Source organism: Macrobrachium nipponense, chromosome 13 (genome assembly GCF_015104395.2).
Source record: "Macrobrachium nipponense isolate FS-2020 chromosome 13, ASM1510439v2, whole genome shotgun sequence".
NCBI classification, from domain to species: Eukaryota; Metazoa; Arthropoda; class Malacostraca; order Decapoda; family Palaemonidae; genus Macrobrachium; species Macrobrachium nipponense.
In genome coordinates, this window is record NC_087206.1 from 30,865,341 (window position 1) to 30,937,429 (window position 72,089).

The 72,089-nt window shown below is 36.1% G+C and overlaps 1 protein-coding gene and 1 long non-coding RNA gene across 3 annotated transcripts in view; one reads left to right on the forward strand and one right to left on the reverse strand.

Moving 5' to 3' along the window:
- Positions 1-8,972: 8,972 nt before the first annotated feature.
- LOC135225449 (uncharacterized) lies at positions 8,973-43,484 on the reverse strand. Of its 2 annotated transcripts, none has more exons than XR_010316964.1 (3): positions 43,408-43,484; positions 36,329-36,472; positions 8,973-9,576 (listed from the first exon to the last, which is right to left on the reverse strand). It is a non-coding gene; the product is annotated as an uncharacterized LOC135225449 (long non-coding RNA). The 2 variants fall into 2 exon arrangements; XR_010316963.1 differs by lacking the exon at positions 43,408-43,484 and adding an exon at positions 41,997-42,214.
- A 22,160-nt stretch (positions 43,485-65,644) lies between these two features.
- Positions 65,645-72,089, forward strand: part of LOC135225286 (glutamate receptor ionotropic, delta-2-like) — a 14,758-nt gene continuing 8,313 nt past the window's right edge. The window contains exons 1-4 of the mRNA XM_064264616.1: positions 65,645-65,659; positions 69,305-69,406; positions 70,421-70,497; positions 71,518-71,757. Of these exons, the coding sequence (XP_064120686.1) occupies positions 65,645-65,659; positions 69,305-69,406; positions 70,421-70,497; positions 71,518-71,757 (434 nt within the window). The remainder of the gene's footprint in view (positions 65,660-69,304; positions 69,407-70,420; positions 70,498-71,517; positions 71,758-72,089) is intronic.

A 72,089-nucleotide genomic window follows, 5' to 3' on the forward strand; every position in this document is an offset into this window, starting at 1 on the left:
GACAGACTGTGACCAGAGTACGACAATGGTCACAGTAAGGGGCCTGTCTTTCCTCGCCTTGCAACATCAAGTATTTGTGTGTTAAGTATGTGTGTCCTATTCTTAATCTTGTTAATATGACATCTTCCCTTCTTTGACATTGTTGTCTATTCCAAGGTTTTACAGATGGTTTAATATGCTTCTTTAATTTATGATTCAATTCTAGCCATTCTTTTTCCCATTTTGATTGACAGTATTCATTATTGTTGTTTTAATGTCATTGTAAGGTATTTGTATTTTTTTGATAGACTCTTTTTTACTGCCTTTTTGGCTCTTTATCCACCTCTTCATTACCCTTTATGCCTACATGGGAAGGGACCCAACATAGTTTTATATTTAGAGATTTCCGTTTACTATATTTATCTATCCACTCCTTATTCTTCAATACGGGATGAGAAACTGTGTATTGTCTTAGCGCTTCTAAAGCACTGTAAGAATCCGTGTATATTACAAAGGTATCGTTTGCCTTCCCCACCATAAAGGTGTGTATTTTTAATAGCCTCTAATATAGCATTTATCTCTGCAGTGAATATCGAGCATATTTTGGGAATTTTTTTCCCTTATTTTTATATTTTTTGTACTACAGCATAGCCTACACCTCCTTCGACTTGGAAAAACCATCGTATAAACACTAATGTCCCGTTTATGTTTTTCCTGGTGTGACAGAAATTCACTCTTTAATTGTGCATCGGTTACCTTTTTATTAAATGTTTTTTCACAGAGTTTCTATTTAGCATGTCTCCACGGAGGTATTTTCGGAGTGGTTATTTTTGATATGCTACTTGTTCCTAATTTTAGATGTTCTATATCATTTTGGTTTTAATCTATTTTCCAATGGTTTAGAGGCTCTTGTTTTATTGTCATAATTATTTGTTATGTTCTTCATATATTTTGGTGTTTGGATTATCATTAAGGTTATTTATTTTAGCTATATATTTTAATCCAATTTCTTCTCTTCGTACTTTCAGGGGATCTATTCCTGCTTCTACATATAGACTTTCCACGGGGGAAGTTCTGTAGGCTCCAGTGCATAGTCTAATACCCATGTTATGTATGACATCCAGTTTTGTTAATAGGGTTTTAGAAGCACTACCATATACTTGACACGCATAATCAAGTTTACTTAGACAAATAGCCTTATATACTTTTATCAGAGAGGTTCTATCAGCACCCAGTCATTATGCGCAATTACTTTTATTATATTTAAGGATTTTCTTACTTTTATCGCCAGTTGATGTTCTTTATATGTAGTTTTTTATCAAGTATTACACCAAGGAATTTAATATCATCATCATATTCAATTATATCATTTTTTTATGAATAAAGTAGGAATTAATTCCTGTTTTTCTTGATCTTGTAATCTGACCGCTTTAGTTTTTTGCGGTGAAAATTTAAAACCCTTGCTATCGGTCCATTTTTTTTATCCTATTTATGGCTGCTTGCAATCTGTTGGTTATGTCCAGCGCTTTTTCACCATACTACTATATGACGAAGTCATCTACAAAAAGGGATCCTTGGACTCCTGGTGGGGATCATTCAATTATCTCATTATTGCTATAGCAAATAATGCCACGCTTAGTACACTGCCTTGGGGAATTCCTTCCTCCTGGATAAATGATTCAGAGATTTCTGCCCCACTTTGACTTTTATATATCTTTCAGATAGGAATTCCCTAATATATTTCATATAAATTGCCTCCTATTCCCCATTCTATCATTTTTTTAAATTTTTTTAAAATCCCTCCCCTCCAGGAGGTATCATATGCCTTCTCTAAATCAAAAAATACTCCTATTGTTGTTTTTTTATTTTTTTTTACCAACCATTGCATTTTGTATCCCCCCTTGTAAATTCATTAAGAGGGGATCTATGGCGGTACTTTATTTTTCCTGAATTCCAAACTGTCTGTTTGATAATAGCTGTTATTTTCTAATACCCATATTAATCTGTTATTCACCATTTTTTCAAATATCTTACTTAGACAACTATAAGGCTATTGGCCTATAGCTGCTTGGTGACTCTGGTTCTTTTCCTGGTTTTAATCCTGGTATGATTAAAGATTCTTTCTGTGAGAGTGCCATAATTCATTTAAAACTTTCTAATAAGAAGGTTTTGCTTTCATCTGGTAGATTTTTTATAATTTCATATCTAATATTGTCTTCCCCTGGAGCTGTTGACTTGCAAGTTTCAGGACATTTTCCAGTTCTTCCATGGTGAAAGGAAGATTATAGATTTCCTGATTATTAGATTTTAATGGTATTGGGACATAATTTTTGATTTTTTAATTGGAATTTTTTTGTATAGTTCGAGATACTAGATGTTTTGGCGAAGCATTTACCCAATTCATTTGCTACTAGTTTGGGGTTTTGAAATATAGTTGTTTTCTATTTTTAATGTAGGTAATGGTTCTGGCCGATATCTACCCTGCAGTTTATTTATTTTCTTCCAGATTTCTTTGTCTTGAGTTTTAGAATTTATATTATTAATATATTTTTTCCATGAATTTCTTTTGGCTATCTTGAATATTCTTTTCTGCTTTTGCTTTAGCTCTCAAATATGCAATTTTATTGGCATCACATTTATGTCTCGGATATCTTCTAAAGCATGTCCTCGTTATCTTCCTTGCTGCTTACATTCCTCATTCCACCAGGGTACCAGTGTCTAGTCGGATTGCCTGAGGTAACTGGAATAGTTTCATTTGCTTTATCATCTATTGTTTTATTAGATGTTCATAAGCATCTATGTGGTTTGTAAAGTCAGATATTTTTTTGTTAATCACCGTTTTCTCTTTATATAAATTCCAATTTGCTTCCTCCATTTTCCTCTTCGGTATATATGTTATTTATTATTATTATTTTTTAGCTCAATTTGTATTGGCCAGTGTCACTCCCAAATAAATTATTATTTACTTTCCAACTGAAATCTGTGGCAATTTCTGGGGAACATAAAGTGATGTCTATTGCAGATGAGGTATTATGATAAACATCAAATTTGTTGGAGAAACCATCATTTAAAATAATCAAATTTTTGTTATCTATAAAAATCTAGGACAGTGTTTCCTCTCCTGTCAGATGATGTACTTCCCCACATGGGATGTTTGGCGTTGAAGTCACCTACTAATAGGTAAGGTCTTGGTAATTGTTCTATTAGATTTTCTAAATCTTCCACTTGTAATGGTCTATTATTTCAAGATGATCTATTAGCGACTTTCTAAGATGGTTCCAGTATATTGAGCATATTGTTATTTTTTTTTTCCAGGAATACTTGAACTGCACATGCCTGTATTACTGAGTTAATCCTAACAGGTTGGCATTTGATTGAAGAATGCGTTATGATTGCAGTTCCTCCTTGGCTGTTGTCATTTAAAATTGGTGTTGATTTCCACACATTATAATTTATGCCAGCATTGATAACATTATTACCTATTTTAGTTTCCTGTAAGCAATGATATTTGCATTACATTCTCTAATTAATGATTTTAAGTTTTCATTATTTGATACGTATCCTCTAATATCCATTGTAAAATAGACATTTTAAAAAGATTTTGGGTTTTTGTTTTAATATCTTTATTTGTTTTCCTGAACTTTGAATTTTATTGAAGTTGTATAATTTTGCTGTACTTTGTTCTTCTTTGGTGGGTGATGTATTTCTGCTATTGCTTTCTTTGTTGGCTGAAGAGTCTCAGATGTTCTTTTTATTAGAGGTGCATTTAAATGGCTTTTGATCTTGGGTTTCTATTTCAATACTTTCTTCAATTTTATCTGATGTTTTAACTTTTTCTTTTATTTGGGTTTCTCTTTTTCATTTTTAGTTTGCAAGCAATTTTCGTTGACTTTGTCTTCTCGGTATTCATTTTTTTCCATATAGATTTTGGGTCTTACTGATTGTTTAATTTGTTTCTTGGTTATTTGGTGGGGTTGTTTCAAGTAGTCTTTTTTTGTCTTTTGACTTAGCTCTTGTATTTTGCTTGTCCTCCACATTCATCATGTCTTCTTGCATTTCTGGGTGTTGGTAATATATTATATAAATTTGTGTGCTTATATGTTCTGTAGCTTCCGAGCTGAAAAAAAAAACCTTTTGGGCCTTTATATTATGAGTATTTTCAGTTTGATTTATACTGTGCAATATTGTAGGAATTTGGTTTTGCGCTTCTTTATTTACTACCTCTTTATATGTGTTTTCCTTGCTGGGTCTTGTAAACTTCTTACTTTTAGTTCTATCTTCGCTTCTCTTATTGACATTCCACTCCTTTCTTGTAAGATTTTTAGTTCAGTATTGTATAGGTAATATGCGCATTCCTTCGATCTTGAGTGGTGATTCTGACCACAATTTATGCAAATTGGGTTTTCACAGTCCCATTTTGTTGTGTGTTGTATGATCCACAACATGCACCATCTTGGAGCTTCTCTACAATTTTTTATTTGAATGGCCAAATTTATTACATGATTTGCACTGTAGTGGTTTAGGGATATATGGTCTTACTCTCTCGTCTGCCCTAATACTTTAATAGTTAAAGGGAGTTCATTTCCTTCAAATTTCAATTTAGCTATTTGTGTATATGGATTTTTGAATTTTTCCTACTTGGGATATCATAGATGTCACAATCTTCAATGTGTTTTTTATATCTTTTCTTGAGGCGAGTCCATTAACATATTTTTATCTATTAGTTCGTCATCATTATTTGGCAGGATTATTGTACCACAAATACTATTAAGTTTATTATGCTTGGTGACTTTTATTTTTGTGTTATCTATGTTCGTAATTTGTAAGTAGTTTTCTGATTGGGCTTTAGTAGTGGTTTCCACTATCCATGTATTTGTTTGCGTTTGACGAAATTTCATGTTTTCTTTTTTGTGGGTATCTGGTCAGTAAATAATTTTCCAATTTAAATTTGAATCTTGTTTTCACTTTCTATTGTCAAAAATCTTGTCCAACTGTCTTTTCCAAAAAGTGATTCAAATAAAGCTAGCGAAGGGCTAGGCTGGAATTTTCTTTTGATAAATCTTTTTGGCCCTAGTAAAAGGCTCCATGGTTGCTATATTTTGGATTGAAGTGTCCAAAAAGGGTGTCCTTCTTCGTTTCCAGGGTCAGATGGTTATCTAGTGTCATGGGGAGGTCACATGTTTTTCCGGGGGACTGAGTTCCATAGTCAATTTCCATTTTCCTTTTTTTTTTGAAATTACAGAGAAACCAACTGCAAGCCATGGTAAAAACTGGGTCTCCTCTCAAGACTTCCCCCTCACCAAAGACACACAGCAGAGACCAACTCCCATATGTCCACTCCCTACCCTACCCCGAAGGGATGGCTCTAACATAACATGATTGGCTCAAGTGTAAGCAAAACCCGCTTGATAGACCGAGGGCATAGCTAGTATGCAATCATCCCCACGCATGTTATTTTAGAGGGCAATCCGGATAAATTGCCGAGTGTCCTACCGTGGAGACTATACCTCCCCGGATTCCGTAGGCAATCCCCACAAGTAGTCCCGCCCAATAAATATTGATGTGGAATCACATCAATATCCTCAGGGTCTAAACATAATCGAGCGGCGGACCAAACCGCTATAGTCCCTGCCATTTGGATCAAGGTAAAGCCTAAGTTCAGAGACCCAGCTCCTACCCAACCTACACGAGGGTTTTAGTGAAGAGAAGGAGGACAGCTAGGGGAGTAACAGAGCGAAAGAAAGTAAGAGATTGGAAGATGATCAAGTAAGAGAAAAATTGAGATATTTAGATTCAAACTAGGAGATAATTCTCCCAGTTCGAAAGCCCTCTTGCCCGCTACGCATTTTTCAACCATAGGTTGGAAATGCGTAACTCCGTCAAGGCAGTCTCAAATAAAGAGGGACTCGTGCGTGTAAGGAATGGTTTGTATTTATTCGAGCAAGGAAACTGTTGCTTTGTTTAAAGAAAGGAAAGGAGTGCAAATAATTGGGGGAAATGTTTACAAGTAAGGGTCGGCTTGCTTTTGTTAAAACAAAGCTGTGAGTTAGTTCAGCCAAGGGAAGGTTCAAGGCAGGCCTGGTTTGTATTAACTAACAAGGAAAGTTTTACATGACTTCAAGGAAGGAACATTATGCAAGCAGAAAAAACTCTGCAAGTGATTCAAGTGAGGATTAAGGAAAGGGTTGCATGTAAGAAAAAGTTTGCATTAGTTCAAGCAGGTAAAAGGAAGGTTTCGGTTTAAATAGAGGCTCACAATATAGTCAACGTTTCCGAACAATATAGTCAACGTTTGCAAACTGTCCTTGCAAGCAAGGAAAGTTTGCAATTGCATCAGTTCAGGCAATTTAGGGTTTGCATTAGTTTAATTAAGTGGCTGTTTTGACTCATTTTAAGCGAGAAAAGTTTGCTTTATTTAAAGCAAGAATAAAGATAAGATTTGCACAAGAAAATGTTTCAATAGTTAAAGCAAGGATAAGTTAATCTTTCTTTTCGTTCAGTCAAGGAAGATTTTGTATTAGTTGCAGCAAAAAAAAAAAAATCTTCGAGTTCAAGCAAGGATCAAGAACTTATGTTTCATTTTTCAACCAAGTTTTACTTTTAATTTCAATCAAGGAAAGTTTTTTTTTTAAGTCTGTTCAAGAGAGGAAAGTTTTAATATTATTATTTTTCCTAGTTCGAGAGATCACTGCTAGTAAGAGATTTTTTGGTGGCCTATATAAAATAATTTGAATGTCTGAATTATACTAAAATCTCTCGCTTAATGACAAAGTAGTTGAATGATTTTTTATGCCTATTGGGTAATTTTGATTACAACCATTACCAGAATGAGCTGTAAAATTTTATATGCCTCAAAGTCTGAATAAATACTCTGAACTATTATTGACAGTTTAATTTTTTCTTACACTGACTGACAATACTTGAACTTTAATGCACCTTTTTACAGGACACCACGAGGTATTTCCCAAATGCAATGAGTCCTGATTAACTAGAGGCTAATTTTCTGAAAATCACGTGCAAATCGAGATAAGGTTTCTCCTGTATTATTCAGTTAAGTTGGTCTGTCCTCACTTAACCTGTTGTACTTTAATTTCTCTACTCTAATTTGCTTGTTAGTCTGGTATCTTCTCTTCTTCAGTAAGGCTAGTTGTTGTTGCCATGAATGATTTAAAATATAGTTGACACAAGATGATCCTGAACATAAAAAATATGGTTGACACATTATGATCCTGAATATAACAAAATACTCTGCCTAAATCAGCAACTCTATGGTTAGTGCTCAACCTAGACTAAATTAAAATCTGGAATCTGTTTGTGTACACACTGCTTGTAGGACATTAAAAACCAAAAATAGGATTCACTTAGTCATCAAGATCATAATTACGCATGTAACAGTCAAGCTTTCACTTTGTTCAGTCAAGTTGAATTGTTTAGTTTAAGCAAAGAAGGTTTTGTACTAGTTCAATAAAATGCAAGTTTTCTTGTTCACGTAGGGCTTAAGGAGAATTTTGCGTTAATTAAATAGATATTTCGTTTTATTTTCATTTCTTTACACTTTCATTACATTCTAGGAAAATTTTTTTCCAGTTTTAAGCGAGGAAATATTTTATTAGTTCAATTATGTTTATTAGTTCAATTATGTTTTCTAGAGAGTTCACACCCAACATTAAAAACAATTTAGGCATTGCATAACTAAGATGGCCGAAATGTTTAAATTACGTTAATCTCCTGTTTGATCGCACAAATCTAGTTCAACCATGGCCCTAGCGGAGTAAGTAGAAAGTTTTCCAATACTGAGCCAGGCAGTTTGAGTGTATACTTTTTGAAAACTTAGTTTCCAAAGATTAAACAGTGTGTGGGTGTGAAGCCTGCAGTTATGAAATGATCCATTGCAATGTTTTGGACTACTACTTTGCTTTAGATCTTTTGATATAATCCAATAACTGGCAAAAAGTTGAAAGGAAACTTTCGTTGCTCATAATAGTAGTTCATATACTGTATGGTAACTAGATTGACGATCTTAAAAACTTAATTTTTTTTTTCACAGAATTTGAGTTGAAGTTGTTGAAGCTGAACAAAAGAACTATTCAGTCGAACCGTTAAAACTCCTTATAGTCACTGGGCAACTTGAGAAAGAAAAATAGCAGGAGGAACTCGAAAGGGGGTGAAGGGGGGGAAGTAACCGTTCTCATTAAGTTTCACATATTCCACCTGTGAAAACGGCACAACCCCCCCCCCCCCCCCCCCCCCATATGGCACTTGAGTTTTTGGTAAGTTTAAGTAGACTCTATTACAAGTTTTGGGTTCGTCACTACCTTGAAGACTTCGTCCTATTTCATTTTTGTTTTTCAGTATTCAAGCAAATTCTAGATAATTTTTCATTGCGTTATTATAATCTTTTTACATAGATTTTATGAACATTTGATTTTCTTTGTTTTTCAGTATTCTGGCAACTTATGGAAGAATGGAATCCGGTTTGTCAGAGAAAGTGAAGCCAACCTTATATACCCAAGAAGAAATAATGAATAAAGGATATTCCTGGCAATTCGGAAGAATGTCCTCCTGGTTGTCGCTTGTAGAACAAGACGCTGAACATGCGAGCATGAATAGAGGCCATTGAGGAGTACTGGGAACGAGTCTGACACTGCTGCCCAGGAAACAATTTAGTTTCCTTATAATGCCCGTTTTGTACAGAGCATGTTAAAATGACAGGGTAATGAGTATCCTTAATAACTGTCGGTAAATTCACCAGCAATTATTGTGGAGATATGGTTTTATCTCTGTACAAATCTTTCATTATTATTCACGAAATCCAATTTGCTTCATGGATTGTTGGCTTAAGAACGGCTTTCAGAAAAAAGTTACCGTGGAAAATAGAAAAAAAATAAAACTATCCTTAACGAGGAACCCCATTTCCGTCTCAATCTATTTATACTGCAATGACATATTAATAAATTAATATATTCTTATGAAAGGTATTAAAGAAACTTCAATTTAGTATAACATACACAAATTATCTCTTAATTCTTCATCAATAAATATAAATCATTATGCAATTGTCAGAGGTAATTTTGTATCACTCTTGTCAATGGCACTATTTGAGAAACGTTGGTGTTTTATTATCCCACCTTCAGGTACTGGGTGACTTTTCTGCTGCACGATGGAGTTGCACAAGTATATATCTACCGTGCGTTTTTAGAAATGTCACAACCTCAAGGCTGGGTCTTGAGATGGTGACATTTACAAACGCACGGTACATAAACTGCTACTCCATCTTGCAGCAGGAAAGTCACCCTTCATCTGAAAGTTTGGGAAACTGACAAATGTTTCAGTAGTAGCGTTAGTGATACAAAATAACTTGGCAGCATATTGCTTAAAAAATATATATGGGTGAGGAATTGTCTCAAGCGCCTTATTCCGACGGAATAATATTTAATCCCACGTCATATGGTGGAAAAATATATAGTGCAATTCAACTCTCGAGCTCTTGGGGGGCGTCGACTCTCGAGCTCTCTTGGGCAGCAGAATGAATCATTTATGTGCCACTTAACTTCATTTTTACAGCAACAAGTTTTCAAACTAATCTGCTCATCAATCCTGAAATCACAGAAAAATTTAATTTTTTAAAGAAATAAGACAATGAAGCATATAGCGAAGGCTCATTCATCAATCTGATCATTTGAAATATCAGGATAAAATAGAAAACCAACCCCCCTTACTCTTAAAAAGTAAACTATCCCTCCATTAAAACTCTTACAACGTGAAATAACCATTTCATCCTGTATCATTCATTATTCGATCCCACCTTGAAATTACAAAATTCAAATTTTTTGTAAACTTCCTGAATATACATAATCCAACTACTTTCATACAAGAGTACTCTGTTAGTAACAAGCGGATATTTTGTGGAAAAATTGGCAGGTACCATCCAGTGGCCTCTAAACCATCACTTCCCTTCGCCAAGAGAAATTATGTAGGGCTGGGTAACGACAACAATGATACAAATCTCTGCCTTCTATATTCATACTTTTAATATCTACTTATGTATTGCAAACAAATTGCCAATTTGTGGGAAGAATTAACTCCCACAATTAATTGGTCCTACTCTGAAAGCTAGAACAAACAAAGTTTTCAACATTTAGCATGCCTTGTAAGTCTTCACTTATAAAAATAGACTGAATGGACATTCAGAAACCAAGCTGACAGGATCGCGATGCAAAGCTGACAAGACCTAATGCCATAAACCAATTTATCACATTAAACCATATTAGACCAAAACTGTTTCAGTAAAATATTGTTAAAACGGAAAGCAGAAAATTCATAAACAAGGGCTGATGATTCACTCCACGCCATTCACCCCACTACAAGCCTTGTGAATGGACGTAGTATAATTATGGAAAACCAGCACAAACACTGGCTGGGGTGTTCAAGGCTTGAATGGAACAAAGAACTGGAAATTCAAGACCCAAGTGCAAGTTGTCTTCACCAGCTTATACCCAACCACATACCTCATCGAGTATGGAAAAACTGAGAAAAGAGCCACCGCCATTTAGCCACGGGGAGGGCATCCATAAAGAAAAATATGTCGGCATCCTGCAACTGATATCTAAAACTGAAGTTCCACTTAACCAGACTTGAAAAAAAAAAAACCCAGTTGCTACAACGAGCATGAAACCATCTCCCTTACAAATCAATGGAGAGGTAACAAAATGACACAGAAGAGGTAGTGCCAAGTCCACCTTCCAGTTGACTGGCATTGTAAACAGTAAGCAGTCGAGACCAAGTATGAAATTCCAGTACATTTATTCATCTGAAACTTTCCGGGACAACTGGAATGACATAAGCCCATCAAACCTCACAGAGGCAAAAAGTGAATAGTATTATCAAATATGGGAGAGTAGAACAAACGAAATGTAAATTCTATTCATGAAACCAGACAAACAATTATTAACTACTGAAGAAATTTCTCACACATTCTTACAGGGAAAGATGAGGTCTCATTTCTTCCAAAGAATGAATAAGAAAAAATTTCCTAATGGCCACGGAGAAGTAGAAGTTGCGTAAAATACTAAGAGTGCTTGAATGGAAAGAAAGCTGTCGTAAAGAACCAATCACATCAAAGGCAACCATGGAAACAATTCAGGTTCTCCTCAAGAGAAAAGGGCCAAAGCTACTTTCCATACAAGAAAACTAGTAGCTGTACACCTGCAACCACCCTAAAATCAATTTCAAGGGTCTTCAGGCAAGGAACTGAGCGCAAGACTATCATAAAACAAAAGGTTGGTCAAGCATGCAAGGCCACCCTTCCACTGGGTAATGGCTGTGCCATACCACTGCAGTCTCTTTAAGACCTTTAATAACTCCTCCTCCAAATGAAAAGTTGAAGCATTTTATAACAGTCCAAGAGATTGTACAAAAACTTTCAGATTTCCTTAGAACAAACAAAACACTTTCATAGATTCCATACCACAAATAGTTTTCAAGTTCAATACCCAGAACTACGTATAAAAATCTTGAAAGCAGAGACAAGTCTTATGCAAGATTGCCAGTTATTGAGGGAATATGCTAAACAAAATAGCTTTGCCCTGCTTTATTCTCAAGAGCTGCTGTCATCTTCCTCCTGTTGTTGTAATTAAGACTTGGAATGCAGGATGAAGGATGATAAAAGAAACAAACAAATCTTAGGGATGAAAGTACCTTGATTCATGAAAGAGGTGTACCAATTGGGCTTTGAAAAATCACAGAGGTACCCAGAGAAAAACACTGTCCTCCAGGGGAGGTAGGTAAAAAATCAGCTTTACTGACCTTGATAGATGTTTGAGTGTTTGAGGGGGAAGGGTAGAGGAAATGTAGTTTCCTGTAATAAAAGTCTGCCTGAAGACATATATTTTTCTGTTAACACCAACATTGTTTTTGGAGAAGCTATGGTACTCAACAGCTTGACAGATTTCCAAAAAAACTCTGATACTAACGCCAGTGACAAACATCAAGCATGGACTTTCTTTGGGTGTAAGTGTAAGGAAAGAAGACTGCACATAAAGTTGTACTACAAACAATTAGGGTGAAAAAATTTTCCGAAAAGTACAACAATCCCTATTCAGAAACCACGATTTATGCCCATTAGTGACAGGCCACTACAACAGCAGTTAAAAAGCACCAGACACGTGCACAAGTGAGCCTTCAAAACCACACTGGCAGATTGGAAAGCACACATTTGCTTCATCTGACACCTAAACATTTACAGGTACCTTGCACCAGTCACAAGTGGCATTGGGTGAGGGCCATAAGTTGGGATTGCCATAACTGATCTATACCCAGCATCCTAATAACAAATGCCACACTTGGGAAATATCTCTTCAATTGTATCCACATTATCCACACCCCACTCACCCAATGAACGGGAATCACAAATCTTGAGGGTGAAAGAACTTGACTCCTGACAAATGTATTTTGTTTGTTTGTATGGTGTTTTTACGTTGCATGGAACCACTGGTTATTCAGCAACGGGACCAACGGCTTTACGTGACTTCCGAACCACGTCGAGAGTGAACTTGTATCACCAGAAATACACATCTCTCGCTCCTCCTGCTGCGATGTTTACCCCCTCCCTGGAAGTCTTACTGAAGACTGGTAGCAAATATTGTACCTGGCAACTTCTCCAAGTTTTAGATAGGTAGCTTCCACATAAAGGGAGCACTCCTGGGAAATATTGAAGGATTACCTAGAAGATTCCTGACTGCCTCCCTTCTTCAGTGTACCTAGAGTAGTTCATATGAACATGTCTGCAACAAATTTAATTTATCAGGCTTCTCACAACTACCAGCAACATTTTTTTACACACTCACTGTAAATACACGTAGACACTTGTAATTGTCATAACACAGCGAAAAACATACTGCATAACTACAACCTCTGGGACCACTTATACTCTACAATGGCCAAAGAAAAGCAGTGGGTTATTGACAGTGAGTGAGCAAAACCCCTCTGGTCACGCACATGCCACAAATTAACTATGTTGTTAACAAGCTTTATTTCCAGCTCATGCCAGGAACACTCCACTCCTTTTTCTCACAAGAAAATACGCTATTATATTCCTTAAAGAATTTACCACCTAAATTCATTAACATCCACATCGGTATATACCCTCTTAAATTGAGACTGCCTTGACGGAGTTACGCATTTCCAACCTATGGTTGAAACTGCGTAGCGGGCAAGAGGGCTTTCGAACTGGGGGAATTATCTCCTAGTCTGAATCTAAGTGTCTCAATTTTTCTCTTACTTGATCATCTTCCAATCTCTTACTTTCTATCACTCAGTTGCTCCCCCTAGCTGTCCTCCTTCTCTTCACTAAAACCCTCGTGCAGGTTAGGTGGGAGCTGGGTCTCTGAACTTAGGCTTTACCTTGATCCAAATGGCAGGGACTATAGTGGTTTGGTCCGCCGCTCGAATATGTTTGGACCCTGAGGATATTGATGTAATTCTACATCAATATTTATTGGGGCGGGACTACCTGTGGGGACTTACCTACAGAATCCGGAGAGGTATAGTCTCCACGGTAGGACTCTCGGCAATCTATCCGGATTGCCCTCTAAAATAACATGAGTGGGGATGATTGCATACTAGCTATGCCCTCGGTCCTATCAAGCGGGTTTCGCTTAAACTTGAGCCAATCATGTTAAGATAGAGCGATCCCTTCGGGGTAGGGTAAGGAGCGGACAAATGGGAGTTGGTCTCTGCTATGTGTCTTTGGTGAAGGGGAAGTCTTTGAGAGGAGACCCAGTTTTTTCCGTGACTTGCAGGTGGTTTCTCTGTAATTTCAAAAATAAAAAGAAAAAATGGAAATAGACTATGGAACCCAGACACTTGGAAAATGTGACCCTTTGACACTAAATTCTCATCTGACCCTGGAAACGAACAAGGACACCCTTTTAGACACTTTAACCCAAAATATACCAACCATGGAGCCTTTTATTAGGCCTAAAAGATTTATCAAAAGAAAATTCCAGCCTAGCCCTTCCCTAGCTTTATTTGAATCACTTTTTGGAAAGTACAGTTAGCCAAGATTTTTGACAATAGAAAGTGAAAACCAAATTTAAAATTTAAAATAAGAAAATTATTTACTGACCAGATACCAAACAGAAAAAATGAAATTTCGTCAAACACAAACAAATACATGGATAAAGCACAATCAGAAAATTACTTACAAATTAAGAACATAGATAACACAAAAATAAAAGTCACCAAGCATAATAAACTTAATAGTATTTGTGGTACTATAATCCTGCCAAATAATGAAGACGAATTAATAGATAAAAATATTTTGATGGACTCACTTAAGAAAAGATACAAAAACATTGAAGATTGTGACATCTATGATATCCCAAGTAGGAAAAATTCAAAAATAAATATACAAATAGCTAAACTGAAATTTGAAGGAAACTAACTCCCTTTAACAATTAAAATATTAGGGCAGCCGAGAGAGTTAAGACCATATATCCCTAAACCACTACAATGCAAATCATGTAGTAAATATGGCCATTCAAATAAAAATTGTGGAGAACTTCCAAGATGTGCATGTTGTGGATCATACAACCACACAACAAAATGGGACTGTGAAAACCCAAATTGCATAAATTGTGGTCAGAATCACCACTCAAGGTCAAAGGAATGCGCATATTACCTGTACAACACTGAACTAAAATTCTTACAAGAAAGAAGTGGAATGTCAATAAGAGAAGCCAAGATAAAACTAAAGGTAAGAGATTTACAAGATCCAGCAAGGAAAAACACATATAAAGGGGTAGTAAATAAAGAAGTGCAAAACCAAATCCCTACAAAATTATACAGTATAAATCACACAGAAAATACTCATAATATAAAGGCCCAAAATTCAAGCCCAGAAGCTGCAGAACATTTAAGTAACACAAATCTATATAATATATTACCAACACCAGTAATGCATGAAGACATGATGAATTTGGAGGACAAGCAAAATACAAGAGAAAAGTCAAAAGACAAAAAAAAGACTACGTACTTGAAACAACCCCACCCAAATCCAAAAAACAAATTATACAATCAGTAAGACCAAACATCTATATGGAAAAAAATGAATACCGAGAAGACAAAGTCAACGAAAATTGCTTGCAAACAAAAAATGAAAAAAAAGAAACCCAAATAAGAGAGAAAGTTAAAATATCAGATAAAAATTGAAGTATTGAAATAGAACCCAAGATCAGAAGCCATTTAAATGCACCTCTAATAAAAAGAACATCTGAGACTCTTCAGCCAACAAAGAAAGCAATAGCAGAAATACATCACCCACCAAAAGAAGAACAAAGTACAGCAAAATTATACAACTTCAATAAAATACAAAGTTCAGGAAAACAAATAAAGATAGTAAAACAAAACCCAAAACCTTCTTAAAAATGTCTATTTTACAGTGGAATATTAGAGGATACGTATCAAATAATGAAAACTTAAAATCATTAATTAGGGAATGTAATGCAAATATCAGTTGCTTACAGGAAACTAAAATAGGTAACAATGTTCTCAATGCTGGCATAAATTATAAAGTGTGGAAATCAACACAAATTTTAAATGACACAAGTCAAGGAGGAACTGCAATCATAACGCATTCTTCAATCAAATGCCAACCTGTTAGGATTAACTCGATAATACAGGCATGTGCAGTCCAAGTATTCCTGGAAAAAAAATAATATGCTCAATATATATGGAACCGTCTTTAGAAAGTCGCTTAATAGATCATCTTGGAAATAATAGACCATTACAAGTGGAAGATTTAGAAAATCTAATAGAACAACTATCAAAACCTTACTTATTAGTAGGTGACTTCAACGTCAAACATCCCATGTGGGGAAGTACATCATCTGACAGGAGAGGAAATACTCTCCTAGATTTTATAGATAAAAATTTAATTATTTTAAATGATGGTTCTCCAACAAGATTTGATGTTTATCATAATACCATATCTGCAATAGACATCACTTTATGTTTCCCAGAAATTGCCACAGACTTCAGTTGGAAATAAATAATAATTTATTTGGGAGTGACCTCTGGCCAATACAAATTGAGTTGAAAAGTAATACTAATATAACATATATACCGAAGAGGAAAATGGAGGAAGCAAATTGGAATTTATATAAAGAGAAAACTATGATTAACAAAAAACTATCAGAGTTTACAAACCACATAGCTGCTTATGAACTTCTAGTAAAAACAATAGATAAAGCAAATGAAATTATTCCAGTTACTTCAGGCAACCCGACTAGACCACTGGTACCCTGGTGGAACGAGGAATGTAAAGCAGCAAGGAAGATAACGAGAACATGCTTTAGAAGATATCCGAGACATAAAGGTGATGCCAATAGAATTGCATATTTGAGAGCTAAAGCAAAGCAGAAAAGAATATTCAAAATAGCCAAAAGAAATTCATGGAAAAAATATATTAATATAAATTCTAAAACTCAAGACAAAGAAATCTGGAAAAAAATAATCTGCAGGGTAGATATCGGCCAGAACCATTACCTATATTAAAAGTAGAAAACCACTATACAGTAGTACCTCGTATTTCGAACTTAATCCGTTCCAGAAGGCTGTTCGAAGTACGATGTGTTCGAAATATGAAACAAATATCCCCATAAGAAATAAAGGGAATCTGGATAATTCGTTCCAGCCAACCCAAAAAGTCCCCCTTTTCACATTTTTTCTATTATTAATGTGTTCAAATGTTAAATCAAGAGTGTAAAGTAATGAAACAGTACGTTATATGAATTAAAATTTTCAAAATTTTATTTTTTCCCTGTACGATTTACGAACTGTTTGGTAAAAATGGTGCGGCGGGCTGGGGAATGGAGGGAGGAGAGACGGGAACCCGCTTGAGCAAACCGAACTGATTGCAGTATGCAAAGGTTGATAACAAAATACATTTTATTCATATTAGGTACAAAGATAATAATATTAAAGGAATTGATAGTGTGTGTGTCCGATTGTGTCTGAGAGAGAGAGAGAGAGAGTAATCAACGTGTTTACACTTGATTCTTAAGTGCACGAAATAGATTAATTATGCCACAATACATCAACTTACTGTTGGCAAACGGCAGACTTTTAAAACAAACATGAGGATTTTACAAACAACTAAGTAATAAGTCAAGAATGCAAGAAAAGGAAAGAGAAACCAAATAACTTCACAAGGAAGCCGTTTAAACAAACAATCGAAGGCATGCAGAAGCTGAAAGCGGCGCCAGTTTGTTTATCACAGAGCTGAGCTACTTTTAGTCATAAAAAGCAATTATCACTAGATTGGTATTTTACCGTAAAAAAATCAAAGTGATTTAGGCAGATCGAGTGTAAGTGAAAGAAATGGGGGAATAATCATCCCAGATCAGCTAATAAGTCAATGGTAATCTCTCTCTCTCTCTCTCAACGCACCGAACACTGACTCGAGCAAGCTTTTTTTTTTTTTTTCGTGTTGCATTTGTTTTCATGTTTTATCATTGTTAAATTTATTGTGAAATATTTTTTTATGTAAATTAGTACTGCTTTTACGTACATATTATAGTAAAGATTTTACTGTCCCCTCTTCTCTCCTCAACAATACCACGACGCACGATAACTTAAAATCATTCATTCATTATTCCTAAAAATTATAAACGCTACCTCCCTCTACATCAAGTTAGCTGCGTATCACCGCAATGACGAATGATTTTGTTAATCATTTGTGCTAAGTTTCATTGTGAAAAGCTTTGTTCTTTCATTTACTATTTTGTTAATATTGTAACTCAAGGTCCAAAGAGTATAGGTGATCTTGTCAGCGCTGACCCAAAATAAGCTTCTGCCAGGTAGAGCGTGTGACGTCACCTCAACTTCGCCTTAGGCTACCACGAGGAAGGTTCTTTATTAATCCAATGGACAACAGCAAATACTATACGTGTTTGCGGATGCTCAACATCTAGTTAAGCTTTTTAGAAATAATTCTTTTGACCATGGATTCCTATTGCCGGATGGTACAGTTGCCTCAAAGTGTTCCATTACCCCATCCCCTTCTGTTTCATGATAATGGTCTGGTAACACAGCAATGAAGCCTGTTTGTCTTGTAACGACGGATGTGAATGGTCGAGCTATTGGATGTCAATGTTCATATTTTCTAATCACTACTGTAGACAATATGTTAATGATATACGAATAATAGTTCACATTACCAGTGAACTGAGTCGTCGTTAAACAAATAGGAAAATAGTATAGTAACAGAGCAATAAAAATAGCAATGGTAAAAATCATATTCAGTCCTCATTAACCATAATCGTCAACCTTTGTTCCATTCAGGTGGGGCTGTGCAGGCGCTTGTTGGGATCCTACTTTTGTTCATGATAGATCAGTATTAGGTGTCAATTTCAGAACGTTATATGAATGGAAATACGCTTTGGATTTGCACAATCCATCTATTTGTAAAGTAATGAAATTATAAACCGCAAATACCAAGACCTATATATATAATTTCATAAAGGCAACTATGATAGGCATTGACAGGTTACGATATAAAAGGTTTTTGGGGGAAAATTATAGACCACCAGATGTATAAAGGAACTAATGTACCCAGTGTGTTGTCACTCATACTTGTTTTTTATTCGAGCCACTTCTCACCAGAGTAGCCTAGATGGAAATTTCTCTGGCCAGTATTTAACTCGAGTCATCCGAGTAACGACACACCTTAACCACCCTGATGGTCCTTATATACTAACCCAAGAGTGGATGAAAAGGAATAGTTTACAGTCGATACGAGTTTTCATTTCAGTCGTCTCGTGGGATTCGTGACTGGATTTCTTGTCGCTTCAGTCTCGAATTTGTCGACTATTTATAATCCCTTGGATTTGTCAGTTTAATGGATTCAAGATACATATTGCTATTGTTGTGTCCTTGTCCATTAATTTTATTTTTAATAAAATTATAATTAAAACTGAATTTGATTTTTTTTTTTTTTTGTGAAAATATGCACCAAACTAATCTTGAAGGGAACACGCAGTTCATTTAGCTACATCCACTATAATTGTTATTCATTCTTTTTCATGTTTAACAATCACTGTTCCTGATTCCAGTAATTGGAGCTTTGTATTATCCTGATCCTTCCCTGATTAGAGCATCAGTGTCGAATTTTTCTTTCCTTATCGTTAGGATCATATTAAATGAGAGTCCGTTCAACCAACGGCTCCCCCACCCCCATTACTGATTCTCCAGCCGCCACCCCCACCCCCGGTCCCTTACCGATCCTCCAATGCAAACTCCAAGGTTACTCCTCACGAGATGTTGTGTGGAAAAATCAGTAGTCCTAAAATTTCAAAGGTCACATGACCATTCTTTCCCCTCTTTTACAATGCTCTCGAACTGCAGTCTAATAAGTTCTGTTCGCCTTTGCTTAATGGTCAACCCTTGATATTCTAATATCTTGTTTCTTGTTCTTAAATTTTTTGGGAGGGGGTTTTACTTTGGTCATAGCACCTAACTCATTCATTCTCCTCATGATTAGAAAGCAGCAGTACTTAGGTCTAACAGAATTTAGTGTTGCCCTTGATGTGGTAGCCAAAAGGTTTCTACAAATGATTAACTTATTACATTTTCTGATAAATTTGATCTGACTGGCCTTTCACCAAGCTTAATTTTCCTTTCGAAGCAATGAAATCCATTACAAACTATTATAAGTTTATAAGGGATGTAGATGACTACTTAATGGAGGCAGCATTGAAGTCTCCTGTGACCTGGAGACTTCAATGCTGCCTCCACTAAGTAGTTATCTGTGACCTGGAGACTTCAATGCTGCCTCCACTAAGTAGTTATCTCTGTTCCTGGAGATTTCAATGCTGTCTCCACTAAGTAATTATCTGTGACCTGGAGACTTCAATGCTGCCTCCACTAAGTAGTTATCTCTGTTCCTGGAGATTTCATGCTGCTCCAATATAGTTATCTGTGACCTGGAGACTTCAATGCTGCCTCCAGTAAGTAGTTATCTCTGTTCCTGGAGACTCCAATGCAGCCTCCTGTAAGTAGTTATCTGTGACCTGGAGACTTCAATGCTGCCTCCACTAAGTAGTTATCTCTGTTCCTGGAAACTTCAATGCTGCCTCCACTAAGTAGTTATCTGTGACCTGGAGACTTCAATGCTGCATCCACTAAGTAGTTATCTGTGTTCCTGGAGACTTCAATGCAACCTCCACTAAGTAGTTATGTGTTCCTGGAGACTCCAATGCTGCCTCCAGTAAGAAGTTATCTGTGACCTGGAGACTTCAATGCTGCATCCAGTAAGTAGTTATCTGTGACCTGGAGACTTCAATGCTGCCTCCACTAAGTAGTTATCTCTGTTCCTGGAGACTCCAATGCTGCCTCCAGTAAGTAGTTATCTGTGACCCGGAGACTTCAATGCTACCTCCACTAAGTAGTTATCTGTGACCTGGAGACTTCAATGCTGCCTCCAGTAAGTAGTTATCTGTGTTCCTGGAGACTCCAATGCTGCCTCCACTAAGTAGTTATCTGTGACCTGGAGACTTCAATGCTGCCCCTAGTAAGTAGTTATCTGTGTTCCTGGAGATTTCAATGCTGTCTCCACTAAGTAGTTATCTGTGACCTGGAGACTTCAATGCTGCCTCCAGTAAGTAGTTATCTCTGTTCCTGGAGACTCCAATGCTGCCTCTAGTAAGTAGTTATCTGTGACCTGCAGACTTCAATGCTGCCTCCACTAAATAGTTATCTCTGTTCCTGGAGACTCCAATGCTGCCTCCACTAAGTAGTTATCTGTGACCTGGAGACTCCAATGTTGCAACCAGTTAGTAGTTATCTATATCCCTGGAGACTCCAATGCTGCCTCTACTAAGTAGTTATCTGTGACCTGGAAACTCCAATGCTGCATCCAGTAAGCAGTTATCTATATCCCTGGAGACTCCAATGCTGCCTCCAGTAAGTAGTTATCTATATCCCTGGAGACTCCAATGCTTCCTCTAGTAAGTAGTTAATTTATCCCTGGAGACTTCAATGCTGCCTCCACTAAGTAGTTATCTGTGACCTGGAGACTCCAATGTTGTCTCCACTAAGTTGCTTATCTTGTGTGCCTGGAGACTCCAATGCTGCCTCCTTTAAAGTAGGTTATCCATATTCCTGGAGACTCCATTCTGCCTCAGTAAGAAGTTGTCTATATACCTGGAAACTTCAATGCTGCATCCAGTAAGTAGTTATCTACATCCCTAGAGACTCCAATGCTGCTTCCAGTAAGTAGTTATCTGTGACCTGGTGACTCCAATGCTGCCTCCACTAAGTAGTTATCTATTTTCCTGGAGAGACTAATGCTGCCTCCACTAAGTAGTTATCTGTGTTCCTGGAGACTTCAATGCTGCCTCCACTAAGTAGTTATCTGTGTTCCTGGAGACTTCAATGCTGCCTCTTGTAAGTAGTTATCTGTGTTCCTGGAGACTTCAATGCTGTCTCCACTAAGTAGTTATCTGTGTTCCTGGAGACTTCAATGCTGCCTCTTGTAAGTAGTTATCTGTGTTCCTGGAGACTTCATGCTGCCTCCACTAAGTAGTTATCTGTCCTTTGGGAGATTTCATGCTGTCTCCACTAAGTAGTTTATCTGTGACCTGGAGACTTCAATGCTGGCATCCACTAAGTAGTTTATCTCTGTTCCTTGAGACTTCAATTGCTGTATCTAATAAGTTATCTGTGACCTGGAGACTTCAATGCTGCCTCTAGTAAGTATTATCTGTGACCTGGAACTTCAATGCTGCCTCCACTAAGCTAGTTATCTCTGTTTCCTTGGACTTCAATCCTGTCTCCTATAAGTAGTTAGCTGTGAACCTGGAGACTTTCAATGCTGCCTCTATAAGTGTTTCTGTTTTCCTGGAGACTTCCAATGCTGCCATCCACTAAGAAGTTATAATGTTGACCTTGGAGACTTCAATGCTGCCAACAGTAAGTTAGTTATTCTCTTTTCGGGACCTGGGACCTTCCAATGCTTGCTGCTCCACTAACGTAGTTATCCTGTGTCCTGGAGACTTCATGCTGCCTCTATAAGTATTATCTGTGTTTCCTGGAGACTTCAATGCTGCATCCACCCGAAGTAGTTATCTGTGGAACCTGGAAGGATTTTCAATTGCTGCCTCCAGTAAGGTAGAGTATCTATGTTCCCGTAGACTCCAATGTTTACCGCCTCCACTAAGTTAGTTTATACTCTTTCCTGGAGGAACTTGCAATGCTGCCTCTTAGTAAGGTAGTTTATATTTTGTTACCTGGATACTTCAATGCTGCCTCCAGTAAATAGCGATCTATGTTGCTGGAGACTTCAATGCTGCCTCCAGTAAGTAGTTATGTGTTCCTGGAGACTTCAATGCTGCCTCTTAGTAAGTAGTTATCTCTGTTTCCTTGAGACTTCAATGCTGCCTCCAGTAAGTAGTGATCTATATCCTGGAGACCTCAATGCTGCCCTCTAGTAGTAAGTAGTGATCTACATTGATGGAGGCTTCAATGCTGCCTCCAGTAAGTAGCTATCCGTATTTCTGTAGACTTCAATGGTGCCTCCAGTAGTAGTTACCTACATTCGTGTAGACTTTAATTTTTCTCTCTAGTAAGGCGTTATCCATATTCCTTGAGAATGGGCCACAATTAAAGCCTGAAAGTACTTAAGTTTCAGTAAAATACTATATTAATACTCACAAGTAAACAATTTATACTCGGTAATCTTGTGGGGTTTTTTTTTTCAATGTAAGGAATTTTATAAGAATGAAAAAAAAAAAAAAAAAAAAAAAAAAAAAAAACCCCCCCAAAAAAAAAAAAAAAAAAAAAAAAAAAAAAAAAAAAAAAAAAAAAAAAAAAAAAAAGATAAATAGCTTCAATCAGTCTGTATTTCTTGAGTCCTATAACAAAGGCTAATATGAAATTATGGTTGTGAAAAAACTGAACATGACAATTGTGTATTACTACATAGTTTAGATAGGTGCTATAATTCTTTTATGAAACCAGCCGATTTTAATAAAGAAAACTCATAATTATATAATTACAAAAAGCTTGGGTGTTTTACTTTTTAGCAATGATTATGACCAAGGACCAGCTCAAATGAGGGGAGAAATTTAGCCATTCAAGTTAAATGTAAAGAAATAAAATCAAAACCTGACGAATACTGAAAGCAAAAGCAATCAATTCAAGCTCTTATTTCTATGTATCTACCCATTTAAGGTGCATCTGGTTTTGCAAGGTCAAATTGCTAAACTTATATTCAGTATTAAAAGTGAAATACCTTACAAAGCACTTAATTTACATTACACAGGATAATTCATTGTAATTCCATTTGTCAAGTGGTCTTTAACAACCGATGAATTCTCGAACTACTACCATAGTTATCATGAACTCATATGAACCTCACTATTCTGCGAATGATCATCGTGGAGTTTACTTTCATAAAAATGAAAATACAACTGATGATTTCTTCTTGATGTTTTGTTAGGTCACATGTGGAGGGAAATTTTGAATATTGAACGAGATATTTGTAACAGTTAGTTTGACTTCAATAACTTGTTTCACACCCTCACTAATATCGCTGTGTCGCCGTCCACAAAGAAACAGTAATATTGTGAGGGTATGAAATTGACACTAAATATGGTCTCCCAGGAACAAAAGTATGATCCCGGCAAACGCCTGCAGCAGCCACACCTGAATGGAACAAAGGTTGACGATTATGGTTAGTAAGCACTGAATATGATTTTCACCATTGCTATTTTTATTATTTTGTTATTATACGATTTTTCTATATATTTAACAACTTAATTCACTAGTAATGTAAACTGTTATTCTTATATCATTAACACATTGTCTACTGTAGTGATTAGAAAATGAGAGCCTTGGCATCCAACAGCTCGACCATTCACATCCATCGTTAAAAGACAACAGGCTTCATTGCTGTGTTTACCAGACCATTTTCATGAAACATAAGGGGATGGGGTAAAGGAACACTTTAAGGCAACTGTATGTAGTATATACACTCATAATGGTCCAGTTAGAGAGTTAATAAAGAGGAATGAAGTGATCTTTGGACAGCTTATATAAACTTTCTGAAAAACATATCAATGTTGTTATAGATATGCAACGAATGAAAGTTAAACTTGCCGCGCAACTGCTGTCCAAAAGTAGCTACTTATAAATCTTTTGATCACTTCGATAACCAAGGATATTTGAAGAAAAGGGTGGAAAATTCACAAGCCATTCATTCGGCTTGTTGATAGATAGTTTTGATTTGTTTTATTTTCGACTGCCAACAGATAGAAAATCATAAAGAAATGCTTGCGTGACTAAACCTGTAAATGCAAGACAAAATCTTTCAAGACATGAATAGAACCGCTAGTGAAATGAAAGTGAAGAAAAGTACAATACTCTATCCTTTGTCTTACTTGCTGAAAATGGCAAAATAAAAACTTGGCATGACGTATACTCTAAATTAGACTAAATCAGGTTGGGTTGGGGCATTTTTTTGGTTGCAAAAGTCAAATGGGAGCGTACGATCAGCACCCATCTCCAGTTGCATTTAAACATCGTCTCAGAGCCCACCTTTAGGAAAAGACAGCTCACTTGTAAGCTCAAAGAGCAGCGTTAAAGCTGCAGCAGTGAACATGTAACATCCGCCTCATTTCCCACGTCTCTGACAAGCAAGACGCATCATTCGAAGACGAAGGAAATTCCCTTCAGGAAGAATCCAGTATATCAGCAATTTCATTTGCTTACCAGTATTTAATAGGGATTGATCAAATGATGACTTCAAAGACCAGAAGTTTGAAGAACAAAACATAGGAAGTGCCATATGTTGGCGGGTTCATTGCTCGCAAGTTTCCACAACTGGAACATTTTAGGAGCAAAAAATAACAAAGGAAGATGACACAAAGATTGTGCCATAAGCTTTAGTGAAGGGAAACTAATGAAACCTGGTGTTTCTTGATCATTTGAAATGTATGGATAGGATGTTTGATTCTCACCATGGGAGGAAAATGTTTTAACAGCCTTAAAAGGAATTTGAATTTGAATTTATAAATTTTGTGGCCATTTGCCACGCGCCGGAGCCAAAGGCCATTCAGCGCATATATATCAACAAGATATATTTACTAAAAAAGGTATACATAATTAATCCAAATTATTAAAATACACTTCATATTAAAATACTCAATTAAATATCATAAAACAAATGGATTTCCTTAAGAATTTAAAAATCTCTTCTACGGAGCACCCTCTCCTAAAATATCTGATAAAGGTTTGTTGGTGAAACCAAACCGACGTCCTATGATTAAAATAAAGAGGACAGTCAATAAATATATGCCTCACTGTAATGCCAACATTACAATTGGAGCATTGAGGAACCTGCCTCTCTGCTCCACTAGTTAAAAGATACCGGTGAGTTAAAAAAAAAAAGTATGCCCTATACGCAGGCGTGTTAAAACTATACTAGTCTTCTATTCATCCCAACAGAAGGTGAACCAGGGATGAACAGAAGGTCTGATCGATTTCAGCTTTAAATTACTATTCAAGTTGGACCAGTGATTATGCCACTTAGTCCTAACAAAATGATTTAATAAAAAGTTTAAAATCTTCACAGGGAACCCTCACAGAGTGGGAAGCCCGGGAGGAAGCTGCCTGCTTAGCGGCTGTATCAGCCAGCTCGTTACCACGAATTCCCACATGCGAGGGAACCCAACAAAACTTCACACCGATGCGTTTTCGAGAATGCAGGACCAGCCAATCCTGCACCTCTTGGACGAGTTGATTAGGATGGCGTCAACTTCTGGAGTGCAGCTAGGTGAACTCTGGGAATCACAATAAATAATATAAGAGTCCCCAGTGCTACCTGCCTACTAAAAATAAATTTCAAAACGCTAAAATAGCAAAATCTCTGCATTAAAAAATTGAGAATTTAATAGGGAGGCTTTTTTGTAATTGTTCTCTTCTCACCGACGATGACAGAACATCCAACTCCATTTGCTGATTTTGATCCATCTGTATATACAGCAATCGAGTTACTATGCTCAGAAACATGGGCCAAGAAGCTACTTTTAAGCTGAACACTTGAGCTGATCTTTTTGTTGTCTCTAACTTGGCAAATATCTAAAGGAGGCCTACACCAAGGAGGGAATAATTTTAGAAAATGTAGTTTCCCATAACCAGTGGAGGAATAAGGCCTACCTCTCTCGCACTTATGTTTAATCTAACTTCAAGGGCTTAGGCAATGTAGGTTTAGTTGGTGCTCTCTGTCAACAGGATGTTTTATATACTTAAAATTTGGATTAGATTGAGAGGTTAGTGCTCTTGACAAATATCGGAGACCTTGTTCCTCCCTCCGAATGAAAAGAGGAAGAAAACCAGTCTACATAAAGGCTCTCAACAGGAGACGTTTTAAAAGCACCTGTACAAATACGCAATGCCATATTGTGTACTACATCCAGCTTACCTAACAAGGTCTTACATGCAGAGCATAAACCTGAGATCCATAATCAATCTTACTCAAGCATAGTGCTGATAAATTCTAATCAAGTAGTACGGTCTGCTCCAAAATTCAGGTTACTAACAACTTTAAGAATATTTGCACCGCTGTTTAACATTTACTACCAGTCTCATTTATATGTTCAGCAAAAGTCAATTTTTTTGTCAAAATAATTCCTAAATATTTGACTTTATCTTCATAAAGCAAGATAGAACCTTCTAAAAATAAGGTTGGAATCTCTTCCCTTCTTCGTGTTCTGCAAAAACGTATAGCTTTAGTTTTTTCTGCAGAAAATTTGAAACCTTTACCATTAGCCCAGGAAGTAGCAGCATTAATTGCAAACTGAACTTTAGTACAAGCTTCAACTGCAGTAGCTCTACTACAGACGATAACAATATCATCCGCGAATGCTTGACCAGTTACTCCAACAGGGAGATGTTCAAGTAAACCATTAATGGCAATATTAAAAAAAGGTTGGACTAAGCACACTCCCTTGTGGAATGCCTTCTTCCTGAAGATACTGATGAGAGGTAGAGCCAATTCTAACTTTAAGGTACCGGTCAGACAGGAAGTCTTTGGCAAAATTAAACATATTGCCACCAATACGCCATTCAACCAGCTGCATTAAAATACCAACCCTCCAAGTAGTATCAAATGCTTTTTCCAGATCAAAGAACACGGCAATTGTTTGATTTTGGACTGCAAAAGCATTCTGAATCTCACGTGTGAGACATAATAAGGGATCCAATGTACTTCTATTCTTGCGAAGCCAACTGCCTCTCGACAACAGGTTCTTTGTTTCTAATAACCATATCAGACGAAATTCACTATTCGTTCATAAATCTTAAAGACACAGCTGGTAAGAGCAATAGGCCTATAACTTTTGGGATGACTAGGGTCCTTTCCGGGTTTTAACAAAAGGAACTATAACAGAGTTTTTTCCACACTTTATAGAAGTCCCTGAGCACCAGAATTCGTTTAAAACATCGACAAAGAATTTTTTTGACAATCCAGAGGTAAGTGAGAAATCATTGCATAAATAATATCATCTTCTCCAGGTGATGTTGGAGAGGACAAAGATGAGGCATATTCGAATTCGACAATACTAAATGGAAGGTTATATCCTCAGAATTTGAACAAACAGGCGGATTAACTATAGTCGTTTTTCTAATATTGCGAAATTCAGGGGAGTAGTGACTGGGCTTGAAATGCTTGAAAAGTGCCGAGCAAAGGCCTCTGCCACCTCTCTTGCATCCGATATAACTACCAAGTTGATTTTCAAAATAGGTAAAGGAGCAGGGGAAAACTTTCCCTAGTAATTTACGGATTCTATCCCAAACCAGAGAAAGTGGCGAGTTATACTTTAATTCTGATATGTACTTGATGAAGGATTCCCTCCTTGCTTCTTTAAAGACTTGCTTTTGTTTGGCGAGGTTTCTCTTGTATATTATTCTATTAACTAAGACAGGACGCCTTCGATATCGCTTGTAACTATGGCTCCTGCAATTTTCCCTACTCAAGGCACATTTATTATTCCACCAAGGTACCAGTGGACGACGAGGGGTTTCCCTGATGTTTTTAGAATTGACATCATTGCCCCTCCAAACATTATACTAGCGAGATCTTCGTAGGCAGCTGAGGGGCAAGGAAATTCATTGGCCTTACGATTGACTTTGGTAGATTTTTTCATACAGCTGCCATCTGCCTCCTTATCTTCCACTTGGGTAAAGATGGGGAGGGTGTATTTTGTACATACTTAGATGGATGGATAGTGGGTCGCTCCCATAGAGTTTTCATCCACTGACCACTTATAGTCTAATTCGTATGACGACGAACATATTGTAAGATCAATTGCTGAACTAGAGTTGTGGGCTACATCAAACCTTGTAGAGAACCGTCGTTCATTAAAACTACATCATTGCAATCTATTAATCTTTCAATTATAAGACCACGGTGATCACACCTACCTTCCCCCCACAAAGTATGTTTTGCTTTATTAAAATCCCCCATCAGAATGAAAGGCTGATTGGTAGTTGGTCTAAAAGTGATTGCAAATCTTCAACCTCTAATTGTCTTGGATTGCCAGCTCTGTCCACCAATCGAGTTTCTAGGCCAGGTTTCTAGATAAAGAGAGCACAGAGTGACCCATTTATTGATGAAAATCTGTGTTGCACAAGCTTGCAGTATGGAGTCTAATTTGATAACTTTTTGTGGTAATGACTTGGCCGCAATAATACATGTACCACCATGACGACGTTCACCTACAGGTGGTGGAGATCTGTGAAAATAAAGTTTTGTCCACAATTAGGAGAAACATTACCAAGTTTAGGTCTCTTGCAAACAAAGGGCAGCTAAATTATGCTCCCTTGAAAAGGACCCGACCTGTTCTCAGTTTGAATGGAAACCTCTTATGTTCCACCGACATAGACGCCATTATTTTACTATTAGATTTTTTTTTTTTTTTTTTTTTTTTTTTTTACGTTTTGGACTTGGATTGGGCTGGTCTGGAAAGACTTGGTCTTGGTCTTTGTTTCAAAGAGGAACTAGGCAGATCCTCAAGAGACCTGCTATTTCCTCTCTTGGGAACCCTACTATGATGTGGGGATATAGGTGGAGATGATGATGGAGTACGGGGTCTCTTATTTCTAAGAGGCACCATCTCTGCAGCGTGCACCTGAGCCTTATGAGGTGCACTGATCAAGGTGTCATTTCTGGACATACCCAGATCAGGCAGCGAGGCTGCCTGTGAGGCTTCTACATTAGAAGCCCGAGAGACCTCCCAGAAGCCCAGAGGAGGCCCATCGGGAGGGGACAAACAAAGGGGCCTTTCTTGGATGAAGGCGGAGATGCTGAATGTACTTCGAGCTCAGAAGGGGATAGCTGAAGCTTTGACTTTGAAGTTGGTATTCTAGATAGATCTTTTATATTAGATTTTCCACTTTTTACTACTTCACTATATTGAGGTCTTGGAAACAAAAGTCTTTTTGCCTGGGCTAATACTTATATGTTCAGCATGAGCTTTCTCTATGGCTAACACTTCTTTTTTAAATGACTCACATTCCTTATGCCTTGCATTATGATTTCCCTTACAATTATACATAATACTGGGGTAGTACATTCGCCTTCATGCTTTTTTAAGGAGCAGGCAGCACATAGCTGGTTCCTAGTACATACCTTTGCCGAGTGACCATATCCAAAACACATGAAACATTGGAGTGGTCTTATGTTTTTAAAAGGTCTAACACGGAAATCTCTCCTTGTCAACATATAATCAGGAACTTGATCATTATTAAAAGTGAAAATAATCATTCTTGATCTTGGAACCTTGAAAATCTTCCACACTTGATCATCACACATTTCCAGCAATTCCTCGTCAGGCAGTTCATATAGGTCTTGACTGAATACTACTCCCGTTGGCATAACTAAAACTATAGTGTGGTTTGACCTCTTTTATCATATCAGTATTTTTCAACTTAGAGATCATGTGACCTTGTCTATAAGACTTAGCATGAACCAAAAACTATTCTTTCCAAACCTCGTAATATCAGAGTGGTCCAATTGTTGGCCTGCCAATGTTCTCAAATGTTTCCTGAAGTGGAAAAGATTGCAAAATTCTGATTTTGTAGAAACATTAGCCACCTGGCAGGTAAAGATGTCCTCACCTTACATTTCCCATTTCCCCATCTAAGTAGTTTCCTGACTGACTCTTGCTGGATAAAAGGAATCAACTTCAATATTCTGGGGCATTTTATAAATTAACATACATTTTAAGTTTTCCTTATTGTTTAGCACTTGAAAGCATTCATGGCATTATCATGAGTTGTAAACTCAATCCAAACCCTCCAAAATGCAAAATCTTTAGTTTCACAATACTTTATGACTTTAATTTCACCAAACCTTCCAAACATTTCCATAAACGTAAAACAATTGAAGTCTGAGGAGAGATTATCAACATAAAGGATTCTCTCACCACTGCTAGAACTTTCCATAGCCACATTCAAGGTCTTGTCATGGGTCGTCTTTTGTACAACTGAATTTTCTTTTTCTATAGGATTGTCCTTGTCCGTGCCAGAGGTCGAAGAGGAGGGTAGTGTCAAGAGGTCGCATTGTCCGGGGGAGTTTATCATAGGGAGGGTCGTTATTCATAAATCCTTAGCAGAAATTTTGAAAAACCTACTGCATAAATCAGGCCAGAAAACCAGGCCCCCCGACACCAACCCCTCTCTCACCAAAGACACCTCAAGCAGAGACTGACTCCCATATGTCCACTCCCTACCCTACCCCGAAGGGATAGCTCTACCATAACATGAGTGGCTCAAGTGTAAGCAAAACCCGCTTGATAGGACTGAGGGCATAACTAGTATGCAATCATCCCCATTCATGTTACAATAGAGGGCACACCGGAAAGAATGCCGAGAGTCCTACCGTAGAGACTATACCTCCCCGGATTCCGCAGGCTAGTCCCCCATCCCCCATAGGTAGTTCCGCCCAGATGGATATTGCTATGAAATCATATCAACATCCTCAGGGTCCAAACATACTCGAGAGGCGGACCAAACCTCTACAGTCTCTGCCATTTGGATCAAGAAGAGCCAGTGCGAAAAAAGCCCAGCCCCTGCCCAACCTGTAAGAAGGTTTTAGTGAAGAGTGGGGGGGAAACCAGCTAGGATTGGAAGACAACTGAGTTAAAGATAGAAGAATGGAACAAATTTAAGTAAGAGGAAAATTGAGACTTTTGGATTCGACTGGGAGATATTTCTCCCAGTTCGAAAGCCCTCTTGCCCGCTATGCATTTTCAGCAGTCAGCTGAAAATGCATAACTTCGTCAAGGCAGTCTCAAATCAAGAGGGCAGCCTTAAAAGGAGCGATAATTAAATTAGCGGATATAATTAGCAGTTACATCCAAATAACTTCAGAAGTCGAAATATTTTCTTCCATGCCATACAGTTTTTAGAATTCGAAATTTGAAGACACACATTAGTAGTTCCAGAAAAGCGGTGCATATATTGAAAAAGTTAGCGACATAGCTATATTTGTGCGAAATGTGTTTTTATGGAGACTGTTAAATGTGTAATTTAGACAATTATATTATTGGTTTAGAATGTTCTTTAGAACTCGCTCATGATTATTTAAAATATTAAGATATAGTTTTCATTCTGACTATTATTTTCCTCCAAATAACGGATAAAAAGAAGAAAGCAAAGGTAGGTTTTCTATAATTTCAATGTTTATTTGGCGAAATGTTCTAATGATCTCTTATGATTATTCTTCTTAACATAGTAGTATTTAGAAAAATAAAAAAGAAAGTAAAGGCAGGATTGCTATAGGTTAAGGGGCCTGACTGCGGTTATTGTGACGTCACGCACCTAGCCGTTTAATCCTGTACCCAAGTTGAAGCTGCGCAAGACAAGACCTTATATTCTCTAGACCTTTGCATCAACTAGACCCACTCGGCACACCGAGCACTGGCTCAATCAAGACTTTTTTTTTTTTTTTTTCTGTATTGCATTTGTTTTCATATTTTATCATTACTTTCAATTTATTGTGAAATAGTTTTATTTTTTATGGGAATTGGTACCGCTTTTACGTACATATTATAGTAAAGATTTTACTGCCTCTTCTTCTCTCCTCAACAATACCACAATGCACGATAACTATAAAAAATCATTTCATTCATTATTCCTAAAAAATATAAACGCTACCTCCCTCTACATCAAGTTAGCTGTTTATCACCGCAATGACGAATGATTTTGTTAATCATTTGTGCTAAATTTTACTGTGAAAATCTTTGTTCTTTCTTTTACTATTTTGTTAATATTGTTCAACTAGACCGTCTCACTCGGCGTTAAACTTATAGAGAAATTTCCTTTTTATTTGAATTATTATTGCTTTTAATATATAGTAATATTTTAACTCTCTTCTCTTCTCTCCTCAACATACCAACGCTCCCTCGTTCAGTCTCAAGTCAGCTGGGCGTGACGTCACCGCGGTTACGTACGATTTATACATCCTTTATGCTAAAGTTATATTGAAAGCTAAATTTTATATTAAATGCTTTATATTTTAATGTATTTTGTCGAATATTATCATTAAACTATATATTGTAAATGAGAAAATAAATTAATACAGTTTAACTTGTAAGACCCAGTAGGCCGTCGAATACAAGTATAAACTAGATAATCAATCTGTTCGAAGTACGAGCATTTGTTCGGCAAACGATACAAAATTTTCGCGAAAATTTTGTTCGAAAAACGGAAAGTTCGACATATGAAACGTTCGACAAACGAGGTATATACCACTGTATTTCAAACCCCAAACTAGTAGCAAATAATTGGGTAAATGTTTTGCCAAAACTTCGAGTATCTCGAATTATACAAAGAAATTCCAATTAAAAATCAAAAATTATGTCCCATTACCAATAAATTCTAATAATCAGGAAATCTATAATCTTCCTTTCACCATGGAAGAACTGGAAAATGTCCTGAAACTTGCAAGTCCAACAGCTCCATGGGAAGACAATATTAGATATGAAATTATAAAAAATCAAATACAGATGAAAGCAAACCTTTTTATTAGAAAATTTTTAAATGAATTTATGGCATTCTCACAGCATACCTAAAACCTGGAAAGAATCTTTAATCATACCAGGTTTAAAACCAGGAAAAGACCCAGTCACACCAAGCAGCTATAGGCCAATAGCCCTTACAAGTTGTCTAGAAGATATTTGAAAAAATGGTGAATAACAGATTAATATGGGCATTAGAAAACAAAACCGCTATTGTCAAACAGACAGTTTGGATTCAGGAAAAATAAAAGTACCATAGATCCCCTCTTAACGATTACAAGAGAGATACAAAATGCCATGGTTGGTAAAAAACTAACAATAGGTGTATTTTTTTATTTAGAGAAAGCATATGATACCACCTGGAGGGAAGGGATTTAAAAAAAAATTTATAGAATGGGGAATAGGAGGGAATTTAATGAATATAACAGGGAATTCCACTCGGAAAGATCTATAAAAGTCAAAGTGGGAGCAGAAATCTCTGAATCATTTATCCAGGAGGAAGGAATCCCCCAAGGTAGTGTACTAAGCGTGACATTGTTTGCTACAGCAATAAATGATATAATTGAAATGATCCCACCAGGAGTCCAAGGATCCCTTTTTGTAGATGACTTGGTCATATATAGTAGTGGTGAAAAAGCGCTGGACATAGCCAATGGGCGGATAACGAGGGTTTTAAATTTTCACCGCAAAAAACAAAAGCAGTCAGATTTACAAGATCAAGAAAACAGGAATTAATTCCTACTTTATTCATAAATAATTATATAATTGAATATGATGATCAGATAAAATTCCTCGGGGTAATACTTGATAAAAAAAACTTACATTTAGAGAACATATAGAACAACTGGCGACAAAAGTGAGAAAATCCGTAAATATAATAAAAGTAACTGCTTATAATGACTGGGGTGCTGATAGAACCTCTCTGATAAAAGTATATAAGGCTATTTGTCTAAGTAAACTTGATTATGCATGTCAAGTATATGGTAGTGCTTCTAAAACGCTATTAACAAAACTTAGATGTCATATTTAACATGGGTACTAGACTACGCACTGGAGCCTACAGAACTTCCCCAGTGGAAAGTCTGTATGTAGAAGCAGGAATAGATCCCCTGAAAGTACTTAGAAAAGAAATAGGATTAAAATATATAGCTAAAATAAATAACCTTAATGATAATCCGAACACTAAATATATGAAAAACATAAATAATTATGACAATAAACCAAGAGCCTCTAAACCAGGGCTCTCCAAACTATGGCCCGCGAGCCACATCAGGCCCGCCACAATTTCATCCGGTCCGCCAAACAAATCCCTGTGTGGTGGCCTTGAAAAAATAATTATCGCACGACTGGCATCGCTGAATTATTCAATGCTGAAAATCTTCCAACTCAATTTTAAATGGAAATTATTGATCTCCAGGCAGATGACAGACTGAAAGATAAGTATATATAGAGAAAGAAATCTGATTGAGTTTTATAAATGCCTGCAGCCAGATCAGTTTCCAAATTTGATAAAGTTTGCTTGTAGTTTTGTGTCCATTTTTGGTACAACATACTTGTGTGACCAAACATTTTCCAAAATGAAGTATGTGAAATCTGTCGAGCAAATTTGTCTGATGATCATTTGAAATCAATTCTTACAATAGGCTCATCTAATCTGGAACCTGATTTCAATGAAATTTTGAAGTCAAAACGTCAGTATCATTCGTCACACTAATTTGGTTGCATAAAACTAAAGGCAGGAATCTATTTAGTTTACCCTGATTTTTACCAACAAGATATGTTTTAATTTTTCCATGTTTATACGCTAATATTTGAGGAAATTAAATTACTGGCGCTGATTTGTTATTTTTTCCTTTTTTTCCTTTGGCCCGCATAAATGTGGGAAATGTATAATGTGGCCCTTACAGTGAAAAGTTTGGAGACCCCTGCTCTAAACCATTGGAGAATAGACTAGAACTTGATATAGAACATCTAAAGTTAGGAACAAGTAGCATATAAAAAATAACCACTCCTAAAATACCTTCGTGGAAACATGCTAAAATAGAAGTCTGTGAAAAATCATTAAATAAGAAGGTAACAGATGCACAATTAAGAAGTGAATTTCTGTCACACCAGGAAAAACATAAAAGGGACATTAGTATTTATACAGATGGTTCCAAGTCGAAGGAGGGTGTAGGCTATGCTGTAGTAACAAAAAATATAAAAATAAGAGAAAAAATTCCAAAAATATGCTCGGTATTCACTGCAGAGATAAATGCTATATTGGAGGCTATAAAACATACCTTTATGGTGGGAAAGTCAAACGATACCTTTGTAATATACACAGATTCTTACAGTGCTTTAGAAGCGCTAAAACAATACACAATTTCTCATCCCGTAATCGAAAAAATAAGGGAGCGGATAGATATAATAGTAAAACGGAAATCTATAAATATAAAACTATGTTGGGTCCCTTCCCATGTAGGCATAAAGGGTAATGAAGAAGCCAAAAAGGCAGTAAAAAAGGATTATGAAAAAAATACAAATACCTTACAATGACATAAAAATAACAATAAATGAATACTACTGTCAATCAAAATGGGAAAAAGAATGGCTAGAATTAAATCATAAATTAAAGCATATTAAATCATCTGTAAAACCTTGGAATAGACAACAATGTCAAAGAAGGGAAGATGTCATATTAACAAGATTAAGAATAGGACATACATACTTAACACACAAATACTTGATGTTGCAAGGCGAGGAAAGACAGGCCCCTTACTGTGACCATTGTCGTACTCTGGTCACAGTCCGTCATCTACCAACTGAATGCAATAAATTCGAAAGGAAACGAAGATCCAACAACATATATGATATACCACTTGAACTATTGGGAGAAAATGCCCCACTTCAAAATATAGTAAATTATCTCAAAGAAACAAACCTGCTTTATTTGATGTAAAACGTCATATAATTTCATAAAGTTATACAGTAAGCGCTGAATGGCCTTTGCTGCTCCAGTGCTTGGTGTTACACCTAAACTTTATAAAACCAACCCACCAACCACATCGGTATATAGGGCTTCAGCACCTTTACCCTTCTATGTAAGAGCTAAATATTTGCCAAACAATCTAGCAAATAATGTAATTCTACAGTTACATTAAAAAAAAAAAACTTATCACCTAGCTCACCGAGATATTAAATCTTTGAACAGAATTAAAACACTACAACCTTAAACTATTTCAATGTTAACCACTTTTCCTGACAAAATTAGAACCTAGAACCCTTTTTACTTTTTCCTCGCCACCTCTGAAGACCAGCAAATAGCACGTACTACTCAGCTCAGATTATCGCTGATTGTTGTTCCAGCTTTCTGGTTTGCATTCTTCAAGTCCCGAGTTCGCCCTCTTCCAACGCATTCATCATAAGTCTCTGATCTGGCAAAGAAATGACATTAATTTGTTACAAACTTTTCAAACATATGAAATTACATTAAAAATTTATCACGTTACCACATTGGATTTTGTGAAAAACAGCCTTAAAAAATTATATGTATACCAAGGGAAGGCGTGGGAGGGGTACACGCGTCTGGGAATGGAGAGGAGGAGAGGAATACTCAAGTGACCTAGAGGACCTGGCACTGGTCAAGACGGCAGCAAGGATTCATCAGTACCCTGGGTTATAAGACACTTCATTTTGCCCACCTTTCAAAGGCACTTAAAACTACCAATTATCATTCCCTGAAAGAAAATTATCCTTGTTTTAACCTTACTGCGCTCCTACAAAGGAACTTTGAAAAAATGTATGGGATAATTCTTAAATATGGATCTTTTGAGTTGCAAAATTTACTTGTTTAGAAGTTTATCAATCTTAAGATAACGCCTGCTGAAAATTAAAATGGAATTTTCAAGAAGTTATGCGAGGTCATAAAATACAAATACATCATTAACTTTGTGTTAAAATCACTCGTGTTAATACACAACTATACTTATTACCACCTGCATAACAATGAAACACTTCCTTCTAATAACTAAAGAGGTCATTCTTGCCACATAAACAGTCTAAAGAGGTCATTAACTTTAATTTGAATATTAACCAATAATCTTCAAAAAAAACATATACATATACCACCTAAGGCACCTTGGCAGACTGGCACCTGCTTTACTCGAGGTTTAGGAAACCACCTATAGTAGGTAACCACAATCAGTGAAATATGGGGGGACCCTAACCAGTGGTGGGATTCAAATATTGTCGGCCAGTTCTATCACAAAAAGTGTCAGATTTGCTCCACTTATGTTCAAACGTTGATATTTTATTCTAGAAAATAAAACGATCAATTATAATGATTTCATAAGTACAATTTCTAAATAATGGTTAAGCGTCATATATGATACCGAGGAGTGTTACTATACTATATGGGTAGTAAACTTCATAAAATAAGATATATGTACCTAATAACATGAAGCTATATACATGTACCAGTATACACGTTTGAATAGTTTTTCTTTTCAATTATTACTATTCTAAGAAATCATATGTATATTAATGCTTATAGGTTTTATGATTACCCCTATGCTCTTCTTCGGAAGGTAAAAATAAAAATACTTCCTGTGCATAATTCTAAAACATTTCCTAGATTACTGAACCTGCTTTACAGCAGCTTTATAGTGTAGTCTAATAATACAAATTATATATGAAATGAATGTCCAGGGAAAGCAACCACAGTACTACACATGGTAATACACATGCTAGACAGCTTGTTGAAATACACGATATGCACTAAGTCACTAACGAGTAACGAAACTTTACCGGTGGCCTCTTGGGATGCGGTAGCCTACAGTAACTGACCATGAGTGGCGAGCAGTACTACATGGTAGCCGTTCGTAAAATTAGCGAACAAGTCGATAGATATTAAGTATTAAAGAAAAAATATTTAATCTCATGGCGTAACTTTCTTGAGAATTTGCGTCTTTATCTGACAATGTTCAATACAGTCATTTTATAAAAAGGCAAATATTTCAGAAAATAATTAACAGAATGCATATATTTCTGTTACGTGATTGCTCTACTTTTTCCTAATATCATATGAAAAAACTTAAGAGCAAGGGGATACGGCTTCATTTCTTGGAAAAAAGTTTAAAATTAAAAGCGAATATAATAATTATTTGAAAAAGTTTTGAATAAGCATAAAATCATTATCATTTTCGTATACATAACTCTCTTATCAAGACCAGTATGACCTGAAACATGAATTATAAACATATATAAATAGGACGGTAAAATTTAACTACATGCATTATATTACATATTTGTGAATATTGTGCACCCCCTCCCCCCCACATATACCTTATCACAATCCTATTTCCTTCTCAGGCAGGGAATCAATCGGTCTGATGTCACGAGTACCAGTGGTAATGCTTAAATGAAATTTACGAGTCAAAAGTTGAGCGCTCTACTCTACTTAGAACCGCTTATTCGGATCGTTAGTCGTTACTATCGCCGAAATCATAAAATTCCGTGAGACGGTTCGCACTAACCGGTGCAAACCGGCTGAATTCCACTACTGATCGTAACCAACGATAACCTATATTTTGGGCAGAACATTAATGGCCGTGCAAAGCCCCGTGACCTATTCGACACTTAAGATTTTTTTTTTCTCTCTCATATGGGTTGTAAAGGGAGGCAGCCTCTAAATTGAACTGGTCCAGTCGTTTTGTATCACTAAGCCTAAAGACAATTCCTGTCTATCATCAGGCTAACTAGCCCAACTCTCGTCCAATCTGTAATGCCCAAACATTCTTACCAAACAGTTAACATTGTGTGAAAGGTCGAGGAATATTCTGGAGATGAACATTTTTTTACCAGTTGATTGTGTTTGACATGGTTAGTGCTGGAACTTTACGGACAACTGTTAACTCGCGAGCACATTTGAAGACGCTGCCTTGGCAACTTTTAATTCAGTGGTATGGGAATTAGAAAGCCTGGCGTTTAGCCAATAACGATTCAGTTTTAAGGGTAATAAGAATCCCAATTTCTAACCAACAGCCCCGCTATGGGGGCAGTGCCGCCAGTGTACCTCTGTGGTGCCCTGTAGGCATTAATTAAAGGTCTTTGCAGCGTTCTTTTTCATTCCTTTAACTGTTCCTCCATTCGTATTATATTTCTTCCGCTTGTTATCCAACCTTTCCCAACAATTATTTCTTAATGCAACTATGAGGTTTTCCTCCTGTTACACCTTTCAAACCTACCAACTCAATTTCCTTTCCAGCGGTTGGCCATTGACCTCAACTCTGTATTCCAAGTCTAACCAAGGTTATTCAGTTTTCAATGAGGGGCTAATATCAATTTGAGGCATATGTCCGGAAAATGACTTCAGTTTTAAATGGGTAAAGGGTTTTCAGTCGTTCTGAGGATGACGTTAGCAAAACTGGCTGGCTTATCTTCACACCACTACCACACCCCTGTTTTAACAAATACACTGTAGTATTGGGAACCACAGTGGTTAACTATAGATCAGGGTTGGTCAAGTGGGGTAACTAATGTAAACAGGCTCAATTTATTTATGGCCCCTTCAGGTCAAGTTAGGTGGAGGCGTTCAGAGAAAACCCTGCCAAGTAGGGCCCAGTACCTAGTCAGGTCAGATTAAAGAAGTTTAGGATGCTTTCCCTGCCAAATGGTATGCATGGTGCATTTGAATATGGCAACAACAAAAAATGCATATTCAGAGGCCCATTATAAAACTGAACATTCAGTAGTTTTTACAATTTTTCCCTAATGCATTTTGATGCATTACATGACCACATTGTGCATGGAAATATCTCCACATTACTACGGCGCTATCTCAAACTGGGCCAGTCAACCCGAGTTGGAAAAAATGTTGAGATGCTCATTTCAATTAGCAAACAAGCAATTTTGGTGTGGAAGTGATGACCTTGACTCATGGTGGGTCAAATTCTGCACCATGAAGCCTGAGAAGGATGACAAATTGGAGCATTCATTATTAAATATTAACAAAATCTACAATGGCGATCTCAACTTGAAACACATGATTTGCCAACAGTGGAAATCAAACATTATCTACAACAAGCTACAATAGAGTTCTATGTAGTACTGTAGTTGGTGCTGGAGGATGCTAGGATAAAGTGTGGAAGTCTGACAATGATGATGTCAGTAGTCTCCATGCTGATGGCACCTACTGTTTACAGAGGCATAAACTTTCTGTGAATTCCTGCTACACAGAATGGTTGGCTGCATTTAAAACCATTTCATTTTAAATAGCTCAAAATAAGGGAAGGTGCGGTTGTGCAAGATATGAAGAATGGGGATGAAGTAACACAAAAATTGAGAAAGTAGGAAACCTTAACATACCCTGAAACTTCCAACTCATAGGAGAAGCACAAACACTAGTGTCAGGCGCTCTCAGATACAAGCGCAGATTCTGCATACAAAGAGAAGTAAATTTTAATGCAAACCCATTTTGATCCTTCTCGGATCAAAATGGCATTTGTTAGCAATGCTGAGAGCAAGTTCCTGCCCGAAGCTAACGCCTGAAAGATCACGGCAACCTGTTGAGGACAGACTTTTTCCCACTCATTCGAGACTAAAATGTTAAGAATGTGGATGACACCATATTCCAGGATCAAAGTCAGTAGGGTTAGGTACAGGGCCGCTAAAGTTTAATGGAATTCTGAAATGAGGAAGGCACAAATGGATCAACTATGTACAATAGGAAAATACGGACTTTGATGGGCCTAACAAAATTAGCTCCATTAATGAATTTTTTAATTCATGCAATGCCACATTAAAATTCAAAACATAACTATGCCACAAAGTAAACACCACTACTTTACTATGCTATGTTCTGTAATGACTTGAAATCACAATTTATTAAAATCGAGGGAAGCAGACTTGCCAAACAACTGTTTAAGCTACGGTCAAAAGCTATATGAGATTTTCGCTTCTGCTATACCTGTAGAGAAGTGACATCACTATATGTAGTACTAACATCACTGTAATTTATTGATATGGGGGAAGATGGGCTTAAAACAATAATATCGCGTCTTTTTGAGTTGCTAATACAATTATATGTCAGATTCCTCAAATACCTATGAAAAATCATCGTATAGTATTATGAATAGCACAATCCTTCATAGGACTAATCTATTCCACGTTAAGCTGATGTCACAGTAGTTTAATCTTAAAGGTACAAGCATGAAATTTAGGTTTTAACAAAAGAATTACTCCAGTACTAAACGTGTTAGTGCTCATTTGAAAATGCCTCTGGACGGACTGTGAGCAGAGTAGTCGGTAGATCTAGGGTAATTATCCGCGGCGGCCTAGTCTACGGCAGTTGCGGTTTTTCTATGCAGTTTTACTACTGAACAAGAATTTTAAGTAATATTTATTCGGACGACTGTAATTAAACTTTCTGGTATTATTTTACTTATGGACATTAATTGCTTTCAACATAAAATATAGGTTTTTCTGTTGTATTATGGTGTGATTTGAATGATTTTGAGGTTTATTTCCATCGCAAATGAATAATTATCCTTCCACCACCCCTCCCCCTATAGATAACATCTGGGGGAACCTCCTTGGGAAGTGGGGTTTTGGGTGGGGGAGACAAAGTAGGTAAAAACAGGGCAAAATGGAGGGAAAAAACCTAATTATAACACTCAAACATATAAAAATGGACCTATCCCTGGAGCACTTACAGATTCGCGGGCCCACTCGACCGCCGACCGAAATCGGCGGAAGACCACCAAACCCAATATGGCGGCGATACCAAAACAACAACAAACAAAGTAGGGAGCGACTACATATCCGCGATGATCGATTTGTGTGTGCTGTCAGTAAGGCCGTGGCGGAACGGCGCTTCGCTCCTTATCCGCATATTTAAAGATTCTTGGCAAGCCCGACATGTTCTGGGAAGAGGTAATGTTGCGCTGCAAGGCTATTTACCGTGGTGGATGGATTTGGGTGTCGCATCGCTTACGCCGACGTCCTTTCATCCCTACAGAGCAATCACATCTAAAGGCGTTCCTGTTGTAGTCGATCCGACAAATAGCTCCTCCACAACTCGTAGTTTTTTGGCTTTAGAATTAAATTATGCCTTTGAGCATATTCAGTCACAACTTCTTTACCACCACTAGACAAATAATGATAAAATTCACCGTAACCCACATCGGTCTGTCAAAATTAATGCCAGAAGGGTCAGCCACTAACTCTGCCATACCTACAGGAAGACAAAATGCCGGTTATTGCTTCATTATTCGAGTATTCAGTCATACAAGGATACCACTAGACACTGGACAGGTAACTTTATTACTCCGCTGAAATGCTAGTGAAACTTAGTTTTCGACTAAAGTCGTTCGTAATTGGTTATGAAACCCATGACGTCATAACGATGTCACACCTCTCAGCCAATAATGAGTAACTGGAACTGCTTTTGTTTGCGTAGGAAAGTCAGTTAGAGGGCTCATTAAAAGTAAACATTACCGTAGAGGAAACACCTCTCCCGACTTAGGAAAAACTCGAGGTAAAAACTTAATTTTTTTTTTCTCTAAGTATGTATTAGCGACAATAGTCTATTGAGAAGAAGTATTTTGTTATCACTTCCTTAACATAGTGAACTAAGTTAAAATACGCTACATTATTAATGTCCATAAATAAAATACCAACTTCTCAACCCTGTTCATCAGATACTTGTCTGAAGAAAATTTACACAAAATATTGGAAAATTAAAGGTATTTCGAACGGTTTACTTTAATACTAAAAAATTAAACCCATTTCGAACGGTTTACTCTAATACTGGAAAATTAAAACCATTTTGAACGGTTCACACTAATACTGGACCCCATTTTGAACAATTTACGATACCTTGATACAATTCCGCTGCTCACTGCGGTACTAACTGCATTAAAAGTCTTGAGGATTACTAGGCTGTTATTATATAGCACCAAAGCCACTACAACGGAACACAGTTTTCCATTCTACAGAGCCTACAGTCAAAGTTATCTCTAGTTAAATTCTCTTACATTACAACTCTTCACTTAATAGCAATAAAACTTTAAAAACAAATTACTGTTGAAATAATTTACTTAAAAACACTAGCCCTCCAAGCAACTTTACCAGAGACAACAACGAATTGCAGCCATGTCTAAGTAATTTAGTTTGTAACACAGCCGCTATCATAAAGAACGCCAGTTTGAAACCCCCAGCACCATAGATAACCCTAATTTACATCATGTAATAGCAAGCTAAATCATTGATCACAGAATCTGTGAATTCTACTAATCCACTAAATAAAAATTGGATAGTATTTCCTTTACAATGACCGTCACAAAAACACACAAAACCCTTTGTAACTCACTTTCAACCATGGCACAACAGAAATTCTTCACTCGACGAAGGCCCCTTCATTACTGACAAGCTCCATGTAGAACACACAGAATCAGGGAACTTGGAAGCAGGAGTTTTCAGAATAGGAGTAACCTGCGTAAGACAAGTGGCGCCATCTCAGTCAGAATTTCCAGGATCATTACGGTTTCTGGTCTTTTGTGTTTTTTAAGCAATTTCGCATTTTCAAAGAATACCGGGAAATTTTCAAAAACTTCTTTGGCATTACAGTTCTTGCTGACTTACTTATTTCATTCCTGAAAGCAATTTCTCAAATCGAAAGCTTGCAATTTATTATAAGAAAAATCTACTAAAAACTCCAGTGCATTGCTTGTTCCTTAGAACTTGAACTGATTGATGAACACTTGAAGTCACAACATCTAAGGTCATCTACGCAGCCTTAATCATACAGTAATTAGAGATCGCAAAATTTTGTTGAGCTAAACATGACAATAACAAATATGGAAATATAAGAAAAATGTGAGATATAGAGAAAGATCAAAGATTTAAGCAGACTCGACATCTTGTTTTCATTTACCTAAGGAGGCACCATATAGCTCTTCAAGATTTGTTTCGATGTTAATATGAGCCGCTTTTGAAATATCTGTCTGATAGCACGTCATATCAAGTTTTTTGTTTGTAGAAACCGATAAATTTTTTACTAACTGAAATCTAATTAAAAGAAAATTCACGTTTTAGTTTTAAAATAAGGATCGTGTCAAGATTAGCGAACCCACTATTTTTCAAGACAATATATACCACTATATATAATATATATATATATATATATATATATATATATATATATATATATATATATATATATATATATATGTATATATATATATATATATATATATATATATATATATATATATATATATATAGTGGGTTCGCAAATCTTGACATAATCTTCTTTTTTTTTCTTTTTTTTATAAAACGCGAATTTTCTTTTAATTAGATTTCAGTAAATAAAAAATTTATCGGTTTCTACAAACAAGAAAATTCTTATGACCAATACTGAATATCCTCTGTGTTCATGGAACTTTATTTTCAAAGTACCTGTTGACATTAGGAACTGAGCTCAACAGCGTATCTTTTACAGCTTTAAAAAAACCACTTCCTGGGGAGCACAGTAGGCTATCCCATTCTTTTCTAGTCAGCAACAAATGAAAGGCGACTTTTTTGTGATTTTTCCCCTGTTTGATTATAAATTTACTCTTAAAAATTATCATCTATGCCATTGCATGCTTGCCATATTAATTGGCAACTATCAATTGTTTCAAGTATTTTAACAGAATTTGATAACCAATAACTGCTGTAGTTAACGTACTACTCATGAAAGAAAACGAGTAAATATATACTTTTAAAGAAAATGTAAATATATGTGAACGTATACTCATATAAAATGTGTCCCCTTTAAAGCTTAGGTTATTCTGAAGAAAAATATAAATAAAAAATAACTGTTCAGACAGACTTATATTATCTATCTTTACTCAATTCAAGCACTTATTTGTACTTTAAATTTTAGAGGCTATAATATCATTATCGTTATCAGTCTACCCACGGTATTTTTTTATGAGTGTCACAAACGGAACCCACGCTTTGTTAAAAATGTAATTTCTTTTACTACTACCACTACAATACTATTAAAACAGTAAAAATACTCCAGGGTAGATAAGTAGGAGTAGTTCGAAATAAAAGCAACAAATATATACAGCCAACCCAAAGAAAGATAACTCTACACTCAAAAGAAAAGTGAAGGTAAAATGACAAAATGGGAGAATAAATCACTATTGTAAGATCGACCAAAAGTGTAGGTACCGCTCCCGTCAGGAGAGAGAAGACGCACAACTAACAAAAGCCTATACCAAGGTCTAGAGAGTATTCTCTAGACCTTGACCTACACCGAAGGGAAAGTAAGGGAACACAAGAACGAAAGCTGCGATGTAAGACCAACATTCGGAAAGTAGGGACACACTCATAAGGAAGATTTGCACTTAAAGGTAGCTGTATTGTTAATTAATCCCACTTGTGAAAGAAGTTTTACGTTTAATGGCAGGGTATAGAATACTGAGACAAAAGACGCAATGGATCACTGTAATAATAACAAGGGAAGAAAAGTGTTAATTTATGAAAGGTCTACATTTAAAGGAAAATAGAATACATGATCATAAGGAGAATAAGGTGCTTTACAAATTCCTTCCATAAAAAGTAAGTCAAAGATTGTTGTAAGAGACTCAGACATTGCAAAGGAAACCGCTGCGTGAGAGCTGCTTTTCGGTGGATGATATAAAAAAAAGTGGCAAAATTTGTTATCAGTTAACAAGAAAACTGAGCCGTTAATTTGGTAGTTCTACTGGAGTGGGACTAGTATTGCTGACAGGTATACTAACTTAATTAAGTACTAGAAGCCTTTTAGACTATAGAAATTCGTCACACTATACTCGGCTGGCGAAATATCTTTATCTTAGTTTTAACATTTTGTACCCTATGGTAAGGCATTTCAACAGCTTCTTTAGGCACCCAAAAGACGTTGTGAGACGAATTGCTTACCTTTGAGAACAAATACCCCTCTCGTGTAAACATTTCTACATACTTTAGACTCAGAATCTCCTACATGTACCAAAAAGTAATTTAAAAAATAACACAAAATCCAGTAGGGACAACACCGAGGAAACCAATAAATTTGAAAATAAAATGTGAAAATCGGAAGGAGGTTGATTGAAGTGTTTAAATAACTTCAGTACTAACATTTAAACATTTACAACAGTCTTGAACATTATTTTTTTCTAAAAGACTAATACCAAAACCTGATGAAAATACGTAAGTGAAAGCACGCTGTAAATCGGTCAACGTTCAGTAAATCACAAGTCAAAAGAATTTATAAACTATAAACGAATACTTTATTGATGCTTGCCTCTGCTGAAGTTTGCTTTCTTTTCGTGACAAAAGATTTTCCCACACTTCCGTCGCCTGCAGTATATACATCAAATTCACGCCATTCTCACAAAACTCTATAATTCACGCGTGGCAGTTCTCCACTCCTTTACGATGCAGGGAACGGGTTCCTTTGCTATTCCGAGCGACCTTTAGGTTAGGATTTAATGCTTTATCTTGAGAAACGCTTGAAGAACATTTTTACGATATTTGTACTTACTGCAAGAAAGGGATGTAGCGCTGATACATACTTGGCAAACAAAACTGCTGAAAATAATTGACAGATATTTCTGGGAAAGAAATGTCGACTTTCCTGACATTTCATGCTTTGAGAATAACCTGATGACAGCCTCGAAGCAGCAGTGCCAGTGATTGTTGACGACGTCGTTACAAATGAATCTTTAAACACGCGAAGATATATGACGCAAAGTTTGGCCATGTAATGTATAATATAATGTATTATAACAAGAAGGTTATATATATTCACCTGCAAGTGTACAGTGTTTACTAACATGCACAAAATATATTCATATTTCATTTATGTGTCTTCACGGTATTTTGCTATTCATTGCAAAATGTTTATTTTAACTATATTGAGGAAATATTCGCATCAGCATATGGATCAAAATGATAACTATGGAAAAGTACTATACCTATAGTATGTGTATTGTGTTCAGAATTCTGTTCCTCCAAATTGCTATTGATATTTCCATGAATAAAAAATTTCGAAAATCGGTATCACTGACTGTTGATTCATCAATCAACGTGCGACGCAAAGGGTTCTTCGAAATTCCGCCACTCGTCCTTCCCCGTCATTTATCTTAAAAAAATCTCAACTCATCTACAGTCTCCCTTCCTCAAAGTTCCCATCCAAGCAAGTCTACATACTTATCTCCCCGGATTGGGGCGAAGGACACGTTTAAGCTACCTCCATTTCCCCTTCTACATTATCTCATCTTCATATTAAACGATTTTCCGAAAAAAAAATACTCTAGTGATGAAGAAAAAATCAATTAATGATTTTTTTTAGTTTTTTTTTATAAAATCCAACATTTAAGTGATATCTAGAATTTATCCCTAACGTAAACATCAAGATCTTACCATTCACTTCCAAACTGAGCTGATTTTTCGGCCTCCTAGACATTTCCGAAACACCTTTCAAAAGAGATGGCGGTGTCATGTTCTCTCATTCGATCATCAATATTCTTGTGAAATAATTTTTTATAGCCCGAGTTGTATGCTTACACATAATTACATGTCTTTTGATGACTTTATACATCAGCGACAATTAGCCCATGCTACGAAAGGCTAGCATATGTTACCTAGTTACCCTCTTTGGATAAACTTGTCTGCGATAATCACCATCATAAAATAATGATTTAGTTATCATTTCATGAAGAATATGACAAGAAGACCCTTAATTAGCTTAGAAATAAACGAAAAGCTTCAGAAGGGAATCGTGGTAGAATAAAAAATAAACAAAACACCAATCAGTCCAACTCCTCTATCCATACATAGAAAATTAATGGATGCCAACTAGGTTTCGTTCTGAACTTTGTTACAAAGTAACTTCACTGTGTTAGAATCACTTATTGGTCTAGTAACTTTTTGTAGTGTTTTTTCTGTTATCAATGTTCAATGCAAGACTCATACTTTCATCGAGCTCTTGTCCTTGACGGCAGTCTTGTAAAAGGTTATTGTTTTCGTGATTACTGTATACTGTCTTTGCATACTATTACTGCGTATTAATCAATGCAAATTATTCATAATACATTTGCATGTTATATATTGCGAATCACAGGTTTCTGTAATGCAGTCTTATCATGTTATGCTGTACTTCGTATTTGCAGTGTATAGAATAGAACAGAATATTGGATTTTGGCCCCAAGGCCATGCGTTGGGACCTATGAGGTCATTCAACGCTGAAACCGAAATTGGCACTAAAAAGGCTTCAGAAGGTGTAACAGGAGTGAAAGCTCGCAGTTGCACTATGAATAAATCGTAAGGAGAGGGTTGAAAGGAATATGGAAGAAACATAATGTGAACGGAGGTACAGTAAAAGGAATGAAAGTAGTGGCAGCTAAAGGCCGAGGGGACGTTACACAGACTTCTAGTAATGCCTTAAGAGGGGCAGTATTTTGTTGTTTAAGAAAATTATGCCTCGTGTATTACTATATCTCATACACGGAATGACGCATGCTGTGTACTGAAAATTGCATGTCCCTAATTATGAGGAATATTTTTTACGAATTTCGCCCTGGATAAAAAATAAGTTATTACCTATTCGCGGACAGTTTACCAAAGCAATGCGTCCACATCAAGACATCAATAACTGTTGTTTATTATTATTCCTCTTAATGTTGATGTCAATAACGGTCAAAGGTAGCCTTAAATTCTTCCTGGGAGTATAATATATATATATATAATGAATGAATTCAGGTATGAATATATATAATTATATGTATATAAATATATATTATATATAATATATCTATATATATATATATATATATATATATATATATATATTATACTCCCAGGAAGAATTTAAGGCTACCTTTGACCGTTATTGACATCAACATTAAGAGGAATAATAATAAACAACAGTTATTGATGACTTGATGTGGACGCATTGCTTGGTAAACTGCTCGCGAAAAGGTAATAACTTATTTTTTATCCAGGGCGAAATTCGTAAAAAATATTCCTCATAATATATATATATAATATATATATATATATGTGTTTTTTTTTTTTTTTTTTTTTTTCCCTTTTTTTTTTTTTTTGTTTGATCTGGCACTTATTCTTAGACGTTCATCATTTTGATAGCATATACCAAGGGCTACTTTTACAGCCCTTCTAGTCAAAAGTTTGCTCAACTAACTAAACACGTAATTTTTTTGGCCTTTTGCTTGGTTCTACTTGACACTTACCAGAATTTGAGTAATAATGAAGATGACTCATCTTATTCTCAGTTTAATCTTCAGTCGAGGTCGCTGTTATTAATGAGCCTCCTATATCTGTTTCTATCATAAACGGTTCATTTCATTGATTGTTTTGACAAATGTGCTATTGACGAATCCCCTTCCTGACTCCACCCCTCTCTATTTCTCCGGTCTCAAGATTTGGCACTTACTTACTTGGTCTGGCCCCCCGCCCCCTCCTCCCTGGGTGACTAAGTTTATATAGTAATATTCATAACAATATTGGGCACAATTTTCCGTGTCGAAAATGATGACAATAGTTGCAGGTCCACAATAATATCGCATGTGAGTATAAAGTCTTTAATAGATTATAAAAGCTTTCGAACCTTGTACTAGGTTCATCTTCAGTCAAAAGAACATCATGACTATAAAAATTCGGATTTTTATAGTCATAATGTTCAACTGACTGAAGATGAACCTAGTACAAGGTTCGTAAGCTTTTATAATCTATTAAAGACTTTATACTCACATGCGATATTATTGTGGACCTGCAACCAATAACAATATTGACGGTAAAAAGTACAAAGGATTTTAAACTAAGGAATTGTCTTCCTGAAAATATGGGGGGAATTCTTGGAACCTAAAAGTACAAACTTTGTGCATAAGCTTTTTTTTTTTTTTTTTTTTTTTTCTTAGCCTCATTTCATTATTTCATTATTTTCATCTTAGTTATTTTTATCTTCTTCCTCTTACACAAATAAAATAAAGGTGGTTGAAATTGCTAGCTTTGCTAATGGCTCAACTACTGGTCATTCATGCATTGTCTTTTTTATTTGTTTACCTGAATTCATTCATTATTTTCATGTATTTTGCTCTATTTCTGCCCCGTTTCTCTCTCTCTCTCTCTCTCTCTCTCTCTTGGTCGTTTTAGTTTTCCGTTTTTATCTCTTGTAATGTAGATGTGTTATTGTTGGAGAGCTTAGCTTTGTGTCAGTGTGTGACAATGATACTGTTCATGAAACGTGCGCATTCTCAGTAGTCAAGCTGAAAGACCTATAATAATAATTATGATAAACAATTCCCCACGTGAACGTTTGCCCATTTGTGAATAAGGAAGAACAAGTAAAAAATGGGCCGAAGTCTATTCTGAGCAATCGAGTTTTCTGTACAACGTATAATGCTATATGAAACCCTCATCTATGACCGGTAGCGCTTCAGTTGCTTCCCAGATGCGGTAGAGTGAGGGCGCGTCCCTAGCCACCAGAATGCGCTGCCAGATGCACGATCCCTGACTAAATTAAACTTAAACAAAATAAAAACTTCTGAGGCCAGAGGGTTGCAATTTGGTATATTTGATGGTTGGATGGTGGATGATCAACATGCCAATTGCAGCCCTCTAGCCTCTGTGGTTTTTCAGATCTGAAGTCGGATAGAATAAAGTGCAGATGGACTGACAAAGCTGGCACAATAGTTTTCTTTTACAGAAAACTAAAAACGGGAATTATTTTCATTATTATTAAAACAGTTTTACCAGACCACTGAGCTGATTATCAGCTCTCACAGGAGTGGCCCGAAGGATTTGTTTTTACTTGTATTATTTTTTAAAAATATTTTGGTATTATCTTTTTTTTATATTTTGTCAATTAAATTACAATTTTTTCAAAACGTTTATAACTGGAATAACTGCAAATGCTGAAGTTTCTGACAAAATTTCACCGACCGATTTATTTCCAAAACTTGATAGCCGCTGCTGTTTATACTTTGAACATTCACATGACAAATGTTTACGTGTTATCATAACGTTACACTCAGAACATCCAGGGGCGGAATTTTATGGCTTACTATCCATTAGGTGTCCCCTTGTTAGACGAGAATGGCTTATTCGGAAACGTGTCATAAAAGAAATATAATAATTAGAATGGAAAAAAAGACCACTTATATGATTGAAAATGAGAATAAAAAAGAACAGCTAATAATGAATTAGAATGGAATAAAGAAACCTGCTATATAATGATTAGATGGAAATAAAGAACAGCTAATAAGATTTAGAACGGAATAAAGAACCGCTATATAATGACTAGAATTGGAATAAAGAACAGCTATATAAGGATCAGAATGGAATAAAGAACCAAATACTGAGGAATACATAATGTCCCGTGAGAAATATGCAGTGGTGTACCAGAAAGGTCTCTAATGCGAAATCAATTACCAAACTGTTCACAACTTTGCATAAAATAGACTATTTCAGTGAGGAGACAACAATAATTACGTTCAGAAAGCCCATTATACTATATGCTTGATGAAGAACAGACGTTCACCATGGAATAATTGGCAGAAAAATTCCATTAGGATTCCCTGAATAATGAAAACCTATCTGGGTGAAAACCCTGTTCGGGTAATGCCAGAATACGCGGAGTCCTCCGTACTTAAGTAAAACAGCAATATGTGTGTATATTATGCTACCAACATGCAACTACAGTCCGGAATCATCCGTAAATCATACAGGTTCGCATGGGAATGTCTAGAAGTTAACGGAGATTTGTCTTCACTTTGCGTGGCCAAATTATGCCATTGAACGTAATCAAGCTGTCAATAATGACGCTTATTGGGACCAAGAAAAAAGTCGTACATGCATATCATATATATAACATGTGTATGCGCCACACTACGGCAAATTTACCACGCACATAAAGGCTGTCAAGTTTTAAGTTTCATTTAATTGTGCTAAGAAAATGACTTCTCAAAACCAGATAGATCTACCACAAAACAATACAAAATTAGCAAAGAAATAATGGCGTCAGTTATCGAAAATTGGTATCGAATTTTAGGATTTTTTAATTTCAAATTCACGTGAAATTTATTTCAATATGGGGGGAAAATGCCAGGGCGAACTATATTTCTTGCTAACGCATCTGTACCACACAGCCGTTAAATGCCATTGTCGCGTATAAAAGTCTCAAGCTGCACAGTGGTCTTGCTCAGTCTGAGTCAGTCGCTTGTAACGACCTCACCGTGATCCTGGGAGGTAAGCAAGCAGGGGTTATTGGAGTCACTATCACTAGCTTCGTATGTGCCTAATGCGTGTTTTTTTCAGTTTTGATAGTCGTTACTGTTGCATTTCAGTGGAGATATAAGCCAATTTTCCTGTTTAATGTTGCATTCCAGTGGAGATTTAAGTCAATTTTCCTATTTTTCTTGTTTTGTAGTAGAGTAACTGGAAACAATTTTTAATCTTTGTGTATTCGTAGGGTATCACTTAGTTTTCAAACGATGCCAGACATTCTTGCTCTCTTTGAAAAAACCTGACTATATATATATATATATATATATATATATATATATATATATATCTATATATATATATATAGATATACATATATATATATATATATATATATAATATATATATATATTGCATTAGCTATCACCTAGTACTAAAAACATATTTAGCATTTTTTCTCTTCAAGAAGAAGCTTATGAGATATATACATACTATGTTAAATAACCAGTTTTGGTAAGTGAATCTTCAGAAAGCATCCCGTAACCCTCTCAAATGATGAGGATTTTAGAAGTCCCATGACATGAAATTTTTGCTAATCACTCAAAGCAATTAAAGACCTAATTGGTTCAGAAGCATCTATCCTAATAAGTCCAGTTACAAAAACAAAAATTAAATGAAAGCTCTAATGAAACCTAAGACATAAGTGTCAAAAATAGATAATCGTATGTTTTTTTATTATTATTATCAAAAGATCAAAGATTTAGCAAAGTCAGCTATGATTCCTAGATTGGATTAGCCTTGATTTTTACGAATACAGGTCGGCTCGTACACGGGCCAATTCGTAACCTGATCGACCAAAACCGAGGTCAACTTGTACCTAATAACTTCTTACTTAGTATGAAAACATTAGGTAAATATTTAGTGACAAGTACCTATTATTTATATTCTGATAACGCTGAATTTCTCTGTTAATTTCAGAATAATTAAATCTGTAAAATGTAACAAGTAAATATACGACTGGTAAAAATGTTCTGTAACAACAGAATTCCATCTAATAAAAGGAGGCCATATAAACACCAAAATATAGAGAGAAAAGTACTATATTTCAGAGACTGCTGTCTCCCTCTTCAGGTAGATGAATGAGAAAAGTTTACAGAAAAGGTGGTATTTATACCAAGAGCTCCATCCACAGGCAAGCCAATTTAGGTCACCATCGCTGATAATCTTCCTTTAATCTTCTTAAGTGTTGGTTGAATGAAAACCTTGTCGATCGTATCTGAAATCCATGCTCTTTTTGAGATATTCATTACCTGCCTCTCTTTTATTAAGGCCGATTCCATCATTTGACTCTTGTACTGGCAGTTGCTGCTATAAATTACATGTGACAAATTCCAGTTTATTCTATGGTTATGTTCATTTATGTGGTTGAAAATAGCCGAGTTCTGTTGTCCATACCTAACTGACCGTTTGTGTTGTATTAATCTCTGGGGAAGTGATTTACCTGTAAATCCGATGTAAGATTGGTCACAGTCCTGGCATGGGATTTCATATAACCCAGAGTCCTTGGGAGATGTCTTTTGTTGGATGTTAATCAGGGATTTGGCTAAGGTGATTGGGTAAGTAAATGCAAAAGGGTTAGATTTTCTGAGGGGGTGGGTTACTCTCTTAATCGTGTTCAGGTGAGGAATTTTTATTTTATTGTTGGGTGTATCTCTGGTCTTGTCTTTAGGGGGTCGGTAGAAAATTACGTTTGCTTTGTGAATTGCTTTCTCAATTATATGGTCAGGATACTTTAAAGACGAAAGTTGCTTGCGAATTAGTTCAAATTCTTTTTCCAGGAATTCTGGGGAACAAATTCGTAAGGTTCTTAAGAACAGGTTGCTAGCTACACCTATCTTGATAGTAATGTTGTGATAGCTAAAGTAGTGAATGTATGAAAGTGAGAACGTTGGTTTTCTGTAAATGGTAAATTTGTATTCTGTCGTGTCTCTGATTATTAAAACATCAAGAAAAGGAATTTTTTTGTCTGTTTCCCATTCAACTTTAGATTTGATGCTGGGCACTAATGCGTTTAATTTCGAGAGGAATTCATTAAAATTGCCCCACCTATTATCCCAAAATGTTAGGATATCATCCACATATCTCATCCACAGCATGTTTTTGGGTTTTATTGCATTTATTACTGTAGTTTAAAAGTATTCCATGTACAGATTGGCTAGAACTGGACTTAAAGGACTACCCATACTACACCCGAATTTTTGCTTGTAGAATGATTCCCCGAATGAAAATACGTTATTAGATGCACATAATTCAACTAGCTTTATCATTTTGTCAAGCGCCAATGGGGAATGATCTGAATAGGGGGATAATTTTACCCTTAAAAACTGAAGAACGTCCTGTACTGGTACTTTTGTGAATAGTGAGTCTACGTCAAGGCTTAAGAGTTTTATGTTGTGAAGTGGTATATGTGCTTCTCTGAATTTGTGACAAAAATCTTCCGAATGTTTAATGTGACTGGGAGAAAAAGTGCCTAAAAAAGGGGAAAGGAGACCAGCTAACCATGTAGAAATTTTGTAATTGAAAGCTCCGGCACATGAAACGATGGGTCTGAATGGAAGATTGTCTTTGTGAGTTTTGGGAAGGCCATAAAAGTAGGGTAATTGAGGATTAATTACTTTAGATTTCTCTAATAGTTCAATACTCTTTTTGTCTTGGCCAATTAATCTTACTTTCCGAAAAAATTCTGTGGGAACGTATTGGAGGGGATTTTTCATCAGTTTTTCGTAAGTGTTTGTGTCGTTAAGGAGCTGGTTGATTTTATCGAGGTAGAAGTCTTTGTCCATTATTACGATTTTGCCGTCTTCCAACAGACTTTTACGCAAGTTAAATAACCTAATAGACAATAGCGCATGGAATAATCTTGAGCAATAAGACAAAGTTTTAAACTTACCCAACACCCCCCTTACTGTAAATCAACATTTAGTTTTAAATCTAGGCTTATCCTTTGCCCTTATGACAGACAGCAAAAACAACCTAGACTTCATAGTGGCTTTTGATAAATTCATATCTGACAAAAACTACAGCCGTGAAGAGATATGTTTAAAAGGAGTGTTACTAAATACTTTAACTGACTTATATAAGAAATATCCTGTTCCCCGCAGATTCAAGATAGCCATCCACTCGCTAAAAAAGTTAGATGTTTTAATAAATAGATTCAACTTCTACCTCGATAAAATCAACCAGCTCCTTAGCGACACAAACACTTACGAAAAACTGACGAAAAATCCCCTCCAATACGTTCCCACAGAATTTTTTCGGAAAGTAAGATTAATTGGCCAAGACAAAAAGAGTATTGAACTATTAGAGAAATCTAAAGTAATTAATCCTCAATTACCCTACTTTTATGGCCTTCCCAAAACTCGCAAAGACAATCTTCCATTCAGACCCATCGTTTCATGTGCCGGAGCTTTCAATGACAAAATTTCTAAATGGTTAGCTGGTCTCCTTTCCCCTTTTTTAGGCACTTTTTCTCCCAGTCACATTAAACATTCGGAAGATTTTTGTCACAAATTCAGAGAAGCACATATACCACTTCACAACATAAAACTCTTAAGCCTTGACGTAGACTCCCTATTCACAAAAGTACCAGTACAGGACGTTCTTCAGTTTTTAAGGGTAAAATTATCCCCCTATTCAGATCATTCCCCATTGGCGCTTGACAAAATGATAAAGCTAGTTGAATTATGTGCATCTAATAACGTATTTTCATTCGGGGAATCATTCTACAAGCAAAAATTCGGGTGTAGTATGGGTAGTCCTTTAAGTCCAGTTCTAGCCAATCTGTACATGGAATACTTTTAAACTACAGTAATAAATGCAATAAAACCCAAAAACATGCTGTGGATGAGATATGTGGATGATATCCTAACATTTTGGGATAATAGGTGGGGCAATTTTAATGAATTCCTCTCGAAATTAAACGCATTAGTGCCCAGCATCAAATCTAAAGTTGAATGGGAAACAGACAAAAAAATTCCTTTTCTTGATGTTTTAATAATCAGAGACACGACAGAATACAAATTTACCATTTACAGAAAACCAACGTTCTCACTTTCATACATTCACTACTTTAGCTATCACGACATTACTATCAAGATAGGTGTAGCTAGCAACCTGTTCTTAAGAACCTTACGAATTTGTTCCCCAGAATTCCTGGAAAAAGAATTTGAACTAATTCGCAAGCAACTTTCGTCTTTAAAGTATCCTGACCATATAATTGAGAAAGCAATTCACAAAGCAAACGTAATTTTCTACCGACCCCCTAAAGACAAGACCAGAGATACACCCAACAATAAAATAAAAATTCCTCACCTGAACACGATTAAGAGAGTAACCCACCCCCTCGGAAAATCTAACCCTTTTGCATTTACTTACCCAAACACCTTAGCCAAATCCCTGATTAACGTCCAACAAAAGACATCTCCCAAGGACTCTGGGGTATACGAAATCCCATGCCAGGACTGTGACCAACCTAACATCGGATTTACAGGTAAATAACTTCCCCAGAGATTAATACAACACAAACGGTCAGTTAGGTATGGACAACAGAACTCGGCTATTTTCAACAGCATACATGAACATAACCATAGAATAAACTGGAATTTGTCACATGTAATTTATAGCAGCAACTGCCGGTACAAGAGTCAAATGATGGAAACGGCCTTAATAAAAGAGAGGCAGGTAATGAACATCTCAAAAGGAGCATGGATTTCAGATACGATCGACAAGGTTTTCATTCAGCCAACACTTAACAAGATTAAAGGAAGATTATCAGCGATGGTGACCTAAATTGGCTTGCCTGTGGATGGAGCTCTTGGTATAAATACCACCTTTTCTGTAAACTTTTCTCATTCATCTACCTGAAGAGGGAGACAGCAGTCTCTGAAATATAGTACTTTTCTCTCTATATTTTGGTGTTTTTATGGCCTCCTTTTATTATAAGTAATATATATATATATATATATATATATATATATATATATATATATATATATATATATATATTATATATATATATATGTATGTATATATATATATATATATATATATATATATATATATATATATTATATATATATATATATATATATACATATATATATATATATATATATATATATATATATATATATATATATATATATAGTATATATATATATATGTATATATATATATATATATATATATATATATATATATATATATATATATATATATATATATCAGCGTAAAAGTGTACCATTGGAAACGTTGCAATTCATTTCAATACTTTATTTCCTACGTTTCGTAATATCATTATTACATCTTCAGGGAATCTGTTAAACAATAAATAAAATTACTTAAAAATTACTTTAAAAATTACTCTAAAATTCAACATTTATAAATTACAACTCAATTAAAAAAACATACAGAAACGAAAACAAAAAAATAAAAAGACCAAAGACCGCTAACCAACCTTATGCCGAGAAGGCAAGAGACAGAATGACAAAACATAAATAAAAGTTAGCTCAGGTACAGTTGTGTGGAGGAGGTCTGGGTATTTAACTGGGGAACCAGTTGTTTAATAAATAATGACTCTAGGATAGGCAGTTCATATGCATTGTTTGCTTGGCGTATGATTCGGAAATGGCTTCTTTCTATATATATTTTACAATTTTTTTAATGGTTTCTTATATTAGAATGTTCGGGATTGGAGAGTCTACAGCCAGTACGGAAACTTAATGCCCGATGAGAGTCGATTCTGACCCGCAGTAACCTCCTCATGGATCCGACATATGTCCCAGAGTTACACTTAGGGCAAGTATACTTATAGATCACATTGGAGATCAAGAGAGGGTCCAATCGATTTTTATATCTGAAAAAGGAACCGATTGTTAGCGGGTTTATTGGAATTAATTTCAGATTAACGGATCCATAATGTTTGTGAACAATTTGTGCAAACTTCTTCCGAAAGGAGTCATCATGTAAAAACGGGAATTTGGCATAAAAAGCTAATTTTGGTACTGTACATGGTTTGGCGACATTAGCGAACTGTTTGTTAAGAAACAAACGGAGTTTTTTATAAAACAAAGTCTGTGGGAAACAATTATTCGTAAAATATCCAGAAAGGAAACTAATTTCTTTTTCAGATATAAAGATCAATTGGACCCTCTCTTGACCTCGAACGTGGTCTATAAGTATACTTGCCCTAAGTGTAACTCTAGAACCAAGGAAAAATAGTCTTTTACCCAAGTTTAATGCATATATGTCTTATATACAAGTTGCCCCTTCCACTTGGGAAGAACCCATTCTCTCCATTCTCTCTTTTCTCTTGAAAAAGCTATCTCTTCTCCCATTGGTGCTTGGAATTACCCCCTGCAGAGCCAACACGTAAAAAGGCCTGGAACCCAGCAGCCAACTCTCAGAAGAACACCAGACCTAGGACAGGTCAGATCCCTTCCTCCTGACCAGACGCTGCTGACACTAACCCCCCCTCCCCCCGGCCCCCTCCTTTGGCCAGCGTTTCCCATGTTTAGGGAAGTCCCAAGTATATTTTTAAGGTCCATAGTGTCGGAGACATCAAGGAGAAGACTACCAGCCTCAAATTCCAGGTACTGTACGGGAAGTTCCATTTCAGCCAGGGAATTGTTTTTATCTTTGCCTGTATTTCATTTCCTTTTCCAAAGCGACTTGTATAGTTCTCTCCCCCTCGCCCCACCCCCCACCCCACATCAGGGCTCAATTCTGTAATTACTCCCCTGTGATACTAGTAACATCCCCCTAATGAATTTAAGGCACGAAATAGTTTTTCTTTGTGTAAATTTCCCAGTCATTTCATTCCCCCATGAGTGGCCTTTTGGTTGAAAGAAAGTAGTGAGTAACGTTCACCCTGCCTATGCCATCTATTTGCCGACAAACGCTGTGCCTGGCTGTGGTAGGAATTGGAAATCCTTGAAGCTTGTAATCTTGATCTGTTGCGCAAATTTCTATACGCCGTGACTGAATTGCTCCAGCCACGTGTTCGGGTGGACCGAAAAGCGGTCCCCCCACCCACCCTTGTGTTCCAGGACCTCTGTAAATTCATGTAAATATAGTGCTTTTAAAACTAGAGTCCAGCATTTATGTAAATTCCTCCCTCCTCAGTAAAATCGGCCTTATGCCTGAGTAGTATAGTTTTTTTTTCTTCTTGTTCTGACCCCTCGTCCTCCAGTTAAGACCAAATTGTTCAGTGTTGATATATATATAATATATATATATGCTGTCGAGTGGTTACTATTATCAATCTATAATCCAACATGATTAAGAAAAATTAGAAATTAGCAAAAATTATGAACTGGCAGTGTCCGAAAGAATAAACAGTTTTGATTAAGAACGATAAAGACAAAAATAACTGAATGGACGAATGTAAGAAATTAGAGGCAAACGGTCGGGCACAAACAAGACTGACAGCGAACTGATTAATGAGGCTTAAAGTTGTGTTGATATCTGAGTACATCGATATGAGTAGATTAGCAAAAAAAAAAAAAAAAACTAATGCTAATACTGCGGTGATCTTGGGGCGACCACAGGTTGTTCAGGAAATAAAATTAATTAAACAGGAACAGAAAACGTTCATACTAAAAGTTAAGACATAATTTTGGAAATAATGGTTTTTATAAATTTGGGAAATAAATATAATCTAAAAATTTATAAAGATTATATAAAAAAAAACTTGGGTAGAAAATAGTAATTTAAAATGTAATAATGATGTACAATTTCTTGGTGGAAGCTATTCTGATCAGACGTTGGGGTAAAAAGAAATAAAATAAATAGAAACAAAAAATAAAAAGTGCTAAACATATTCACACCTTATTTTCGTTTTCTCTCGTCATCTGATGTTACATTGTAAAGAAGACAAAAAAAATAAAAATAAAAAGTCGCCTTTTAAGGAAGCTTGACTAATAACTACCCTTTCTGTCTTTTTCCATATGAAAATTTGCATAGCATTATGAATAACGATAATGATAATAATAATATGGCCTGGAGATGTGTCGACTAAACTACTCACACACACAAGACATACTCTACTAAAGTGAGGATATAGGCAGAGTGGCGTTCCTCTTCATTCTGATATAGTCGGTCAAAATTTTTGAGATCGCCTAGGTGAATGTGTTACGGGTTGCTCTATGAGCAAGAGCCCGTGTTGGCATAAGGCCAGCTCGTTCAAAAACAACAACAGCCTAGGTGCGGCTAGGTAGAAGATCAGCGCAGCCACTTCTATTTACCCGTTTAAATCTTTCCCATACAATCAATCGCTTGTTAAAGGGTTTGCCTGAGACCTGTCATTTACTGTGCTTCCGCTATGGCTCCCCATACTATCCTCGCACAATGGCAACCTGATGATTATTTTAACAATTAAGGCACAATTAAACCAGTAAAGTAACCATTGCCATAAATGTCCTGTCTACCTCACATTTGAGAAACTGAGATTTGGTAGAAACGGTCAACAATTATGCCACATCTTTTTACGAAAAACAATGGTTCCTGATGAAAATATTCAAAATTAAATGTTTTTAATGTTAGTTTTAAACTCATGGCTATACTTGAGAAAACGTACATTTCTATCATAATGAAACGCTTGGATACACAGGAATTCTTCTTTCGCCGTACCTTACGATCTTAGTGTGTTTGACAGACCTTTTGTCTTTTTCATAGTGCCTAAGTTCTTTATGGAACTTCTGATTACAAATACCTATTTCTGCGAGCGGAATATAATAATAAAAAAAAAACTTGGAATATTATATGCGACACCAAGACGAACGACCTTAGCTTAGTAGTTGTTTGCTATTACTCCCCTAACAATCGATTCCGTAGACGAATGTCTTCCCAGCTGTGTCTTCCAACGCCAAATGTTTCCAAGAAACTTCCGTGGAATATTCAGGGGTCGCGTTGATCGACGCTCATCGCTTTTATTGATAACGGAAACATTACCTTCGTCAAGCAAACAGAGTAGCTGTCTTTATGTATTTTTTTATTTGATTTTATCAGGCTTGGAAGCTCTAGAATTTTTTGAACAATCACTTAAAGCTTCTGGTGTTACCATCAAGCACACACACACAATATATATATATATGTGTATATATATATATATATATATATATATATATATATATATATATATATATATATACACACACACACACACACATAAATATAGTATATATAATTATTGATCGCAATTTTGACGTATTTTTTCGTTGGAGGTAAAATATCTTTTGATGACTTTGAGCTGAATTAGCTCCACCAGATCTTCGGTATTGGAAGCAAATTTGAACGTGATTCATAGTTGTAAATTTCCTTGGCAATTACATAGACAACATTTGTACTGCACCGCCACTCATTTTGAATCTTTTTGTAAGATTCAATACAGCTTACTGGTCTCTAACCCCCGCCCCCCCCCAACAACAACAAAATTATATCCCTACCACACGTGACCTAACTTTTCGAGACCTTAATGGAAACTGAGGTCCTGGGCCCCTGGCCTCACTGCATTCCTTTAGACTGTTAAGTCCTTGGATTGGGCAGGGCAAAAGTGGTGCTTGACGGTGCCATATTAAACATTCCTTATCAATTTGTTCGGTGCACGAATATTCTTCTAGATTGTGTATCCATAATATTAAAATATCTTGTATTCATTTTGCACATCGCAATAACGCAAATTTATTCCCCACAAACCTGTTTATCCGTACAAGTAAATGGATATCAAGACATGCACTCATTCTTAAAAAAAAAAAAAAAAAAAACGTTACAAAGGAAACAAACAAGTGTGTTGACGACTCAAAGGTGATAGCTAAGTGGCATACAAAACGCTTGTTCTCAACATGTAGGCCCACGGTCTAGGACTCTAGGTATACCTAGACCGTGCGTAGGCCAATAGTACGATTTGCCAAAGGAGTTTCTGAGTCTGTATTTCGTATGTGCGTATACTGGTGCACTTTTCTGAGAAGTGATTGAAAACTATTATTCCAGATATGTTTTCTCAAATGACAGGATCTCCTAAGTCGTCTTACAATGTTATTTTTGTTGTTGTAGTTGTTGTTGTTAAAGAACAATCAAGCATCGAAAAGCCGGCACTGCCCTTCTCATAATTGAAGTACCTAAGTGAAAAGAGTTGTGTGGGAGTGATTGATGATCCCTGATGCAGACGCCCCCCCCCCCCCACCCCCCCACCCCCCACCCCTTTCCTCTCCTCTCTCTCGCTCTCTCTCTCTCGTCTCTCTCTCTCTCTCTAACATTTTTCACTTGCAGCAGCATAAATCCAGAGCAAGTTTGTATACCACAGCTTGAAAATTAACACTAATAATAATAATAATAATAATAATAATAATATTGAGACAAAGTATTTTCCTTAAAATTCACAAAAATATAGGCAGTACAAGTTCAAATTGTGTGACGTATTGCCGTTAGTATATATATATATATATATATATATATATATATATATATATATATATATATATATATATATATATTATCATCTATAGTCGAGAATATAACGGGGAAAAATCCTCACTGCATTTTATACGAAAAAGTTGAACGCACTATAATTGTTATTATTTTTCTGTACAAGTAGAAATGGTAGAGTCACTGCTATAGCGTTGGTTAAGGTTACATGAACGCGTTAATTCTTAGCTTCGATGATTACCAAATACCCTTATTCTATATCTTCACCAAATACATTATCCATAATGACAGTTAGGACTAACTGTATTGGGTGAACTGTTACGCTTCTAACGATTTTCTGCTAGGTATACTCGGTAGATTGGAATCAGCTTAAGTTATGAAGGTTCCCGAAAACAGGGAAAGAAACTGCTCAGCTTTACCAAAAGAGAAGACTTTTATTCAGAAAGTTTTATGTATACACACACACACATATAAATGTATATATATATATATATATATATATATATATATATATTGTAGATATATACATACACACACACACACACACACACACACACACACACACATATATATATATATATATATTATATATATATATATATATATATGTTTTTTATAGTATCAACACCTCTCGTCCTATTTTTGTACATTCCTAAAACCCTGTCCTCCACAAATGCGGGTTTCACCGAATCACCGTACGTGAAATTACATGAAAACGGCGATAGAAATATGCAATAACACTTAAAAATCAAGACACCACAAGGAAAAATCAAAACACCACAAGGCAAGAAAAAAGACAAGCTTGTTGATGACAACAAGGCTATGTTGCAAAAGGATTGCGTTTCATTAACTTCTAGTACAATAGTGCTTTTTACCTCGTCAAGACCCTCAAACGAGTTTCTGGGTCCTACTTTGTTCTTGTTGCGCGTGTGTGCTTAAAGGGTGCACTTTTCTAATAATTGCAAGATGACTTTTATTCTGCACATATTTTTCAAATGACAGCCGTTCTCATTAGTCTTAGAATGTTGTTTTCATTGTCTTTTAGGCAAAGACATAAGCCGGTATACCCAATCAAAAGCAGAGTAAAGCTTATGACTGGGTAAGGGGTTTTGCCTTTTGCTCCCAGAGGCTACAGTCACAGGTATGGCTTTCAATACTACCATGCATATGTTACATTCGTCTTTCTGCTCAACAATAGTAAGGTTCCTAGTCACTATTCTAGTAGTTTTGCCTCGTTAAGCTGTTCTAATTGTGGCCGTTTTTTAGTATTTTTGAGGTTACTTCCACATCTTATTAGTTATTATAATAGAGTGCATTGGATATAAGAAGACTCTCCGACCACATTCTGACTTAACAATATACTGGGGTCGAGTCGATCACTGTCTTTGGTTTCTACAAGTATTCAGTAAGTAATATTTATCATAGCTAGTTTGACTCAAACTCTTTTATTTGTCAGTAACAAGTTTGAAAACACTCAACTTACAACAGTTTCTTAATATAAGAAAAAATTTTATCTGTTCTTAGGACAGGAAGGTCATGCAGGGGTGCCAAATATGGCATTACGTTTCTCCACAGAGCACGATTTTTAGTACAGATCCCTCCTACACCGGAAGCAACACAAGACCATATTAATTATAAGAGCATGAATAATACCTCCAAATTTTAATTCACCACAGTCGCTTTTCAGCACGACGTCACATGGGCAATTGGTTTTCAGATGGCAGGACAAAAATAAAACAACCGAGACTTAATTATGAAAATGAATATGAAATTTTTGTAAGATAATTACATAGTAATTTAATCAACTCGTTGCAGGAGTCCTTGAGATGACAGGACGTCAGGGAACTCAGATCTGCATCTTTTTGGGCGGTATGTATTGGGAAGCCTGATCAAAATAATCAGACTTTACTCGTAAATGAACATTAATCATTATCACAAAGCTTATAGTACTAAACTCTTTCCAACAGCCTCTAATCTGACTTATCTCAAAAAGCCTTCGCGGTGTATAGCTGATTTTCATCGACAAGTGGTACCGATTCTTTTTCCTTGGCAGTTCTGGTGCAATTTATGGTCTGGACTCCAGGGAACACTCATGGATTGGGCATTAGTTTGGGAAACAGCAAAACAAATTCCAGTATCGCCATCCAGATCAAGAGTAACTGGGAAAGTGGCAAAATCTCAGGCAACTGGAAGACAGCCAGTCTTCTTTTACGACAAAACGACTGGAAGGCACCGATCAAAGTTAACGTGTCTAGCAGGTATGTTAATGAATTAGATCACCTTAATGAAAAAGTTCTAATAAACAAATATATTTTAAATCAACTGGTTTCTTCTCAACAGTTTTTGCTAGAGACATATGCTAATTCATAATAGCGACACTTTATCCTACTGAATCATTGCAGCCATAATACAGAAATTATCTCAAAACACCACCGAACTTCCTCAAATACACATACTCATTTATCATTCGTATTAAACAGCTAAGGACTGCAACGTAGAGTACTAATTGTAACTAATTAATCAGGTATTAGTTGATCTACTATAAAACTAATGAAGATGGCGGTATTTTCATCGACAGAACCAAATTTGCGAAAATACTGAGAGGAGATTTATAACACAGAATAAACTATCTTTTCGTTCTCCTCTCTTACCTGCTTTCCATGTCTCTTGTGAGCATTCTATTCTTAGAATGACTGCTTAGAAGTTCTGATGTTTCTCTGGTTATTTACATACAAATATGTGCAAATATTGCTGAATAAAATATAAACCTTCTCTCCCTAACAGGGAAGTCGCGAGCAAGGCGTTGCTTAAACTGACTACTTACATAATCGACCTTACCTCGAAACGACAATTGTTTGTCTTATACGATGATTCCTATCCAGGTATGTGTAAAGAATAACTGCTTTGACTAAAATGCGTTATCTACAGGTAGATGCGAAGACCTGGCCAGTTCTTTTTCTTCAAATGTCTGTTGCAATCTCTGAATAAAATCACACTGTAGTTCGAGAATAGTCTCAGTCTATTGTCGTTGAACTTTTTCCCACACTCCGATAGCTACAATAATAATAATAATAATAATAATAATAATAATAATAATAATAATAATAATAATAATAATAATAATAATAATGGGCACAATTTTCAGTGTCGAAAATGATGACAATGGTTGCAGGTCCACAATAATATAGCATGTGAAGTATAAGCTATTATTATCTATTAAAGACCTTATACTTCACATGCTGTATCATTGTGGACCTGCAACCAATAATAATAATAATAATAATAATAATAATAATAATAATAATAATAATAATAATAATAATAATAATAATATAATAATAATATTGATATATAATAATAATAATAATAATAATAATAATAATAATAATAATATAATAATAATAATAATAATAATAATAATAATAATAATAATAATAATAATAATAATAATAATTCCCTATCAGAAGTAAGTCAAAAAGATTTTATAATAAAATAACAGACACTCACACACATGAACCCTTACTTATAAATTAATAGATCCGCCTCAACACCTTTATATTACGATCAACATTGATTTTTTTTTTCTTCGTGTAAATTCTAAGAATACAAAATCATCCAATACACTAACGCATATAGGTCCACCCACTTTGTAAGTAAATATAAATATTTTCCAAACCAGGTCGTTAAGTTTTCTAGAGAACAATCAGCAAGTATTGCTGTTGCTATTAGGTCAAGCTAAGCCTTGTGACAGCAATGCTCTCGCTCAGGGAGAGTCTCGTATCTGACAACTAAAATATAAATAACTTGTTTCCTTTCGAAGGTGAATACTTTGCACATGGAAATTAAAATGAATTAATCGGTGCCTATAACACACGTTTAGTATAAACATTTGCTCCAGTTCACTGTGCCCCAAAAGACACTACGCACGTTCCACGAAATCAGTGTATCTCACGCGGTGCACTGTAGGCGTTACTTAACGTTCTTTGCAGCGTCCCTTCTGTCCCTAGCTGCAACCCCTTTCATTCCTGTTACTACACCTCCGTTCATATTCCCGTTCCTCCATCTTGCTTTTCACCTTCTCATAACATTTGTTTCAATATTATTTTCAACGTTGAATTAGCCTATAAGCCCTAGTACAGGGTTTTTAAACCTGGGGTACGCCAAGGATCTGTCAGGGGGTACGCGCTCCCCATGGCACTTGAATGGATGTTAGATGCCGACTTTCAATGTGCTTTAGCAAAACCTGCTTCTCGGCCAAGTAGGATAGTTAATGTAAACAGTTTCAGCCATTTCATTAACTACCTTCGCAGCTGATGTAGTAATAATGTATTTTGTTTTTGCAGTTCAGTACCATAACCTTGAAAATTTACTGCATAGCCAGAGGTAAATAATTATAAAAAAATGTCCACATTCTTTTATGGAATTCTTTATGTTAACAATATATTGGTTATGTCAGAAGAGTTATGTACTTCCCCTCTGTACAGTTTTTCTGAGTTGGTTTTGTTTTCCACGTTATACAAAGTGAAGGGGGTACATTAATGACATTACAAATGCCCGAAAGGGTACGGGGGGAGGAAAAGGTTGAAAACTCCTGCCTTAGTGCTTGGCCTCTGGCCTGAATTTTATATTCTAGTTCTTTTCAACGAAATATTTCATAAACAAACACAATAAAGAAAAAATATAGCAAAATGTAGAATTTAGGCCAAAGGGCTAATGCTGGGACCTGAGGTCATTCAGCACTGGAACAGAAATTTACAGTAAAAGCTCTATGAATCCGTTATTCGGAGAGGGTGGAAAGGAAGATGGAAGAAAGAGAATATAAGCTGAGGTACAGTAAAAGAAATTAAAGGGATTGTAGCTAGGGGCCGAAGGCACACTGCAAAGAACTAATGCCTGCAGTGCGCCGTATGTGGTGCACTGTCGGCAATAACCACCTACGAAAACAATGATAGCGTTGGAATAATAAATAAAATATTAGAACCATGACAAAAGTGACCGTGTCTCCAGGAGCTGAGTTTCATTATAGATTATTTTCCTCATTGCAGAAATAAATAAAATTCTCGCCCTGAGCTACGCTAACTGGGCGGACACGGTCGTCCTCCACTGCAACAGCTTCGATGTTCTGCAATTCCTGTTGAAAAATTGGCGGGCTTATCCGATGGCCATAAGAAACATGGTCGTCTTGTGCTCCTCTCCCAGCGTCTTTACTTTGTTCCAGCAGGTTTTGTGTCATTGTTTTTTTTTTTTTCTTTTTTTTAGTCTTTTTATCATTACTAAGTCTTTTCTGTTTACAAGCGTCATCTCTGCTAACAAAGTCGTTCATTTTTTTTCTAATTGATGTTAAAGTGTTCACTTTTCTCTAATTGATGTTTATGTACTTAAAGAGTTATTTCATTTCTTAAAGCTTTTCTGGTCATATGAGTGCTGGGTTTGCAACTGTTCGTTTTAAAAGTTTTTCTAGTTTAAGAATGTTTCTAATCTTTTACAATTCGTTTACGATTTCTAAATGACTATTTATCTAATTCCAAAGGTCTCGTTCTTTTTTGTGCGTGTGCGTATTTTTTGTTTATGTAAAATATAATTTTACTTTAAAAGTTTACTTTGGTTTTTCACATTATTTTGCTGCAGCCATCTCTTTGACTGTTTATGCATGTATTCGACAAGGAATTATTTCACATAGTACGTTTATACGGTGTAATTCCTTATCGTGTGCACGCTAAACAGACGAAGAGATGACTGCAGCGAAATAATCTGGAAATCCAAAGTAAACTTTTAAAGTAAAAATATATTTTCATAAAAAAACCGAACTGGACATTTGAAATAATTTAATGGGCATTTACAAATCGTAAACGAACGGTAAAAGATTTTAAAAAATTTAAATAAGAAAAAGTTTTAAAACAGAGACGATTACAAACACAACGCTCACAGTACCAGAAAGTCTCTTAGAATTCAAATAACTTCTAAGTACATAAACATCAATTACAAAAAGTGAACAACTTCGTTATCAGTGGTCAATAGGAAATGAATTTCTTGCTATTATAAAACGTCTATAATTGCAAGAATTTCATTTCCCATTTACTACTGATATAGTCTGTCTTGAAAACAGCAAAAAGGCATGCCCCTATCTTTGTCCCTTGACTGTACATATTTCCTCCCTGTATGTAAATTAATATCCCCATGTGAATGACACTGTCCACTTACTTGCGGTACAAACCATTCAAAACTAAACATGAATTCATAAAATAAATAATCATCAAAGAAGAAAGTTGAGTGATTTTTAAAATTCATATATCCAGCTATAGTAGATTCACATCAAACGTGCATTTGACGCTTCAGGAGAGATGGAACATACATCCAGCCTATGTGAATTCTCGAGAGAGACTGAGAGTTTCCAGCCCTGTCATTGGTTTATCAACAGCCAATCAGGAGCGTCGTAAGGGACTGGCCTAGACATCAAATGCACGGCTGATGTGAATCTACTATAGTAGTCAATTTTCGTTTGTTAGTCTGTTTTTCTATCACCACAGGTGAAAGCGAGAGTACTTGAGTCGGCGACAGTCTCTTGGTTTGTCGTCTCACAAGAAGATACGAGAGGTCAGCTACAGCAAGTGCTCAGGGAAGGCACACAGGTAATTACCCCCAACTCTCTCTCTCTTTTAACTGTTTTCATTTTCCCAATCCATTTCTCGTTCTACCTCCTTGCTTTATTTTTCCTCTTTTCAGTCTCTGTCTGTCTGTCTGTCTGTCTCTCTCTCTCTAAAACCATCATATCTGGTTTTAACAATGGTTAAATGTTACAAGACTTTTAGCTCGAAATGCGTATACTGGGTTCAGCCCTGAAAATCTCTCTGTCTCTGTCTCTTAGAGGAAGTCGTATGGTTACGAGACTTTTAGCTTTAGGTTTGTTTACTCTCTATGAAAATCCCTCTCCCTCTCTGTCAAATCTGTTCTTAGAAATAGTACTATGTTAAAGATATATGTTAGCTTAAAAGCCAATTATTGTGTTTAGCCTTAAAAATCTCTCTCTCTCTCTCTCTCTCTCTCTCAAATAGGGCTCTTAGAAGTAATCCTATGTTAACGAAACTTTAGCTTTAACACCATGTACTGTCTCCAGCCTGAGAAAACCTCTCTTTATCTATATGTTCTTGGAGACAATCGTATGTTATAAGAATATATATATATATATATATTAATATATATATATATATATATATATAAACTCGAGTTTTACGCAAGAAATTGGGTTTATTTCAATAGTTATCACATATCATTATGTGGCAGGCAACTGAGAAGGCTTACTAATAATATTTCATAAGCACTGCAGGAGTTAGTTCTTCAGTAAGAATAATGATCAAACATACAAAATCTAAAAACATCGTAAGTCTCGCTGACATGAATTATTTTCTCGAAAAATTTGTCTTCTATACAGTTGCCCAAAGCAAACCTATTTTAAGAAAGTTTTCAAAGCACGGGGCTCATCATTAACGTATGATCATGTCAGTGATTTTCGTCTTTTTTCTTTGAATATCAGGAATGACCACCAATAATAAGTGTCTTACAGATAACAAATAATCAGAACATATTGAGATTTATGAAAATGTTTTAGAAGAATTTCATCCTCACAATCTTACTTTACATCGCAGATTTGTCTCTTCACACGCCAGACGGAGACCAAATACGACCTGGCTGTCACAAAGGTCGATTCATCGGGTCAGGTCAGGTAAGACACTATTGTTAAATTGTTCTTTGTGAAATTCTCTTTAAAATAAAAACTTAATAGTGGGAGTTGCAAGCGCCGAAACATTAATTTTTTTCTCTTAAAATAATTTAGAATATCTTTACTGCAACGTGTAAATTGACGTTAATGGGCAAATTAATATTTCCAACACTGAGCAGTTATTTTTCTGGGGGAGTCTAATGCACGAGTTTGTTACCCTGGATAGGCAGGACGGGTTGCACGCGACCCGAGGTTAAAGAGGAAGAACAATAAGTGCTTGAGGGGTTCAAAATTCGATCTGTCTACACAAAATATTCCTTCCTTAATCTACAAAAATTATGATCCTTCAGAAACCATGTAGACAGTGCAAACTCGAGTCAATTAGTTTGATCACCCTTCATACCATACATTCGCAAGATGCGGAATCACAATCCTATGTGTTTCACAATTCCAATAACCTCTATTTTTCTTTAAGATGTCCATGAACGCACGCTTCACTGCAGGAACGAGCTTGCTTTGGTAGCTGAGCTTACTCTGTTTTTCTCAATTTTAACTATAAACCAATTTTAAGAATAAAAAACTAGCTACTGTCTTTAGATAGTAAATGAACATCGAACTAATTCATAGTGATAAACTGATAACGTAATAATAATATACAGGAGAGAGAGAGAGAGAGAGAGAGAGAGGGAGAGAGAGAGAGAGAGAGAGAGAGAGAGATTCCTTTTAAGCTCAATTAGGGGAATTTTTTTTATAATCTCTTATCAAAGTCTTAGACAGCCATTTGCCCCACAGCCTCTTGCACCAAAATCGTAGAGTCTGTTGCTAAGTCAAGTACCAATTAGTTTTTTTTGTTTATCGCAAATTTTATCATTTTCTTAAAAGCTCAGCCTTCCAAATTTCTATCTAGGTTCGTGGCTGGTTGAGGGGTGGAGTGACTCTTCTGTTTTCTTTACATACCTAGTTCCCTTCCCTACAGCAAAGAGAATGGTTATATTAAAAATTTCAAAATAGATTTTCTTCCAGATTCGAATCGGCCGGTCTCTGGTGGACGAGTGCCGAGGGAACTCGAAACTACACATCGCAGCCTCTTGTCCAGGATCTGATATCCGTTTATTCCAGTTTCCATGGGAGGCACCTGATCGTTTCCGCCAATAACAACTGGCCTTTCTTCGGCCTTAGGGTTCTGGAAAACAGGAGGGCTGAACCAACGACGGGAATTGACGTCAACATCTTGAATGCGTTGAGTCGCAAACTAAACTTCTCGTGAGTTAGATTTTGATTCAAATTTCAATTATGATAATGTTCCTAGAAAATGCCTATTTAAAAAGCTGAAAGACGAATTTCGGAAAAAATGCATTTTCAAGGCATTAACACCAACCTTTGTCGAATCATAGGGGCTATACTATACTCTGGCTACAAAAGGTTGAGGCTCGAGGGTGATTAGCACTTCTGCCATATTTTCTTAAACTCTTTCAAACTTTTCAGGAAAAAGGGTGACAATTTGGTAGATTTGGCAAAATTTTTGAGTGGCGCTGCCATTTCCTCGTGTATGGATGATTAAGGGTAAGTGACCACGGGTCACACCGTGGTCACAG